This window comes from Sorex fumeus, unplaced genomic scaffold, assembly GCF_029834395.1.
Source record: "Sorex fumeus unplaced genomic scaffold, SorFum_2.1 ptg000044l, whole genome shotgun sequence".
Classification (NCBI taxonomy): domain Eukaryota; kingdom Metazoa; phylum Chordata; class Mammalia; order Eulipotyphla; family Soricidae; genus Sorex; species Sorex fumeus.
Genome location: NW_026606101.1, coordinates 606,891 through 678,455, shown reverse-complemented (window position 1 = coordinate 678,455; position 71,565 = coordinate 606,891). Strand labels below are relative to the sequence as shown.

Below are 71,565 nucleotides of genomic sequence, written 5' to 3'. Positions count from 1 at the left end.
TAGTGTCGAGAGTGGAAGTCTGCCAGTGGGGTATTTATCTGGGTAGGGTGGGTCTCCTGTGCACAATTCGATCCCTGGGTGGTTGATGGAAGCAGACAGGGCAGGGTAGGGTGGGGCTCCTGATTAGAATCCCTTTGTCACCTGTGGTGGTGGGAGCAAGCAGAGAAGCTCTGTCCCTGGGTCCGCCGAGCCTGGAGTCCGAGGTCTCAGAGATTTCCGCTTATCTTGTTAATTAAATTAAAGAGGCAGTGAATTTGATCAAGGGTCATTGTCAGAGGCACCTCTGCAGTGCCAGATGAAAAGGTGAGTGCGTGTGTGTGTGTGTGTGTGTGTGTGTGTGTGTGTGTGTGTGCTCAAGTGCAGAGAAGGGTGAGTATATGCAGGGCATGTGCTGTGTGATTTTCACGGGGTGAGTAACAGGAGAGAGTGAAGAGACTGTGGGACTGTAGCCTCTCACAGGTGCCCTCCACTCTGCAGCTTAACCAGCTGCATAGAGTTCGGGGACAGACTCTGGGTTCTCAAAGCTGTCCTGGATGACCTTAGGCAAATTAGTTAACCTTTAATGCCTCTGTCTCCTTTTCTAGCAGTGGAAGATGCTTAATCTGATACACCAGCTAGTTCATATTAGCCTGACCCATATATATATATATATATATATATATATATATTTATATACACATATATAAACACTATAATTTACCAAGCTGTTCTAGGCATTCAGTGTTCCAACGCCAATCCTACCAGGTGTGACCTTCCCTCCACCAGTTCCACCAGTTTCCCATCCACCATCCATCCTGCCCCCTTGCACCCACAAGAAATTTACATCATATTGCTTGTGACTACACAAAGGCAAATGCAATTTTCAATAGCTCACTAACATTCCATCTGTGATCATTGTGATATCTCACAATGATCTTAACAAAGTCATTGTTTGTGGACCTCTGTGCTGGTTGATGCTAGCTGGGCCTTCTGTCTTACTGTTTGTGCTCAGTAAGTTTGATGGGCTTCGGTGAAACATTCCCATCAGATTTGCTGTGACCCTATTGGGCTGACAGGACTATGAAATTTGGAGGCATTGTACAGACACACGGGGCCATGTAGTCCAGGAGCTATCCATCTGGAACATGTGGGTGGCTTGATTGTTTGATGAGGTTCCTTTGTGGAGCTGGGCCATTTCTAGGTGGGAAGGTGTTGATTGTGTCTGGGGGTGGGCTGCTGTGCCTTTGGGCAGAAAGAGGAATCTGCCTGGCCCCATTTTGAGAGGGTCGCAGAGTTCTCAGCCTAGATCCGTCGACCTGGAAAGATTCGGCAGCACCATGCTCTTTTGGAGCTGGGACACTGGGTCCTTTATCTGCCTGCATGATGGTGGGTGGGGAGAGCCGAGGGCAGAGCCTGCAGACCCTTTGGGTGGGCAGGGCTCTGGTGGGGCTTTGGGGCACCGTTTTGAAGAGGCCTTGGGAAGCCAGACCCCGGGATGGTTCCAGAGCTTCAGTGTCACGCTGGCTAGGGTGGGAGGTAGTGCCAGACCCACCCAGTTTCTCCCTGGAACCGGAACCCCCACCACACACACACACACACACACACACACACACACACACACACGGGGCAGCAGGACGGTTGCACAACCTTTAAAGGTGCAAGAGGAAGCATGGGGGTATCTCAGGGCATTGGCACCCCACCCCAGGCACTGCTCTCCTGGGCCCCCACACAGGGAGTCGTAAAAAAGGAGGATGCAGGGGACAGTACAGAGACTAGGGTGGCTACGAGCCCAGGGGCCACTCTTCACAGGTCTCCACGGCCACTCAGAGGGGTCCCCAAACACGTCCACATTGTTGTCCACCCAGGGACTGACATTGCCCAGCATGTCACTGGAGCAATTGGTAATGATGCCTTGACCACCACCCCCCACAGTGTCCTGGTCCTACCAGAGGATCAGCTTGCCCCCCCCACCACGGCTTAATGGGGTGACAGGTAGAGTAGCTTCTAGTGAGATTTTTAAACTATAAGAATTGGCAGATTGTTTTAAGAAAAATTTGAAGAATGCAACAGAATCTATTGAAACAAGGTCAGGTATCTCTGATAGCAGCGTTATCAAAGGAGACAAATCTTGTGCTGTTTTTTGATGCTTGTGCAGATGATGAACTCTTAAGATGTATCACCATGGAATTATTTTCAAGCATTGCTCCTCAAACTGCTGAGAACTTCAGAACACTTTTCACTGGAGAGGAGGGTTTTGATTTCAAGAACTCCATTTTTCAGAGTACTGCCAAATTATGTATCACCAAGCATGATGGAATAGGAGTATGGTCCATTTATGGGAAAAAAAGAAGATGAAAATTTTAATGTGATGCATACTGGTCCTGAATTACTATCAATATGTAATAAAGGCCAGGATACAAATAATTCTCAATTTTTTGTAACACTGGAAAAAGCAGAGCATCTGGACTTGAAGCATGTAGTGTTTAGGTTTGTTAAGGAAGGCATGGATGCTGTAAAAAAAGACCGAATCATTTGGTTCTCCTGAAGGGTCTTTTAATCGACAAGTTAGTATCACAGAATGTGGACAAACATAAAAATCATTGCTTTTCCAGGTAAAATGATAACCTTTCAGCATCTGTATTGCAAACCACACTGTCACTGTCCTCCCGTTGTTAATCGATTTGCTCAAGCAGGCCCAGTAACGTCTCCATTTTGAGACTTGTTGTTACTGTGTTTGGCATATTGAATACATCGCGGGTAGCTTGCCAGGCTTTGCCGTGCAGGCAAGATACTCTGGGTAGCTTGCCAGGCTCTCCAAGAGGGGCGGAAGAATCAAACTCGAGGCTGCACACAAGGCAAACACCCTACCGCTGTGCTATCACTCCAGTATTGCAAACCATGATGCCTAAAATGAGAGAGAGAAAGAGAAAGAGAGTGAGAGAAGAGAGGTGCCTGCCATAGAGGCAAGTTGGGGTGGCCATGATCCAAGAGACTCAGAAACAAATCTCGAAACCCAGTGGCTTTTGGCAGAAATGTGTCCTGATCCGCAGTAGGTTACTGTTGCCAGTCCACCCAGGGGGATAAGGGTGCTGTCCCTCCACCTGCTCCACCTAGGCGGCTCGGTGGCTGCCATCCTCCAGAGGCCATTGGACAGTCAGGTTTGGGCCCTCAGTGATGAGACACATGGGGCATCACGGGATGGGGATGGAGCCAGCTCTTTCCTCCCCACCCCAATGAGACCCCAAGTCGCCGCCCACAAACAGCCTCTCTGACTCCTGATCAAGCTGCTTAACAGCCACGATCCAAGAGACTCTGAAACAAATCTCAGAACCCAGTGGCTTTTGGCAGAAATGCTTCCGGACTCTGCAGTAGGTTGCTGTCTCCAGGCCACCCCAGGGGAGAAAGGGTGTTGTCTCTCCACCTGCTCCCCCTAGGTAGCTTGGTGGCCGCCATCCTCCAGAGGCCACTGGACAGTCAGGTTTGGGCCTGCAGTGATGAGACATGGGATGGGGGTGAAGCCAGCTCTTTCTTCCCAGTCCCAACGAGACCCCAAGTGGCCGCCCATGAATGGCCTTTCTGGCTCCTGATCAAGCTGCTTAACGGCCATGATCCGAGAGATTCAGGAACAAGTCTCAGAACCCAGCAGGTTTTGGGAGAAATCCCTCCAGATTTAAGTGTTAAAATTCCGCACGGCCACTGCTGCAGCCATGCAATATCATATGTTATTCTTAACCAGTAATAGAAAACAAATAGCCTACTGTTGCCTTTTCAGCAGATCTGAGTGTTGGGGTAAAATCCCAAATAATAATGGTGGGTCTGGTGTCAAAATATTGAATGTGATCAAAGTAGAGAGCAATGTGGAAGTCATCTGCCCCACAGGTAGGGGGAAGGTATGGGAGGGGGGTATACTGGGGTTTTTGATGGTGGAGAATGGGCACTGGTGAAGGTGCGGGTGTTTGATTGTATGACTGAGACTTAAACCCTAAAGCTTTGTAACTGCTCTCACAGTGGTTCAATAAATAAAATTATAAAAAATGAAAAAAAGTAAGGTGGAGTTCATGCCCAATTCAATCAGCCAATCAGTGGCTGAATAAGTAGCAGTACTCTTACATTAAAAAAAAAAGTTTTGGCACAGAGACCAATAGATACAAGCAGCTGGGGCGGGGGGACTGGAGCGGTAGCACAGCAGAAGGCGTTTGCCTTGCACACGGCCGACATGGCCAACCCGGGCTCTATTCCTTCGCCACTCTCAGAAAGCCCAGCAAGCTACCAAGAGTATCTCGCCCACACAGCAAAGCCTGGCAAGTTCCCCATGACATATTCAATATGCCAAAAACAATAACAAGAAGTCTGACAATTTGTTGTGAGACATTACTGGTGCTCACCCGAGCAAATTGAGGAACAAGGGGAGGACAGTGCTACAGTGTTATAGCTTGGAGGGGGAATAAATGTGGAAGAAGAAACCCAAAATCATTCACCAAAAAAAAAAAATACTTACTGTCTTAGAATATGCTTTCTCTGGGGAGGGTGTGGGCTCCTAGTGGAGTGACCTGCACAGTATTTCACATTCTTGTTTACTTAAAAAGTTGTTGTCATTCCTATAACAGCCTCTATACAAAAACGGCTCACAACTAAAACTTTCCTGGTTGTAAAACCATCTTGGCAACGCAGCTCCACAATTACCAACGCGCAGAGGAAAGTGGCACTTTTGTAACCTGTAATGGATGTCTGATGGTCCTAAAGAGAAAAATTGGAGGAGAGATCAGACCCATCAGCTGACCCTTGCAGTACCCATAAACCAGGGATTGGGGTGACCTTGGGTTTCACTGTCCATAAAAGTTGACCACTGATCATCAGAAGCAACCCAGGTTGTTCTGCCAAACATTGCTTCATCCCTAGTCTGATCCTATCCAAGTGAGAGGCAGACTGGGATTGGTCCCAAGATACCCAAATCATAGCAGCATCACCGGATGGACTCTGGCAGAGAATGCGGCAGGGCTGGAGTCCCACCTGCTTCTTTATTCTCTCAGTCCTCCCTCTCTGCTCCTTCATGTCATTAAATCAAAGAAAACACTTGACCTGTTTCCTTTCTTCTGAAATGAGGATGGTGAGACCCTTTGTATCACTTGCAGTTTTCCTCTCAGGGGTGCATCTGTGCCTACGTGTGCATGTGTTTTCATTTCGGGGGGTGGAGGGGATGATGCTATGCTTACTCATTCATTATTTTTCCATCCCTGTTCAATAAGGGTTTATTTATGATTACTTTATCTTGTTTTCTATTCAGTTCTTACTTTTATTTTAGGAAGTATGTTCTCTGTGGTGGTTCTTCTCTAGTATCTTGATGGAGACTTGCTTGGCTAATACAACTACGTGATTAATTGACTTACAACTTGATTTCTTTTATAATAGGAATACAAGCTTGCTTCTAAGACCCCCTTAGCTTATGTCTACAATTTATTTTGTTGCATCTTCGTAATGGATAAGTTATAATACCATATTAAAAACTGAGTTAAATTGACAGTATCACACACTACAGGTAACACTGATCAATAAAGCACATTAAGGCATTCACCTTGTTTTACAGAACATAGAGCATTAATAGAGACCAGCTAAGAGTCTTCCCAAGGCATGGAGTTTGTGAGTGGGGAAGCCTGAGCCTAACGCTAGGTTTTTGAGTCCAAGTGTACCTGTCCTGTTGAGCTAACACCCCAGGATTCCTCCTGTAGCAGAGATTCTTAATTTTTAATCCTCTTAATCAACAGGATTGTTGAAAAGGAGTATAATAATTTTATTCAGCAAGTTTCTGATTCAGTAAGACTGGGAATTTGGGGGCTGGAGTGATAGCACAGAGGGAAGGGCATTTGCCTTGCACACGACCAACCAGGGTTCAATTCCCAGCCTCCCATATTGTCCCATGAGCACTGCCAGGAGTAATTCCTGAGTGCTGAGCCAGGAGTAACCCCTGTGCATCACCAGGTGTGACCCAAAAAGCAAAAAAAAAAATAAGACTGGGAATTAGTAAGGCTCTCAGGAATTGCTGATGCTGCTGGGACAGATGCTGAGCTTTGAGAACCATTGACTTCTCAGGTTATGACATTTATCTACAAGAATCTATAGTCCTTAGTTTCATGAATAAATGTTCATGTAGAGAGTAAGGCTGTTCACCTGCCTGTCAAATGATCATCTCTGCTGGGTGGTTTGACAAGGCTTTGCCTTTTCTTTTAACCTTTGCATGTTTAAATTTTCTCCAAGGCATAGGTGTTCACCATAATATCCTTTTATAAGAAGAATTACTGGGTGCTCACACACTTTGGCAACTCCTGCTAAATGACCTTAATTTTAGAGTATAATCTCAGAAGTACAACGTTTCCATTTGCAGTTTTTAAACTTCAGAAAGCATAATGATCCCAGAGCGTCTTTCCCCTACAAGTAGATCTGACTTGGCTAAACTTTAAAAAATCACTCTGATACTTCAACTCCTCTGTCCTGCCTTTCTCTCCCCCCCCCCCTTGAACACCACTAGCCCCCCTTCAGACTTCTTTTGATCTCCTTCATTTCTTTTTCACAGCCGTTTATCATCCATTATTGTCTCTCTCCTTCCTACTGGCACCGGAATCCTACAAAGGTGGGTCCGTGCCTTTGCTCATTGTTCGAACCTCAGCATCTCATGCATGCAGTACCTGGCAGATCAGGAGAGTCGAACACATATTTGAGAAACTGATGCATTCACTATTCCATGCAATAAGAAACAATCTGTACAGAAAAAAATTCCCCCTCCCCTTTCTCCAGGCGCTGTTGTCCATACGAACCTATTATTATTGTTTCTGATCCAAGCTCTTGAAAGATGAAAAGGAGAAATACCGGGAAAAAGACCCGGAGCTGCATGGCGGTAACCAGTAAGTGACCCAATCTGGGTTTGGCATTTTAGGGAAAAGGGCAAACCAAGAGGGAGGAGCCTGGCTCTACATCCAGCTCATCTACTGTTAACTCCTCCACTTGCAAGGCTTTGAGACCCTGCTGGAACAGATTGTCCTGCCAAAGCATAATCTTGCCCTTTTCCTGAATTTATCTGATAGAATTTTTATCACAAGGCATTTTTCCTTTACCTCAGAGTGGAAGCCCTGTTTCAAACAAGAATGAAACAATAACTACCATTATTCTGTTGAGTGTCTTGATCTTTCTAGCTTCCACATAAAATAGGCTTCCCATGTCATCCTTGGATCTACACAAGAATCCCATAAGACTTAGAACACCATTTTCATATATGAGGAAAGATTAAACTACCTTGAACATTGTCACATGAATAACAAGTCTGGCTACACCCTGATCTACCCCCCCTCTGAAGCCTTTGAATCACTCATTCATTCAAGACACACTGTTGGGGCTGGAGCAATAATGCAGCAGGTAGGCCACTTACCTTGCACACAGCGACTCGGGTTCAATCTCCAGCATCCCATATGGTCCCCAGTACACTGCCAGGAGTAATTTCTGAGTGCAGAGCCTAATGTAACCTCTGAGCATTGCTGGGTGTGACCCAAAAAGCAAAACATACACATACATACACACATACATACATACACACACACACACACAGAGTTATGTTCTCATAGAACATCAGACATATTCGGAAAGTACTGCCTCCGTCTAAGTTATCAGAGGACCAGAGATAGTTATGTGCTGGAGAAGGTGCAGGTTTAGTGTGTTTGAATAAAAAAGACAAGAACACATTGTGGGACACAACTTAAGAGTCATTTCTTCTAGAGAAATATCCCAGCCGCCAATGTCTACCCACCTCCTTTCTTAGATCCTTTGTAGTTCAAGCTCTGGGAAGACAAAGTTGGCAAGCATTAGTGGGGTGGAGTGAACCTTAGACTGAAGTCTGAAGACGTGCTTTTGAATCCAGGGGCTCTTGAACGTGGTCTCCAAACCTTATTTTTCTTTTTTTTTTTTCTTTTTTTTTTATATCTGGTGCAGAGCATTTTTTTTATTAGTGAAACACCATGAGGTACAGTTGTAGACTTATAAATTTTTGTGCTTGGGTTTCAGTTATACAATGATCAAGTACCCATCCCTCCACCAGTGCCCATCCTCCACCACCACGGGTCCCAGCATCCCCCCCCACCCCCCATCCCCCCCCCCCGTCCCACCCTGCCTCTGTGGCAGGGCATTCCCCCCTTGTTCTCTCTCTCTTCTTTTGGGTACTGTGTTTTGCAATGTTCTGTGTACCATTTGTACAATGAGTCCTAAGAGCCCCGTGAATGGATGAAATTGTCGCAGCCCACTCAGTGAAGATATATCTACAGCTGAGTCTTAGATTAGGGCCTTAATCTCTCAGGTCATGTCAGCACATCAATGAGCTTTTTGAGCAGGGAGCTTCCATCTGGACTGTGGGACTGGGGACTCTTTCCCAGGGGACGCAGGCATACTGTTCACAAGGTCTTGTTTATTAGAAATATCCATCTAAGAGGTGGAATTGGCTCCTTTCACAGTTGATGACTAGCATTGCCATTCACAAAGTTCATGAATTCTCAGAGCTGTTTAGTTTAGGGCCCGGTTGAAAATGATTCAGAAAAGTTTTCTTAGAGGAAATGGTGTGAGGATTGTTGTATTTCACCCAGGAGCCACTAAGCCCTTCTATAAGAGATTACTACCATGTTGTTTAAAGTTGAGTCTTGTGTACATATGTACATATAGATAGATGTCACTGTCACTGTCCTCCCATTGGTCATCAATTTGCTTGAGAAGGCCCAGTAATGTCTCCATTGTGACAATTGTCACTGTGTTTGGCATATTGAATACTTCACAGGTAGCTTTCCAGGCTTTGCCGTACGGGCGAGATACTCTCAGTAGCATGCTGGGCTTTCCAAGAGTGGCAGAGGAATTGATCTCAGGTCAGCCATGTTGGCCGCTTGCAAGGCAAACACCCTACCTGCTGCGCTATTGCTCCAGCCCACAGATATATATATATATATATATATATATATATATATATATATATCTGTCAAAATGTATTTCCCTCTAAGATTGTTGCCTTCTACTTTAAACCCCATCAAATGTGGAATATTTCTCTTGGAATATTAGTTGTGTGAGGTATGAGATTGCATGGTCTCGAATGCAGCCGTACAGTGCAGGAAAGGTTCACTCGTGGGTAAGGATCAACCAGAATGAGTGGAGAATAGCCATGATCAGGGAAGCAGCTGAGTTTTGGCTGCTGGGGCTAGCTCCTTAGGGCGGGGCAGGACTTCACCCACCCCCCTCTGGGTTCCCCCGAATGAAACAGCCTGGCATGGGGTCCAGCAGCATGGCTATGCCGAGTTGTTTTATGCTCTCTTCCAAGAGATTTACAATAAGTCTGGATCATGGCCATTGATGAGATTATATGGTACCAGCCAGGGGTGGCTTGTGGGGAAGACTGCCAAATAGTCAGAAACTGGAGGACATGGGGGGAGGTCACCCATTCCCGGTTCGGTTGAACCTGGAGTTTTCCTGACTGTCTTTCTTGCCCATATTTTATACTACATTTATTAAATCTTCTAATGGGACCCAGTCTAAGTGTGTCATCTGTTGCTTGCTCTGAACATGGATTTCTCATCTAGTTGATATTCTCAGATAGCTTCTTGCCAAGGGAAAATAGAAATGAGTTCTCAATGGCCTGTGTTAGCATGATGATTAATCATATTATTACTGCTGTGGCAAAGAATTAAGTATAAGCAGAAGTCTAAGCTTGGGTCATGGTGGCTAATGTTGTAATAAAAGGTAAAGGTAAAGGCCCTCCCGTTGTTCATCGATTTGCTCGAGCGGGCCCAGTAACGTCTCCATTGGAGATTTTGTTGTTACTGTGTTTGGTATATCGACTACATCACGGGCGGCTTGCCAGGCTCTGGCGTGCGGGCGAGATACTCTCAGTAGCTTGCCAGGCTCTCCAAGAGGGGCGGAAGAATCGAACTCGGGTCGGCCATGTTGGCTGCGTGCAAGGCAAACACCCTACCGCTGTGCTATCGCTCCAAATACATATACAGACCAATGACTAAGAATGCTGGGCAAAGGAAAAAGCCTGGCAAATTTAAGGAACTGATGTCAAGTTCAGTGAAGAGAGGATACTCTTTATACAAGGAAAACAAAATATATTGAGTATTAGATCTCCTTACCACTTGGTATGTCCTCCTTTCATTTAACCCATGATTTTGAAAGAATTCTAAGAAGATCAATATTGATTTTGCTTGATTAATTGGTAGGCTAAAATAGCACAAGATAAATAAACAGCAAAAGGGAGGCAAATTGTGCTAATATATCAATGCGATGACTCAACCATCATATAATATCTCTCCATTGTTCAATATTTGACAGATGTGGAAAATTAGAAACTATATTAGAGGGGAAAACTATTAACAGGACATTAGAAATGACTACATTTAATGAATAATATTTACCATAAAAAGTAATATTAAATTAGAAAAAATTTAGATCAGTAGTTAAAATCTGAAAATCACATTAATTCTCGCAGCAAGCTGCGCTCTTTGGGCTGGAGCAATAGCACAGCGGTAGGGCGTTTGCCTTGCATGTGGCCAACCCAGGTTTGATTCCTCCATTCCTCTCAGAGAGCCCGTCAAGCTACCAAGAGTATCCCACCCACAAGGCAGAGCCTGGCAAGCTCCCCGTGGCATATTCAATATGCCAAAAACAGTAACAATAAGTCTCACAATGGAGACGTTACTGGTGCCCGCTCGAGCAAATCGATGAACAATGAGAGGACAGTGCTACAGTGCTACAGTTAAAATCTTAAAATCACCTTCCATGGCCCAGAGATGTAGTAGAGTAGATAAGGCATTTGCCTTTTATGCAGTCAACCCAAGTTCAATCCACATTTTCCCAAAAGGTCCCCAGAACATGCCAGGAGTAAGTCCTAAGAACCGCCAGATGTGACCACAAACCAAAAAATAAATAAAATTTATAAAAAATAAAATCACCTTCCATTCTTGTTTTTGGGATACACCTGGCAATGCTCAGGGTTTACTTCTAGATCTGCACTCAGGGATTACTACTAGCGGACTCAGGGGCCCATATGTGATTCCAAGGATCAAACCCTGGCTGAATGCATGCAAGGCAAATGCTCTACAAAGTGTACTATCACCGTGGCCCAAATTCCATTCATTTTTAGAAAACTTGGTTGTTTCGAATCTGAAGAAACGTCACTGGACCCTGCGCCAGGCTGTCTCACCTGGGGCAACCTGGAGGGGGCAGTGAGTCCCACCACCACCACCCAACAACCTAAAACCTCCAGAATTCAGTCATGCTCACAGCTGATCTCCACAGGCTTGGATAAGCTTCATCCTTGAGGAAATCTCCTGAAAGCCCCAGGTATGAGGGACTTGTGACCTAAAGCTCCAGGCTTGCATGGAGTCGGGAATGGGTGACCTCCCCCCATCTCCCTGTGATTCTGGTAGCCTGGCAGTCACTCACACAGACTACTGCTGGCACCATTTAAGCTCAATAACAGCCATCATCCGGAGACTCACACATAAACCTCAGAAGAGGATGAGAGCAACACGCTGCAGATATGCCTCCAGACCCCAAAGTCACCATCCAGTTAAAAATTTAATTCCAGCTGTATCACCCTATTTAAAATCTTAGAATTCCTGGAGCGAATGTGGCTGCACAACATCTCATTCTCTATACAAGGGCTTAATGGCTCCAGGGTGATAGAAAAATCTTCACACACTTTGCTCTAAGGAAACTTTTTTTGAACATCTCTAGTGGGTTATTCATAACAAGCAAAACAAAATAAATTATGTTCTGCTTTGGATGCAGGCTTAGGGGATCGGGGTGGAAAAATTTGAAATATGGTGATGAGAAGGTTTAATAGTGGTGGGATTAGTTTTGTAAATATTGAATGTAATCAGTTATTGTGAACAACTATAAAAATAAAATAATTTTTTAAAAAAACTTGGTTGTTTCGAAAACTCTACAACTCTGCAGTCTTGATGAATAATCACTGGTGAATCACTGCCTTACATTATTTCAATAAAAGAAAAAAAACTTTGCCTAATCAAAAGCAGATCATATTGAAAAGTACTGGAACAAATGCCTGTCTTTCCAAAGAATCTCCTGAAGTTGCCTGGAGGCTGGTACCTCCTGCAACTTGGGGAGAAATACTGCTGGCTGTGCAAATCAGAGGTCACTAAATAAAGGTGGTTGATCTTGGCCCCAGAGCACAGGAAGGAGAAGGAAAGAAAGAGTAGAGGGGAGTTGGAGAAGAGATAGATGAGAAGCAATGGGGTCAGCTCAGGGGATTCCAGTACAAAGGTGGTGTTAAGGCATGATAGTGTCAAATATCCAAACCAGAGTTAACAACACTGAAATCAAGAGACCCAAACTTTAACCAATCTTAAAACGATGCCTGTAAAGACGGCAGAGGGGAGGTGTGGTGGGTATGGGAGGGAACCTGGGACCACTGGTGGAGGGAGGCTGACACTGATGGTGGGATCGTGCTGCAAAATCGTATATCTAAAATTCAACTATGAATAACTTTGTAAATCTTTATTCTTTAATAATAAAAAATTAATCATAAATAAAGGTAGTAACTTTCCTCTAAACCCTAATCCTAAATCTCAAAAATAGTTGTACAGGCTCCCTTCCTATCTAGAACTGCCATGGAATGAAGGTCACCTGATCATAAGCGTTTGGAAGACAAGTTTTCAGAGGTGCAGAGTTCCTGGAAGGTGATGATGATCCAAAACTGAGCTTTTCAAACAGCGGTTGATGACTCCACCTGGTTTAACACTGTCCACTGTCCTCCCATTGTTCATCGATTTGCTCGAGCGACCCAGTAACATCGTCTCCATTGTTAGACTTGTTGTTACTGTGTTTGATATACTGAGTACATCATGGGTAGCTTGCTAGGCTTTGCTGTGCGGGTGAGATACTCTCAGTAGCTTGCCAGGCTCTCCAAGAGGGATGGAGGAATCGAACCTAGCTCGGCCCGACTGGCTGCATGCAAGGCAAACACCCTACCTCTGTGCTATCGCTCCAGCCCACCTAGTTTAAACTTAATTTAAATTAAATTTTAATTCTAAATTTATTTAAAATTTTCTTTAAAGTAAATTTATTTATGAGTTATAAATGATAGGTGTTCGATTGTATACATATTTTATATACCTCTATGCCCTGAGTCACATAAAAATTTCTCCTATGAAAAGGGATTACAAATGGAAAATCTTTAAGGACCCCTGGTCTAGACCACCTCAATCTCTGTACTATCTCTCCAGCCCTAATATGATAAATGATTAAAAATAAACAATTAGCCATTATTTCCATCCTGATTTCCAGTAATGATGCAGAATCAGGCAACACTTAACTATTCTTTTTTTTTAATTTTTTATTACTGAATCGCTGTGGGGTACAGTTACAGACTTACAAACTTTCGTGCTTGTGTTTCAGTCATACAATGATCAAGTACCCATCCCTCTACCAATGCCCATTCTCCACCACCAATGATCCCAGTATCCCTCCCACCACCCCACCCCATACCCCTCCCCCCACCTCTGAGGCAGGAAATTCCCTTTTTTTCTCTCTTTCCATTTGAGTGTTGTAGTTTGCACTAGAGGCATTGAGATGTAGACTATAGATCAAACACTTCACTGTTCTTCAACCCAGAATTTCAGCTCAGGGATTGCTGATGACTTGCTGTGTGACCTTCAACAAGTCAAGTCCCTGTTAAAAGCTTTCAGTAGTGCATGTGGCTAGTGGGGCTAACAGAGTTCTCAGACACATCACTGTACATTCGTTGAGTTTCGTATCGATACACAGCTTCCTCTCAGTCTTTCAGGTTTGAAGACAACTGTAAGGAAAGATTGAAGAGGAGAGGGAAGATGAGGGGTCCCAGGCATGCATGTCACCCTGAGTAATACACAGAGTTGCATTCAGGGTGCCAACTGAGATAGTGAGAACAGAGAATTGAACAAATATTTGAGAAGAAAGAGACCCAGCATCTCCTAAGGAGGTCTCCATAAGGCGTGGGGGGCACTGTGCTCAGCCCTGAGGGCTCAGTGTTCATTCTTGATCGAAGACAATGAGCAGAGACTGTCCAACTGCAGGGAACACCCCGACCATTGCCAAGGACTCCACTGGACCGTGAGTCCTGGAAAAGAAAGATTCTGTTCTAGTCATTCACGCTTATCAACCCCAGTAAGGACTGAGAGGGACCCTGGCAAGACCAAACCCCCGACATTTGTCATACTCTTGGTGGGAGGCCAGAGTCCTATTTCTTAAAGTCAAAGATCTTTTTTGATTCCTTTGTCCATTGCCTTCACTCACAGAAGGAAAAAGAGGTCATGAGAGGAAAAACCCTCTCCTCGCCTCTGTTCCGGGTTCAATTCCTCCGCCCCTCTCGGAGAGCCCGGCAGGCTACCGAGAGTATCTCACCCGCACTAAAAAGCCTGGCAAGCCACCCGTGACATATTTGATATGCCAAACACAGTAACAACAAGTCTCACAATGGAGACGTTACTGAGCCTGCTCGAGCAAATCGATGAACAACGGGAGGACAGTGCTACAGTGCTACCGTGCTTCTCTGTTCCACAGAAGGGCACATCCACATCCCATTCAAAGTTGGGACTTGGATTTGGGTCTCTTGGTTCCCTGAGGACTGTTCGTTTCATAAAACACAGAGGAATGATGACTCGGTAATTGAGGTTGAATCAATAAGAAGAACAGGACTAAGGCGAGTTCTAGGGGAAAAGACTATATAGAGGTGTGGAAGGAGAGGAATGTGTTGGGAGAGACTTACATGGGCCACTTGTCAGGATGGTCACACTATAAAATTTCAAATTAGCAGTGTTTGGGCAAGAGACTTTTCATGATGACCTTGCCTCTTCCTCCTCATCTTCTGCTCCAATACAGGCACCAATAGACTTCTTTAATCTGTTTTTTTTTTAATTTTTTAAAAAATTTTAATGAAACACTGTGAGATACAGTTACAGATTTACAAACTTTCGTGATTACATTTCAGTCATACAATGATCGAGTGCCCATCCCTCCACCAGTGTCCATTCTCCACCACCAAGGTTCCCAGTATCCCTCCCGCCACCCACCACCCACCCCCGCCTCTGTGGCAAGCACATTCCCTTTTACTCTCTCTCTCGCTTTGGGTATTATGGTTCGCAATACAGGTACTAGGTGGCCATCATGTTTAGTTTTTAGTCTACTTTCAGCACACATCTCCCATCCCGAGCGAGCCTTCCAACCAACATTTACTTGGTGGTCCCTTCTCTATCTCAACTGCCTTTTCCCCCCAGCATGTGAGACCGGCTTCCAAGCCATGGAGCAATCCTCCTGGCTCTTATCTCTACTGTCCTTGGGTGTTAGTCTCCCCTTATGATACTTTAAATGCCACAAATGAGTGCAGTCATTCTACGTCTGTCCCTCTCACTCTGACTCATTTCACTTAAGCATGACACTCTCCATGTTGATCCACCTATATGCAAATTTCATGACTTCATCTTTTCTAACAGCCGCGTAGTACCAATAAACTTCTTAAACCTTTCAATCTCCCCTCCCCACTCTGATGGACTGACTCTTAGATATCTCTCCCATCTCAGTGTCTGAACTTTTCAAATCACCTGCAGGATTTGTTTATAATGCAGTGACCAAAAAATAAAACTTAATTTAATTCAGCTTCAGCTTCCTGAATTTAATTTAATTTTTTAAATTAAATTAATTTTTTAAATCACCACTACTGATGCCAGTTTCTTAGATCTAAAGGATCCTCATTTACTTTAGTTTGGGAGCCCCTCAAATGGTGCTTAGGGCTCTCAGGTCTCCTCCTCAGGGGCCAAACAGGCTGATGATATAATGCAAAGGCACCCCAGGAAAACTCAGGGGCTTCCAAGGCTGCACCCAGCAATCCTCAGGGAGCATGAGGTATTGACCCAGGTCAGCAGCACACAAGCAACACATGTGCCTTACCCCCTGTTCTATCTCTCTGGCTTGGGATCCTCATTTTTTATAAGACTCCCACTCCAATTCCCCAGTGACTCTCGTAGAGGTGTTTATTGATAGGCTCTTCAAAGCTTAGTCTTCTGTTTGATGGCTACTTTCCAGAGAAAGAGAAACCGAAGACATGATGGCTCCTGCCAAAATAGGACAATCTTCACAAAGTTTCCTATTTGAACACTTTTTTGTAAGCCATGTTCAGCAGTTCTTCATAACAGACAATATGAAATATATTATTTTGGTTGTGTTTGGGGAGTGGCCTTGGGGCTTGGGATGGAAACATCCTGAGTTTGGTGGTGGGAAGGTGTAATGGTGGTGGGATGGGTTTTTGAATATTGAACGTAATCAAACATTGTGAACAAACTTATAAAATTTAAAAACTTTAAAAAAAAAGTAATGTGGAGTTCATGCCCAATTCAACCAGTTTAATCACTGGCTGAATAAAAAGCAGTGCTCCTATATTGCACTGCACTGTAGCACTATCCTCCCATTGTTCATCAATTTGCTCAAGCAGGCTCCAGTAACGTCTCCATTGTGAGACTTGTTGTTACGGCTCATTTTGTCTTATCGAATAGGCCACGGGGAGCTTGCCAGACTCTGCCATGTGGGCAGGATAATCTCGGTAGCTTGCCGGACTGTCCGAGAGGGATGGAGGAATCGAATTCGGGTCAGCCTCGTGCAAGGCAAACGTCCTACCCACTGTGCTGGCTCCTACATTATTTAAAGAGAGAGAGAGAGAGAGAGAAAGAGAGAGAGAGAAGCTGAAGACAGGAAAGATCTTACTCCAAGTGACTGCTCCCTGATTCTCTTTGTAACCTCTTGGTTCAAGTCATTCCAAAGAGTGAATTTATCTCAAAGAAGCCTCAGGGACTTGGTGAGCCATGGTGCCAGATTCCTGCTGGGAATCTGTCCCTCAAGACTGGCACTGCCTAATCTCCTCAGTCTTTGGGAACCCCTTTTTTTCTTTCCCCAAACTTTTCCATCAGGAGCTTAGTTCTGGAGCCTGTTTCTGACTCTCTTATACTCTGCAGAAAACACCAATTTGCTCAAGCGGGCACCAGTAACGTCTCACAACAAATTGTGAGACTTGTTGTTACTGGTTTTTGGCATATTGAATACGTCACGGGAAGCTTGCCAAGCTTTGCCGTGAAGGCCAGATACTCTCGGTAGCTTGCTGGGCTCTCCAAGAGGGACAGAGGAACCAAACGCAGGTTGCCCATGTTGGCCATATGCAAAACAAACACCTTACCCACTTTGCTATCACTCCAGCCCACCTGCTCACCCTAAGAACCAAATTTACAGCTAGTGGGGACAAAGGAAGATGAAGTCATTTTAACACTTCATGGGAAGAGCAAACAAAATGACTTTGAAAGCTCAGAGAGAAAAAAAACTGTTTTCCCCAAAAAAGGTTCTAGTTTGGGCCTTTTGTTCCAGTGCAAAATTACTGGTAGTCCCCTCACTCTAAAGAGTTTCTTGATGGAGTCATCTAAGCCCGTGTTTGCGTGCTTCAAATCACCTTGAGAAGGAGAAGAAAGAAAACTGATGAGGTTTGGCAAGAAATAAAGACCACCTTAATGCCACTGGAAACTTCCTGTTCCTGGTGCACTTCTGACTTTTGACACAGAAAGAGTCACAGAGAACAGACAATTTGTTAAAGAAACTTTGGTACATCTTATCAATGGAATACTATGCAGCTGTTAGAGATGAAATCATGATTCACATATAAGTGAATGGACATGGAGAGTATCATGCTAAGTGAAATGAGTCAGAAGGAGATGTAATAAGAGAGGAACAACTAAGGATAGTAGAGATAAGGGCCTGGAGGATGGCTCCATGGCTTGGAAGCCGGTCTCACATACTGGGGCCAAGGACAGCTGGGATAGAGAAGGGACCACTAACTAAATGATGGTTGGAGGACTCACTTGGGATGGGATATGTGTGCTAAAAATAGACTATGGACCAAACATGCTGACCGCATAGTACCTGTAATTGCAAACCATAACACCCAAAGGGAGAGAGAGAGAGTAAGAGAAATGTGCCTACCACAGAGGCGGGGATGGCAGTAGGGATACTGGGAACATTGGTGATGGAGAATGGGCACTGGTGGAGGGATGGGTATCCGATCATTGTTTGACTGAAACATAATCACATAAGTTTGTAAGTCTGTAATTGTATCTCACAGTGATTCATTAAAAAATTATGATAATTTTTGTTTAATTCTGGAGCACTGAGAGTGTGAATATTCTCCATGCCAAGAGAATCACTGGGGTGGGGAAACTGAGTTCAGGGGCAATGATCATAGATTCCAAAGATAACAATCCTGCCAAAGGATTTTGTAGCTCTCTGCTGGGGTGTTCCCATCTTACCATGACATGGATCTCAGTGTGATGTCTATTAAGGAGGAGGTAGTTAATATTTTTAATCTTTGTTCGTTTTCCTGCCCTTGGGGATAGGAAAAGTTGCTGGGCCTGGAAATATCTATATGCTCTCCACATTAGTGCTGCAGCAGAAACCATGGCCCCAATCCTAATGATCCCTGCTGCTCCCTACAGCCCTCAAAGACAATTCTTCGACCTGTCCTCAAGCAAATCTGAAAGTCCCTGAAAGTACAGATAGATGTATCTTACAAGAACTTTATTCTATCCCAACCTGGGATGTACACTAATCAAATGATTGGCTTGTGCCCGGTGCCCAACGTTTGACCTGGGCTTGGATATTCCACCCCCCACACCTCTTGCTGCAGTCCTTACATCTCCTACTGCTGGTCTTCCCACCCTCCTGGCCAAACATCCTCTACTCTCTTCCCCATGAGGTGCACTCTTACCTTCTGACTGGACTGGTTATGCAACCAGCTAAATTTCAGGAACAGACTGGCCAACACTCATCCTAGTGTGACCCATGAAAAACTAAAACACCAGGACCTAGAACTTATACTTATTTTTGAAGATGACCTTAAAAATAATTTCCAATTGGAAGTTGTTCTTACGACCTTGATGAGCCATCACAGAGGAAAGGGGAACGAACAGACCACCTTTCCCTTATCATAGAACCAACATGAAAGGAGACCATGCAGAGGCCAAACTCCTTTGGAAAACACCTACATCCGCAAAGACATTGTAGAGCCAAGTTGTTCAGTGTCTGACTCAGTAGGGGATATTCCAGAGTGTGCAAAAGCACGGTGCCTAAAAGCATAGTATTTTTCAGTGTGTTACATTCTCTTTATACTCACTTTCTGCGGATGTGAGCATAAAGTTTACGATGCTAAAATGTCAGGGCTGGGAAAAATAGAGACGCTACTGGCACCTGCTTGAGTAATCGATGATTAACGGAATGACAGTGACAGTGACATTCTCTTTACTGAGCATGACTGACATCCGATATTATTCTGACATTAAGGTGTACAACACAATGATTCAACATTTCTGTGAATGTTTTGTTTTGAAGAGTTGATTTCATTATACCTCATGCATGCAAGGCATGAACTCGACCATGGAGCCACATCATGAAGCCTTGATTCAACATTTTTAGATTACATTTCACTAAAATCCTACAGGATTTGACTGTTTGGGTCTAATTTCATCAACACAATACCCTTAAAGATATCCCTACTATTGCAATGGACAATATTTCATAAATTTTCATATCCGAGTTGTATCTTGTTGTGTATATATAGCACCTTTTCTTTATCCATTCAACCCTCAATGAGCATTTAGATTATTTCCATATGTTAATTATGGTGAATATTTTTTACCATTCCTCAAATATGTCCTGGACTCAAGACTTTTTTTATGTTTTTCTTGGCTCCATTATTCATACCTTGTTTTTCTTGACTGCTTCTAAGTCTTGCGTACTGTTAGTCATTTGTGTGTAGTTATTTGTTCATATTTTCTGACTCCTTCAGAAGAATATTCGGCTCATCCTATATCATTTTAATACATTAGTTTCTAGCAGATAAATAATCAAATCAAATGTATCCTGAACTTAAAGGAATATTTAATAAGCTGTTGTTTAGGGCATAGTATCCCAAGACTAACTAGAATTCTTTAGAATCTCACATTGTTGTCGAAGCACAACAACAATGAAAAAGAGCATCTGTTGTGAGAGAGAACAAAAGGGAATGCCCTGCCACAGTGGTAGGGTGGGATGGGGGGAAGGGGGGTGGGAGGGATACCGGGACTGGTGGTGGTGGATAATGGGCACTGGTGGAGGGATGGGTATTCAATCATTGTATAACTGAAACGAAGCACAAAAATTTGTAAGTGTACAACTGTACCTCGTGGTGTTTCACTAATAAAAATTTAAGGAAAAAAAGAAGTAGTTAGGTAATAAAATTGTGGGTTATGGTTATGATATTTTGGTAAAAACTTTGGATTCCTATGTTTATAACTATTCAGGCTAAATTTATTTATTTGGCTAGCTTTAGGATTAAAATAGTTAAGATTTCCTGGCAATAAAAATGTGTGTGTGTTTTTGTAAGCCCAAGCTTTTCCTTATTTGTTTCAACAGCTGAACAATGGTTTCACACATTAATAATAAATTGTTTGCTATCATAAGTAAGTAAGTAAAGGCCCTCCTGTTGATCATCGATTTGCTCGAGCGGTCCCAGTAACGTCTCCATTGGAGACTTTGTTGTTACTGCGTTTGGCATATCGAATACGTCACGGGGAGCTTGCCAGGCTCTGCCGGGTGGGCGAGATACTCTCGGTAGCTTGCCGGGCTCTCCAAGAGGGGGGAGGAATCAAACTCGGGTCGGCCATGTTGGCTGTGTGCAAGGCAAACGCCCTGCCGCTGTGCTATCGCTCTAGACCCATAAAAACATAAAAAAAGAGCATCTGTTAAAATAGCAAGCATGGATCTTAGCACTTCATAGATGCTGGCTCTGAAATTCAAGATCAGTGTGACAGTGATCAAAGTAGTTTCACCTTTTCTTATCTACAAAGTAGAGGTACTAAAGTTTATGGGGAAATTATGCAGATTCTAGGGAAGAGGACTTCATATGCTTCTTATAGAGATAAAGTTATTCAACAAAGGGATGGTAGCCACAGTTTTTATTATAGTCAATGAGGTTTCACTCTGAACTGTAGACAGGGGCCTTGAATAAAATCAGGTCAGATAAAAGCCGAGAGGAGAAATGCTGAGTTACATTAGGAGAACACTGTGTTCCAGGAGTAGCCAAGCCTTTTCAAGGGCACAGGTAATGGAGAATGAGCTAGATTTATAGTTCGACTCCTCCCTTCCCTTTCTCCATAAAATGCCAGCCCCAAACTGAACATGTAACTGGTCGACACCATGCAGATCCAGGTGGTTTTCGGAGTTTTCCTTCTCATCATCGTCCAGGAGGTTAGAACAGAATGCCACTATGTAGGTCAGTATGTTTTTGGAATCCTTGAGAGTAGCTTGGGGGGCTGAAGCGATAGCACAGCGGGTAGGGTGTTTGCCTTGCACGCGGCTGACCCAGGTTCTATTCCCAGCATCCTATATAATCCCCTGAGCACTACCAGGAGTAATTCCTGACTACATGAGCCAGGAGTAACCCCTGTGCATCGCCCGGTGTGACCCAAAAAGAAAAAAAAAGAGTAGTTTGGATATAGGACCAGGGATGCAATAACAAAACAAAGCCCATTTCTTGTCTCACAGGATAGCGAGTCAACTCAATGTATCCGCTATATGTTGTGATCTCACAATGTTCCAGGCACAGTGTTCAGGTTCTCAGCAATGAGCAAATCAAGCCCATCATTATGAGATTCATGTGCCAGTGAGAAAGAGACAGACAATACTGGAAATTAAAGTTCTGTGAAAAAGGATAAAAGAGTAGAGGAGGGTGTATTTCTATTATGGAGGGTGGTTGAAGGTTGACAGAACTTGAGAGAGGGACAAGGGGAAGGGGGGATAGGACAGAAATAAGAGCTGAAAAAGGAAAATGATGACTTAGTTGAGCCAAGTCAGACCAACTTGTAGGGAAATGTACCTCCCAGAACCACTTCTTTTTTAATCAATTCCCCCTTTTATTTCCCTTTGTTGATGTCACTGTTCTGATGACGTGGATCAGCTCACACGCTGGATTGTAGAGCAGACATATTTTCAGGTGTGCTGCCTTTCATGGGTTGCCGACCAAGTTGGGGGTGGTCAATAAGGTTTGTATTTCCTTAGTTGTGGTGCTTATATACGTGCTCACTGGATCCAAAATTCTTGGACATGGCACTTTCATATCTCTTGACTGTGGTGCTTGCTAGGATTCACACCCCTTCTTTGTGATGCTTATATACACCTAGTTGGGTGTATTGAAAATTGCTGAGACAGGAGGAACCATACGGTATTGCTGCAAGGCACAGAGAGCAGAGATGCCAGGACTGTGCTTTTATTGAATGTGAGTCAGTGGGGAGCTGAGCATATGACCATTTGTTTGCTAAGTAGATTTGATATGCCCCTGTGCTATTTTTCCTCACACATGTGATCACTTTCTTTGCTGACTTTCAAAAACGCAAATGGAAGTAGAGAGATGAAATGACATACATTTGAGATAACTCACTGAAATGCAGACAGCAGTAGATCCCAAGAGTTGTGAGCATCCAGTAAGACTTTCCGTTATGTTCTTATCTGTTTTATTGGTATAGTTTAGGTAACGTGTTTGCAACAGTGTTTATGTTTGTGGCACTATAACACACAATTATTATACCTCACCACCACCTAACTTCCCAAGGTGCACCACCAACATCCTAGTATTACTTCTCGTTCTTCTTCTAATTATTTTCCCCTCCCCTGACCATCCCCAGCATGGCAATCTGTTTTGTAATCCAAGGCCAAGGGCTTGTCATATTTTGATACTGTCTTTTTCCTTATTTTATTTCCCTCTATACCACAGGTATCCAGTACAAAAATATGCATTATTGGGGCTGGAGAGATGGCTTATTTGAGCATATGCTTAGCATGCAGAATTCCCAGTTTTGATTCCCAGCCTTGCACTGTCCCCCCAAGACTCCCCAAGACACAGAACCAGAGTAATCCCTGAGTTCCACCCCCAAAATTAAATATATATCATAGTGTACTACAATTGTGAAAAACTAGAGTTTTTTTAAAAAATGAAACCCATAAAGGCATAAGGGAAAGGTAAAACTTGGTCAAATCTTACCCTGCAGTGATGGTCATTGCCTTCATGCAAGTGAGCACCCTTGCTCTCTGCATTTCATTTATGAGTGAAATTTTGAACTATAGATTCTTAAATGAGATGCTAAATATCCCCATAACCTAGTAGACAGGTAGACTTCAACGTTTAGCTCTCTGTTCAGAAGAAGTAACAGCAGCCTCTGTACCTTACTGATTCCATCTTCACTGTCACTGTCCTCCCATTGTTCATCAATTTGCTCGAGCGGGCCCAGTAACATCTCCATTGTGAGACTTGTTACTGTGTTTGGCACATCGAATACATCACGGGTAGCTTGCCAGTCTTTGCCGTGTGAGCGAGATACTCTCGGTAGCTTGCTGGGCTCTCCAAGAGGGGTGGAGGAATTGAACCCGACTCTGCCAGGCTGGCTGTGCACAAGGCAAATGCCCTACCGCTGTGCGGGGATGGAGCGATATACATTCAATATGCTAAACACAGTAACAAGTCTCAAAATGGAGACGTTACTGGGCCCGCTCAAGCAAATCGATGAACAACGGGAGGACAGTGTTATATTAAGCTAATTGATTATGAAGGTGCAACAAAATAAACCTTGTGGAAGTCAGTTAAGGTGTTATTAGAAGTAAGTGGGCAATCTTAAGTGTTTTTATTATAAAAGAAGCAAAGTTGTAAGTCAAACAGCTAGTTGCACAATTTTATTAGCCAAGCATGACTCCATCGAGGTGTTAGAGAGGATCACAAAGAAAACCTTCCCCCAAATAAAAAGAAAGAACAAAACCAGCAGAAAACAGATTGAAATATAAAATAAAGTGATAAAAAAATTATTGAGTGAGGGGGTGGAGTGGAAAATAGATTCTTAGAAACTGCTTAGCACAATATCTTTCCCACTAAAAACATGTTCATGTACAGACGCACCCCTGACAGAGGACACCCCCACTTCCTCCTGATCATGAGGTAACACCATCCTCATTCCAGAAAAAAGGAAACAGGTCAAGTGATTTTCTTTTGATTTAATGACATGAAGGGACAGAGAAAATAAGCAAGAAGGACTCCAGCCTTGCAGCATCCCCTGTCAGAGTCCAGGGAGAGAGTCTCAGGACCAGTCCCACACACACAACTCTGCCTCTCATCTGGACTGAACATTTGATGGACGAGGCCAGGGAGCTGGATAGGAAAAGGTGAAGAGTTCAACTACTATGGACAATCTCCTAGTTACACACAGAACCCTGCCATCCTCTGGCTACGGGTTATCACAGAGAAAGTTAATTGGTCTGACTTCTCCACTTTCTCTCTTTAGGGCATAAAAGGATCTACAGGAGGGAAAAACTGTGCAAACTACCTATGAACCCTGGTCTTTGTAGAAATAAACTCCAAAGATGGTTTTATAACACCAAAAGTGGAAATTGTGAGAAGTTTGAGTATGGAGGCTGTCTTGGTAACACTAACAACTTTGTGGAAGAAATGGATTGTCAGAGAACCTGCAAATAAGACTGGTTTGCCAGTATGAACTCATCCTCCCTGGAGTCACATTCTGTATAAGAATTAAAAATTTCTGAGAGAGTATTCCTCCACGCCAAATTTATTCTCCATGCTCTCTGCTGAAATTATTCATCTCTGTGTCAACTGTTGTTAAAAGTTTTTATTCTCAGACCCTCTTCTTTCTCTTAATGGTTTATTTTTATTTGTATGTAAGTTAACATGGTTGCAATGTGTTCACATTTACGATGCAGTAACAAAGTTACTGTACCCCAACACTACCAAAATGTCCAAGCCATTCCATCACTGCCCCTTTTAATATCTCTTGCCCACCCTTCATTCAGACTTGTTTTATCAAGTATATACCAGCATACCCATGAGTGCACTGGAGAAATGAAAAAAATAGCAGCTGTTTACACTTACACTGAAGGACTGCTGAACCTATGGAGAACAAACGCTTTATGCAAGAGGAGAGTGACTAGAACAGCTGTGGCATCAAATATCCCACTCCATGGGATATGGAAATGAGTCTGATGCCTGCAAACAAGCAAAGGAATAAAAGAGAAACTTCTGCAAATCGAGGGAACAAAGAATGAATGAAAGATACTAAGGTAATTATTTTTTACTGGGAATTTTTCAGGGTTTTTTTTAAACTTGACTTTAGGCATTGCGGGGTTTTTCTAATTTTTTTATTTTATAAGTTACTTCACAATATTTGATTACATTTAATATTCAAACACCAATCCCACCACCATTTCTAGACATTGCGTTTCATAGTACTGTTAATGATGGGGCTTCATGAACAGAATCTTCTAACACCACACCCTCCACTAAAGTACTGCCAAGTCAGAAACCTTGGGTATTTTTTTTCTTTTTCTTTTTTGCATTTTGTTTTGTTTTGTTTGCTTTTTGGGTCACACCCAGAGATGCTCAGGGGTTACTCCTGACTCTGCACTCAGGAATCATTCCTGGTAGTGCTCCGTGGACCCTATGAGATGCTGAGGATTGAACTTGGGTCGGCCGAGTGCAAGGCAAACGCCCTCCCCACTGTACTACCGCTCCAGCCCTCTTTTTTGCATTTTATAAACTTTATAAACACTGTGGTTTATAAACACTGTGGTTTACAAAGTTGTTCACAATACCATTGTTTCGGGCATTCAATATTCTAACACCCATCAGTGTGACTTTCTCTCTACCACTGTCCCCAAGTCCCTATCAAGCTACCGAGAGTATCTCGCCCGCACGGCAGAGCCTGGCAAGCTCCCTGTGACGTATTCGATATGCCAAACACAGTAACAACAAAGTCTCCAATAGAGACATTACTGGACCCGCTCGAGCAAACCATAAATTATCTCATCTAATATTCCAGACAGCACAGAGAGGACAATCTATTCAAATCTTTATCTTACAAATTGAGGGAATTCAAGGGCAAGAAGATGAACTATTTGTCCAAAACAGGTAACTGACAGGAAAGAAGCTGGTATCAATCAAGACTGGTGTCCATCTCACCCACCTGCCACAGCCACACGTCCGCTCACTGGGCCAGACCACACAGCCTCATATGCAGCTGTGTGATATCTCCTACAGCAACAGACAACTTAATACATTCTTATAAAAAGACTTAACAGCCCTGCAATCAGATATTTATGTGAATCAATTTTCTATAAATTGATTTTCTATATCTATTGATTTACATATTGCATCTATGCTATCAATTTTAATTCTAGAATTGTATCAACAGTTGTGGCTTTTAGTCTATATTAAAATTAATTTTAAAATAAATGAATTTTTTTAATTGGACTTTTTTTTCTTTTTGGGTCATACCCAGCGATGCTCAGGGGTTACTCCTGGCTTTGCACTCAGGAATTACTCCTGACGGGGACCCTATGGGATGCTGGGAATTGCACCCAGGTCGGCCACATGCAAGGCAAACATCCTACCTGCTATGCTATCGCTTCATCCCAGAAAATAAATGAATTTTTTTAAAAGAATGGTATCAGTCAATCAAGACTAACGGGAAAAATATATAAAAATTAAAAATAAATAAAATTTTTAAAAGGCTGCATCTGGAGTGATAGATAGCACAGCAAGCAGAGCGTTTGCTGTGCACACGGCCAACCCGGGTTTGATTCCCAGCAACCCATAGGATCCCCCAAGCACCACCAGGAGTATTTCCTGAGTGTAGAGCCAGGAGTAACCCCTGTGCATCGTTGGGTGTGACCCAAAAAAAGCCAAAAAAAAATTTAAAAGACACTAACTGTAGGCCTGTATTCTGAATCAGTTGTCTGTGATTCAAGTTCAGCTCTGGCACGAGCAACCAAGGCTCTGTTTGTATCTCCCTCATGTAACATTCCCAGATGCTAATCCAGACTGACAGCAGAGGTTCTGGGCATGCCCGATCCTTCCTTTTTGTCATCGTGGATGTTGTTATTACTGTTGTTGCTGCTGTTGTGGAACTGACAACTGACGACAGCACATGTTAGGCACGTGCTCTACCATCAAATCACACCCCCAGCCTGCTTCGACATTTTCCATAGTTTGTTGTTTTTGAAGCAGGCCAAAGTGATTATTGCAGGATCAGAATATGTAAAATAAGCATTTTCTTAATCAATTTAGCAAAAATTATTCCACTGAGGAATTAGGGTCTTGTATTTCCTTTACAGAATTAAAGTTTTAATATATGATCAATACCATAACGTTCCCCCATTTAGGAAAGAAGGGAGGGAGAGAGGGGGAGGGAGGGAGAGAGGGAGGAAGAAAGGAAGGTAAGTAAATTGGTTGTGGATTGCATTATTGCCCTAATTCCTCTCCCCACCACCACCCCACCCCTGACTAAACCGGACTAAACCCTCATTTGTAGGATTTGCAGTTCCTCCCACTAGAGGCAGAGTGTATTTATCTACCTCTTCATTTGAGCTTGGCATGCGGTGTGAACAGATGTAATGGCAACAGACACTTCTCATCAGCAGAAGCACATTGGAATATGCTTCTGCTCCTGTTATCATTAGGAGCACATGCCTCTCAAAAAAATAACTGGTCCAACCAGCTAGGTGCAGCCTCACTCACTTAGTTAACTCCTGCAGAGCCACAGACATAGGAGTAAGAGCAAGTTGTGATTCACTCATTTGAAACGGGAAGTTCTTTCCGCTCAAATTTATTCCCCCGAATAGAGGCCTACAGTCATTCATCTCTGTGCCAGCACCTTTTCCAAGAATGTTTAAAGTTTTTCTTTTTGGGTCACACCCAGCAATGATCAGGGACTACTCCTGGCTCTGCACTCAGGAATTACTCCTGGCGATGCTTGGGGGACCATGTGGGATGCCGGGGATTGAACTCACATACAAGGCAAACACCCTACCTGCTGTATTATTGCCCCAGCCTCGGACTTTCTTTTTCAAATGCATACCTGCATACATAAAAATACATTGGGGAAATTAAAAGCAGCTATTCACATTTAGTCTGAGTGATTACTGAACCCAGGGAGGACAAAGACTTGAGAGGAGAGGAGGAGGAGAGGAAATCTGGGCCATGGTCTTGGAATGGCTACATGGACACTGAAACAAGACAAGGAAACAACAGGAAGTAAAGGAAATGGGGGAGAAAGGACAACACTAAGGTCATTCTAATTTAAAAATTGGTAGTTTATTTAATTAACTTTTTAATACAAATTCAACCTGGAAACCAGAGAGAGCACCAGGCCAAATCATCATTTGTCCGTTGATCTTGAAGTGATGTGCCATGCCTTTCATTCCATCACTTTTTATAAGAGCAAGTTGGGGGTCCAGGCCACACTCAGATCAGGGATGACAGAAGGGCATGAATGTGGGAAGATGAAGATCACTGGGGCCACCTCGGAAACGGACTGCCAAAGTCTGACTGCCATGGGAGGACACGGGTCAGAGTCCCACAACTGAGACTGCTTGAAGTCACTGTTCTGGGGGCTCCTCCCTCCTCCAACCCTGATATTTGCTCATCAGGGAAGCTCAGGGCTCAGGTACCTGGTCACTCTGAGTACAGAAACCAGCTGGTCCCACTTCACCTGTATGGATGCTGCCAGAAGGCCAGTGGGTGCCAGCTAAGTCCCATGGTCTCTAGCTTCACACCGAAGAGCTGGTATTGATGCTTCATTCAATATCTCCATCCCGGGCAGAGTCAATAGTACAGCAGGTTGCCTTGAATCCGGTCAACCCAGGTTCAATTCCCAGCATCCTATATGATCCCTTGAGCGTCACCAAAAGTTATCCCTGCACACCCAGCCAAGACTAAGCCCTAAACATTGCTAGGGATAGCCTCCAAAAACACCAAAAACAAAAAAGGAATATTCCATCCATCTACTCTGGAGAAAGATGTTTCAAAAGCCTCCATGGTTTTGACATGGCACCAGCTTCAAACTTCAGGCATTTAACAAACATTCTGGGAAAAATAAACTAAATATGTGGGTGTACTGGAAAAACAACTTAAGAACACATTGATGCAGTTCCTAATAGCTTTTAGCAGTTAACATTGGTAAAAGGTAAAGGTAAAGGCCCTCCCGTTGATCGTCGATTTGCTCGAGCGGGCCCAGTAACGTCTCCATTGGAGACTTTGTTGTTACTGTGTCTGGCATATCCAATACTCTCGGTAGCTTGCCGGGCTCTCCGAGAGGGGCGGAGGAGTCGAACTCGGGTCGGCCATGTTGGCCGCTTGTAAGGCGAACGCCCTACCCGCTGTGCTATCGCAGTTAACATTATTCAGTGTAAACTTTCTCATTCATTAAAAAAATAATCTGCAACAAAATTGCCAACAGGTGTTGTGCTTTGTTTATGTGGAAGGATCACAACTGATTTAAACTATTTTCCCCCTGGTTGGGGGTCACCCAGAGAGTTACTCCTGGCTCTGCACTCAGGAATCATTCCTCGCCATTCTCAGGAGACATATGGAATGCCAGGGATTGAACCCCCATCAGCCACAGGTAGGAGGCTGGCTCTGTGCTCATCCAGGGCATGTGCACATCCAGGGCATGGTGGGACTGTTTTACTGTCTCTCTGGCCCAAAATCTATTTTGGGATTTTGGTATGGTTGCAGTCTGGTGTTTCTTGGACCTCAGTTATCCTCAGACTGTAGGAACAAATGGTCTGGAAACTCCACCTCCACGCTGGAAAATAGTGCTGATTCTCAGTTTAAACTCTGGGGGGCGGGGGAGGCTTCTGAGAATACCACCTGCACCCACCTCTCCTGTGGTCCTACAAGGGTTGCGTGTTACCTGAGTTCGCACTCTAGCAATCCCAGAGTTCGTCCTGTTCCAGAAAAAGCATACAGCTCCACCACTGAAGGCAGAGGGCCTTCACGGGACTCAGCATTTTCACAACCGTGCCCCTGTCATCCTCCACCACATGACATCTCACTACTTAATCTCTCCCCCTGGCCTCCCCCCCACCCGAGGTTTCAGGAGGAAGGACCCTCCCTCCTGGGTCTCTGCTGGCCCCTCGACCTTCCTGTATACTGATGTTTCCGAGGTGGGGTGGGAGGACTGGAGTTCTCAGGCTCTGGGGTCTCTATTTCTGGAATCTTATGGTTGGTGTTTTGAATTTGTGCAGCGGGTAGTACAGTGGGTGCCCCCTCTGATTCAGGATTTAGCTTCCTTTGCCTCAAGGGTAGTTGGGGATGGGGGGTGGGGGTGGTCAGTGTGATAAAGCTTGCAGAGCCATGGTCAGAATGCCTGGGGCATAGAAATAATGAACAATATGAAGTATTTATTAGTATTTTTGCTTTCATCCTCAATTTAACTCTCTAGGTAAGCCCTGTTAATACTCGGTTTCAGATTCCGAGGAAGCCAAAAGTGCAGGAAGTCACACGAGTTCACCCAAGGTCACAGAGCTCCAGAAAAACTGGAAGCTCACAGCTATCTGAGACAGAGGGCTTGGGGAAGGAAAATCAGACAGGTAAGGTCTGGTCTCAGAGTTTAAGTCTGGAAGAATCAGAAAACATGCTTTCAGCACCTCTTAAGTTTTACCCGTAGCTTTGGGAGATAGTTCCAGCTCAGAGAGAGAGAGAGAAAAACAGAGAGACAGAGAGACAGAGACAGAGACAGACAGAGACACACACACAGAGAGAGAGAGAGAGAGAAAGAGAGAGAGAGAGAGAGAGAGAGTCACATCACAGAAAATCAACCTTTTTTGGGTTTGGTTTGGTTTTGCTTGGGGGCCACACCTGATGGTGCTCAGAACTTACCCTTGGCTCTGCACTCGGGAATTACTCCGGGAAGTGCTTGGAAGATTATATAAGAAGCTGCAGATCAAACTGGGTTCACCCACTGTCCTATCACACCAGCACTGAAAATCAATCATTTTTAAGCAAATAATTAAGTGGCTTTGGGGCTTATCCACAGTGTTGTGTATCCATCACCTTTATTAATTCCAAACTTCATCACTCCAAAAGAACCATCACTCTCATGAGCAGTCACTCTTTATTCAGCCGCAGCCCACTCCAGTCTGGCTGGGGTTGGGATGAGGGGTGTGTAGACTAAGACGAAGAGAGAGAGATTCCCAGGGTTCCGCCTGCAGAAGAACTTTGGTCTTGGGATGTCAGGCATGGAAGAACAAAGGCCAGCTTGGAACATCAGCCAAGCCTATAGACAGAGCACTGGACCATGAGCCAAATCCTGGAGGCTGCTCCCCGGTATGCTGATGCACTCCTGATGTTGAGAAGATAAGATGAGACAGAATATAACGTGAGATCAGTTGTGCAGCACAGGATTAGCTTTGCTTCAGCTCTAGTCAGAAAATCCTGCTAAACATCTTTCTACAGGAAAGCAATAGGTTTGCTTGGAGGATCTAAATCTCCTCTGAGAATCTTTGGGGAACAGGTGGAGCTGTGGCGAGCCGTGACCCGCTGGAGGGTGGGCTTGGTTAGCCTGCCCAGGCTGAGCTCCTGGACCCCTGAAAAGTGGATCTCTGAGATCCTACCATCTCTGCACCTTCCCACTGCCTCCCATACTTACCAGATTTTTGCCACGAACAAACACTACTTTTCCCAGTTTTAGCCTCCGTTTCCCAGGAAATCTCACTTTCCTGTGCAGTGTATTCTTACCTCCTGGTCAGGGCAATGCTTTGGCACCTGATCTTCCAAGAAGGCGCCAACCCCGAAAGGGACTAGCCAATATCTCTCCCTTCCAGCATGACCCTCCCAGGAATTGGGCCACGGGGCGCCCATGGGAACTCACATTTGGGGGAACAGGCATTCTGGCATATATCTTTGGACTGGAAGTTGTTTTGGTTTCCTTTGCAGCCACCATAGATGAAGCCGAAGCACCGTTGACTTTCTTTGTCATACCACCACCGATAAAAATAAGCCCAGCAGGGGCCAGCCACTTTGGGCAAACTGCATATGTCTGCAATGAGACCCCAGAGCTGAGAATTTAGAACCTCTCAAAAGTGGCTGTTATTGTTTCTCTGAGCAAACACCATCAGTGAGATGAGTTGAGTCACTTTATCACACCTCAGAAGCCAAAGCCTTTGACAGATTTGGCTCATTTTCAGGGGAATCCCCAGAGTGAAGCTCTTTAAGTATCTGCTTCCCTAGCCCTTTTGCTCTCTGACCTTGCTGTCTCCCATGAGAGCATCAAGGCTCTGCTCCTGACTCAGTTTGTGTACCACTGTTCCCCACGTAACCTGTCTTGTTCTTGACCTTCCCTTCTGCAAAACGACAATGCAAAATCCCACCCAGCTGGTCAACTAGGGCTGCTCCAGCAGAAATGACATCTGCACCTGTACGTTCATTACAGCACTGTTCACAATAGCCAGAATCTGAAAACAACCCAAGTGCCCGAGAACAGGTGACAGATTAAAGAAACTTTGGTACATCTACACAATGGAGTACTATGCATCTGTTAGGAAAGATGAAGTCATGAAATTTGCTTATAAGTGGATGGTCATGGAGAGTGTCATGCTAAGTGAAATGAGTCAGAAAGAGAGGAACAGACATAGAAGGACTGCACTCATTTGTGGAGTATAAAATAACATAATAGGATACTGACACTCAAGGACTGTAGACACAAGGGCCAGGAATATTGCTCCATAGTTGGAAGCCTGTCTCATGAGCTAGGGGAGAAGGCAGCTGGAATAGAGAAAGTATCACTAAGTCAATGATGATTGGAAGAATAATTCAGGATGGGAGATGTGTGCTGAAAGTAGATAAAGGACCAAACGTGATAACCTCTCAGTATCTGTATTGCTAACCATAATGGCCCGAAGTAAAGAGAGAGTATGAGGGAAATTGTCTGCCATGGAGGCAGGGGAAGGTTTGAAAGGGGGTGGATATACTGGGGACATCAGTGTTGGAGAATGTGCACTGGTGGAGGGATGGGTGTTTGATCATTGTGTAATTGAAACTCAAACATGAAAGTTTTGTAACTGTATCTCATGGTGATTCTCTAAAATAATAATAATATTGATAATAATAAAACAGGGATGCTTCAGGGTACAAATGAGACACCCCACGCTCACTGCCACCTCTCATGACGCTCCAATTTGTGAGCTCCTTAATTGCACTTGAAAATGCAGCTTCTAGGATGGGGGAGGGGGTGAGGGAGGATAGTTGCTCAATAAATACAACCTGAATGTCTTTTAAATAAATATATGAAAAAGAGTCATAAGCCATTTATTCGTCCTTCAAAATCATGCTAAGTCAGATCATATGAGATAATCAGTCATGCAGGGAAGTCAAGTGAAAAGAAGTAGTTTTTCAGACAGTAAAGCACTTTTTTTCAGACAGTAAAGCACCTACAGTTAGTGCTGGTCCTATTCTGGGCTGAATTGTGTCCCTGCTTTATCTCACAATGTGATCCTATTTGTGACTGAGCTGCTGGCTGATAGAATCAGTTCAGATAAGCAAGACTGGAACTGGATGCATCCCTAATCCCATAGGGCCTTTGTCCTTATAAAACAAGTAACCATGGACCACACTGACATGCGCACACTCAGAGGAAGAAAGTAAGGTGAAGACAAAGGCATCACTTACAGGCAATGGTCACTAGCAACCCCCAGAAGTCACTGGTGAAGCCAGCAACAGATTCGCCCTCAACTCCTGAGAAAGAATCAACCCTGGGAGCTCTCCCATCGTGAATTTGTAGATCACAAAATGGTGAGATTCAAAGGACCACAGTGACTCTATTTTAGAAAGCCAGGTCCCCAGGGCGCGAACATCTGACATCTGACCACAAATAACAAGGATGATTCAAGTCAATGTATAGTAGCAATACATGTCACTTCTGCACCCTCCACTTGCTTGCTCAAGGCTGTGAGAATGACCCTGGCCAGGGGTCCCAGACACGCAGGCAGCACCCAGGCACGTAGGCTGGAAGGCAGGGGGCTTAAAAACCTCTCCTGAAGGGTGATCGGGATTCCAAGTCTCTTAGGCTGGTGAGCACTACCCCACTGAATTCCCTGTATGTGTTTTGGTGTGTGAATAAAAAACTTGAAAAATCTGTCCTGTGTCTGTGTGTCTCAGTTGGTGGCTGAGCTCAGGCTTATAGCCACTTAACATTTGGAGATTCCACCAAGATCTCAGATCACCTAACAAGACCATACATTTTTTTGTTGTAAAAAGTCCTCTGTGTCTGCAGTCTTGTGATAGTAGTAGCGCCAGAAAACTGATACTAGTCTGAACTCAACCATGAGTTTCCATGAGGTAAGTTCACACAGGCAAAGAGTGCGAATACTGTTGACTTTTACCTCCTACTCACTCACAACTGCCGGTTTCCTTCAGTGAAGCTTCATTGCCTGAGGCCTGGGTTGCTGAGATAGACTCCAATTGCCCATTCTCCTTCCATGCCTGGTCTCTCCAATCAAGCCTTCCCAGTGCCCATTAGTGAGGACCAGATGGATGTGGAACAAATCTGCTCGGGTCATGCCACAGCAAAGATCTACCATGACTCAGCTACCTCTCCAATCTATCAGTGGATTTCCACTGTTCTAAGGATCAGCTGGGACTGTGGCTCCCCAGATCTTAGTGAGACAGTAAGGGTCTTTGTCCTTATAAAACAGGTAAACATGAACCACACTGACATGCACACACTCAGAGGAAGAAAGTCAGGTTAAAACAAAGTTCTACCCATTTTTGGCCTAAATTTACAACAAGTTCTTTTGAACTTCAGTACAAGTCTGCTTTTAATGGAAAGACTTCTTCAGCCTTCCTGAACAGAGTGGTCAGTCTTTCCAGGCATTTGGGAGTGTGGACAAGTGATATGATCTAAGAAATCCAGAGAGAAAGAGTATGAACACAATATAGGAAGAAGTCTGTTGATAAACATTCATTAAATGAATTTAAAAATCTTTGGTGCCTTTGTGAGGTCTCAGGATGCAGGGATGGAGTGAGTATTACAGCAACAAAGCAAAACCGCTTTAGTCTGGAGTGGTTAAGAGAAGTTTCTTGGTTGTTTCTATGTAAAGAGAGACATTCACTCTAAAAAAAATGCTAGGAAATCACTTAATCACCACATGCAGCATCAATGATTATTTTGGCCTGACTATCAACAATGGCCACTGAAAATCAGGAGCAAAAAGCAGCCAAGAGGCACCCCAGAAGGGGGCAAGTGAGAGCCCTCCCCGCCCCAAGGGACCCAGCCTCAGCAGCCAACCTCCACAACCCAAACACCACCATGTACCAGTCCGCTCCCCACTCACTCGGGCTGAGCCTTACATATGAGTGAACAAATTCCTGGACTGCGTGGTCACTTTTGCAGCCACACAACACATCATAAGACACTCCCTACCCATTCTCCATAATTACCACACCATATTTGATGGGGTTCAGACAGCAGGTAACAAATCATAGAGGGAAATATATATGCATATTTTCGAATATATAGACCAACGTTCACATCACCTAAACTTTAACAACATGTTAGTGATATCCTATAGAATGTCTTAATGGCTCCTGCCAAAATAGAACAATCTTCACACTGTTTCGTATATGAACACTTTTTTGTAAGTATGTTCAGTAGTTCTTTGTAACAGACAATACAAAATATATTCTTTCAGTTGTGTTTTGGGACAGGGATTGAGGTTTGGGATGGAAAAATCCCGAATTTGGTGGTGGGAAGGTATAATGGTGGTGGGATTGGTGTTTGAATATTAAATGTAATATCAAATATCGTGAACTAACTTACAAAATTAAAACGTTAAAAAAAAGCAGCCAAGATCCTCTCTGTTTCAATCCCACCCCTGCATTCATGTTCTGTTGGGGAAAACCAACGCCCATGTAGGCTGACATTCTATCAGAGGTAAAAACTGAATAAAATTTTAGGTCCCCCAATTCCAGCAATCTTGCCTTGAGAACAGTCCTTAGCCTGTTCAAAACCCAAAACAATAACATCAGAGTGAACAGAAATGAGCATGGGTAAAGTTATTGTTGATTCTGAAGATCTGAATATTACCTTCGATCAAGCCCAAACATTTTTTCCCACAGTTGAACTTGCAACACTTCCTGGTGGGCAGGCATTGGCTGTCCTTTGCACATTCATCTCTTTCTCTGAATTTACACTTCTCTTTAAAACTGGGACATTTTTCTAGGAAAGAAGCAGTCTCACAGCCATTAGTCTTTTTTTTTTAAATAAAAAAATTTTTAATAGTGAGACATCATGAGGTACAGTTGCAGACATTTTTGTGCTTGAGTTTCAATTATACAATGACCAAATACCCATCCCTCCACCGGTGCCCATTTCCCACCACCACGGATCCCAGTATCCCTCCCACCCCCCATTTCCCCCATCCCACCCTGCCTCTGTGGCAGGGCATTCCCTTTTGTTCTCTCTCTATTATTGGGTGTTGTGGTTTGCAAAAGACAGCCATTAGTCTTGAAGGTATAATAAATCGTTTTGCTCCAGACACTTTGCTCTAACAGTTCTGAAAGATGCCAAATTGTTTGCCTTCATTTTCTTATCCCTGCACATTCTTATGTTCAGACTGCGCCCCCCCCCCAAGTATTTCCCAGAACTGCCTATCAGATTCTCCCTCTTGATTACACCTTACCTTCCCCCTGCTTATCTACTTCCTCATTTCCCTCTCTTTTAAGTCAGCTCAACTTTGGCACTAGCTATGACATTTGGACTGGACATTATTTGATGGAAACAAAAGATCTGTCCTAAACATTCTAGGACATTTAGCAGGATCCTTGAAGTCTACCCACTAGTTACTCATAGCACTCTCTATTGTAGTAAGAAAAAAAATCATCTCTAAACATTGTACATGTTCCCTATAAAGCAAAATCATCCCACTGAAAGCCATTGGCCAAAGCTGATCTGGTCATTTTGGCCTAACTAAGGAGCTATTTTGGTTCCACTTTCCTGAGAGGAGCTATGGGACTATGATAAATATTTCTCTCCCTGATATCACTTTTTTGAACTTCTAAATTCCATTGGTATACCACCGTGTTTTCTTCTTTTGAAAAATCATTTTAGCCTTACACTGGTGTGAAGAAGAAATGAGACAGATGTCATCATAGATTGGTACGTAGGTAATTAACATTTGTTAAGTGTTGGTCGAAAGTTAAACACTCTTCTTTTGGGGGGGTCACACCCAGCGATGCACAGGGGTTACTCCTGGCTCATGCACTCAGGAATTACTCCTGGCCGTGCTCAGGGGACCATATGAGATGCTGGGAATCAAACCTGGGTCGGTCGCGTGCAAGGCAAACGCCCTACCAGCTGTGCTAACACTCCAGCCCCCTTAAATACTCTTCTAAGCAATTTTTTTAATGTATTGTCTCTTTCAATCTTCATAAAAGCTCTAGGAGGTGTAATTATGAATGAACTCATCTTACACACCAGGAAAATGAAGAACATAAAATATAAATAACTTTTTTATTTTAAAATTAATTTTTTAATTGAATCACAGTGAGATACATGGCCAAAAGGCACATGAAAAAAAATGCTCTACATCAGTAATCATCAGGGAGATGCAAATCAAAATAACAATGAGATATCATCTCACACCACAGAGACTGGCATGCATCAGAAGAACTAGAAATATAAGTAACTTCATCAAAGTTGGATGCTCTACAAGGGTGGAAGCAGATGCAATGCACCAAGACCCCTCTCTTTAATTCCTTAGTATCAAAATGTTCAGAAAGTGGCAGCAATTGTCATAGTTACTTATATACTCAAGGAATATTACTACCTTAAGTTCAAAAACCTTAATACTGTTTTTTATCCCAAAGTCTACAAAAGCTCTAGGAGGTGTAATTATGAATGATTGTAGGGATTGCTTATAGGATTATGTTGGAAAGAACCAGCTGTTATTAAGATAATATATTAAGAGAAAGATTTTTTTGGAGGGTGGGGAGTGGGATATGGAAAAATTCCTTCAGCTTCCAGGATTCCTTTAGCCCTTCCCATAAATGCTAAATCCTGTGCCTCTTCCAAATCCCCTTCAGTCCCCAAGAAACACTCTCCACTTCGAAGGGGTTAAAAGTGATGTCACCTCAGATCTGAATTCTTGAACCCACAGAAAATGATCTTTCACAGAGAAATAGCAACAAATATTCCAAATCTCTCTCTCCTCTCCCAACTTGAGACTGTGGCTAAGATGAAAGCAAGCCAGATCTGAAGAATCGCTTCTTGTTTCTCCCCATACCCCAACCCCGACCCAGAAATCTCCCCTCACTCCAGGGACTGGGTTGAGACTTTGACACTTACTCAGACCACGTCCCTGAACGGTCACCAGAAGGGCAGAGATTACCAAGATGCTCAGAAGTACCGAGGACTCCATTCAGAAGAATCCTGGCCAGTCTGATGCTTCCACTCCATGAAAACTCCTGACTGCTCTGATCCAATCCATCCTTGCAGTTATCCGGATGGGATAGGGAGCTGGAACCAAGCCAGAGACTTTTTTCCTCCCTGGGAACACCAAGTTCCAGAGACCATCAGCACAATTGACAGACATCCGTATGCCATTGCCTCTGGTTGGTTTAGATGCAGGGTGAATAAGCAAAGTTTGTCTCACTTTCCAGGCTATGATCAAGGGCTTTCACCTTTTCGAGAGCTACGAAATATCCTCATTCTTCATTCATTTTCCAAATACTAAGTGGCATGCCCCTTTTTCTCTGATAGCTTGTCTTTATGGCCCCCTTTGTGTCTCTTTGTTGCTCTGTGCCTCTCTGTATCCATGTGTGGGTCTCCCATGGCCTTTGTCTTTTCTTCCTCTCATACTTAATTCTTTCCCATACTATCCATTTTCAATTTGGGTCACTTGTATACTTTGTCCAAAATCAAAGAGTAAAGATGTTGCCCCAGAATAGCTGGGGTTGGGGACAGGAAACAGGCTGATAGTAGAGCTTTCAGATAATGCTTTCAAGGTTATGTTGCTTTGAAAGTAAGACAAAATGTCAGAGTTGTTAGGAAGTATCTTCCATCATGCGCAAACTGCCTCTGCAAGGAACTGAGCTGCCTGAGAGAACCCAAGTCAATAAAGGTCAATAAAGCAACAGGGTTGCTGGATTAGAACAGTGTGAAGGAGGAAGGGGAGTCGGGGCATCCTTGGCAGCTCTCTTGCAGCTGCAGAATCCACATCATCAGACGATCAAGGGAGAGACACTCTTCAAAGAGTAAATGTCCTCTATAGCGTCCCTGTTTCTTTTCACTAATCAAATTCAGTACTTTGGAGCCAAGCTTTATTTTCAAGTTGTGCTCAATTGTCCTGAGTTACAGAAACCAGCCAAAGTCAGTCTAATGACCCATGGCAGAATTTAGGGTCCAGGATCAGAATCCCTTGAGGAATCTGTTATGTGGGTCTCGACTTGTTGATAGTGACATTCTTGTCTAGAAATGTGTATCATTCACATTGGCAAAATTGACTTATAGTGTGTCTCCGTCCCCGATACCATAAGTAGAGACAATATTGTGTGTATAGGACCCCCTGTGTTCTTGTTATGTATACAGGATACACCTCAGGAAAACCATCAAGCAACTTTAAAGAAGAACGCTTTTTACTCACGTGTTCTGGAGAGTACACAGCAAACCTGGGGACCACAAAGTCAAGTGCAAAGAGATGGTGAGAAAAATGCCAAGTTGGGTGTCTGCTATCTTAAGGTCAAAGAGTTGTTTTGAGTTTCCTGAGCTGAAGCCTTGTGGGTGAATTCAAAGCATTAAAAGAAAGATAATTAGGGTATGAGGTCAGAGAAGCAGTTTCTCACAAAAGCTCAATCATCTGAACTTTCTCAGGACTAAATGAAGACTTACCTGGATAGGAGCAGCCTGGTTCCTCATCTAGTTGATTAGTAGCTATGTCAGAGAGCTGGTAATATGCTTATTCAATATTTTAAATGAACATCTTTTTAAGTCTTTTAAGTTAATGTCTTGCTAACCAAGAGTTTAATGTTGCTGACATTATAATAACAAAGAAAATATATACAGAGAACAGAACAGGTACTACAATAGTGACTGTCACTGTCCTCCCCTTGCTCATCGATTTGCTCGAGTGGGCCCAGTAATGTCTCCATTGTGACAATTGTTACCGTGATTGGCATATAGAATACGTCACGGGTAGCTTGCCAGGCTTTGCCGTGCAGGCAAGATACTCTCGGTAGCTTGCCAGGCTCTCCGAGAGGGGCGGATTTTCCCAAACTCAAGCCAGGAGAAAATAAAAAACTAAAATACCTAAAGTAGAAGCATTCTAAGAGCCCATCAACTCCCATTTCTTCATCTTAAATATAGTGTCATTAAACCCAGGGCCAGGTTGCTTGTGGCTCAAAAGTCAATACTCAAGAAACAAGAGTTGCCCTAAGAAAGGCAGATGTATTCAGATGCTGACAACCTGAGAAGATGGTGTTCTTGTGTCGCACACCACCACCACCACCCCCAAGCCAACCTACTCTCAAGTTTAGGAATGATATCCCATTGACTGGGAAAGTGAATTAGAGTAAAATGAAAAATGGATCCAGGGTAAAGAGGGTAGTAGTGGTTTTATAAATCACTATCAAAGGTGGGAATGAGAACTTGTTCCTTGTCAAACTTTGAGATAGCATAGTTAAACAGTATCTGTCTCTGGTACCTGTACTGTAGTCTTCAGGAATCTCTCCAGAGGGTCTGACACTTGTTCTTTTTCAGCTATCTGTGACTGCATCTAGTTTATCATTAAACATACAATGCATGAGAATATTCCTGAGAGTCGGGAGAGAGGGCAAAGTTCAAGAGGGAGTGAGAGGTTTAAATACAAATACGGAGAGACACCGCAATAAATCTTGGAAGGCAGCAGCTCACCAGAGATCTCCCCAGACCCCGGACTGAACCAATTCCACCGGGGCACCTCAGATGGAGCAGGTGTGTCCTCTCTGCCCGCACCAGATGAAACCTCTATGACCACGAGCTTCCAGAAGCAAAATCCAGGTATGTGGGTTTAAGGACTAAGACTCCAGACCACATGGTGGCTGCAGAGATGGGCCAGCCCTTCCTGTCTCCCCACCCGCTTGGGGTCCTGGCTGTCACACCCACAATCTGCCTCTGGGAGCCATCTCAACGCATCAACAGCCTTGATCCAGAGACTCCCAAGTGAATCTCAAAATGAATTAACACCCTACAGAGATATCTCCGGACCCCAACCATTTACAATTACAATTTAGAACACCTCTCATGATATTCATAATCAGCAATAGAAAATAAATTATCTAGCATCTGCCCTTGGCAGGCAAGCTTGAATGATGGTGGAAAAATTCAAAATAATGGTGGTGAGAAGGTGTAATGGTGGTGGAATTGGTGTTGAAATATTGAATGCAATCAATTAATGTGAACAACCTTGTGGAAATTATTTTTTTAAAAAAGTACATAATGGAAAACAAGAATGAAGTCTAATATTTGCTTTCTTACACTGGGATCAGAAGGCCTAGAGAAGGAAAGACATTCAGTCAATACCACCCAGAAACTAAGAGTCAGCAACAATAAGGAAGCCAAGCATCTAAGTTCTTATCAGAGGTCACCACGGACTCTTTGGATACTGATGTGGTTATGAAATTTTTGCTATGGCATTGAATGTAGGAAGGAAAAGTAAGTCCAAAGGGAATGACAGCAATGTCATCGGAGGAGACCCTATAGTCTGTAAATATCCAAATGCTTCCCAGGACCCCCCCCCAAATAAAGTTGAACCTTTCTCTAAATGATCTTAAAAGTAAAATAATAATAATAATCACAGATCACAGATCATCCTGTTATTCGTCGATTGCCTCGAGCAGGCCCCAGTAACGTCTCCTTCATCCTGGCCCTGAGGTTATATTCAAGGCTCTTTAGGAGAATGAGACCCATCATTGTTACTGGTATTTGGCATATTGGGTGCACCACAGGGAGTTTGCCAGACTCTGCCGTGTGGGCAGGCTACATTCGGTAGCCTGCCAGTTTGTCAAAGTAGGAATGAGATGTCATAATAAGATGTCGCGCGGCCGCAAATGTGGCCGCATGGTTCCAGGAGCTGGTTTTTATAGTCTCAGAGTCTTGGCCGCTGATGGGATTACACGGCGCCAGGGGGCCAGTTGGTGGGTGTGACCCCCGCCTACTGGAATTTGGAGGATCTGGGTGGAGGATGCTCGACTCCAATCCGAGTAGGCTTGGAGATCTCGGCCCCGGAACCCACGTGGCTTTGTCCCTCTGCCGGTACCTTCAGGTGTGCGGAGAGTGGTCTCAGCATGGTGGTGGCTGGTCCTGGAGGTCTTCGGCTGCCGGGGCCCTGGCCAGGGCGGGGAGGAAAGCTCAACCCGCTCCCCTCCATGGGGCTCCGGCGAGGAATAGCCAGGCGCGGGGGCAGGAGACTGCGCTCTTCTCCTCCGGGAGCTGGTTTTTATAGTCTCAGAGTCTTGGCCGCTGATGGGATTACACAGCACCAGGGGGCCAGTTGAGACTCTGAGGTGTGTGTAAAGTATAGACATAGGAATAATAGCTAGGTTTTCTAACTGGTTATTCTTGCTGGTTTTACCCAGGGAAGTATGATTAAAATAGCAAAACAAACTCCAAAAAATCCATTTTTCTTTTCACTACAGCTATGAAAGTTCCAAATATGGGACCTGAAGAGATAGTATAGGGCTAAGGCGCTTGACTTTCATGCCACTGATCCCAGTTTGATCCCCACACCACATATGGTCCCCTGAGCACCACCATGAGCAAGAACTAGCCCCTTAGCACCACCAGGTCCCAAAAAAACTTCCCAAAAGTAAAATATTTGCTAAAGAACCAACAGTGCATTAGTATAGGTTCCCCTTCCATATGATTTAGATCATTCCAGGAATGCAATAATGGCTTGACATTTGAAATTTTAATATAATTTTTTTTCTTTTTTTTAATTTTTGGTCCACGCCTGCTGTGCTCAGGGCTTATTCCTGGCTCTTCGCTCAGGAATTACTCCTAGCAGGGCTTTGGTAACCAAATGGTTGCCAGGGATTGAACCCAGGCTTGATGCATGCAAGACAAATTCCTTACCCACTGTACTATGACTCCAGCCCCTAAAAATATATCCTCCTATCAGCAAATTAGAAGAGAAAAATCATTACAGGACTAGATGCTTACTAGGTATTTTTTATAATCCAGCATTAATTTCCAGTATCAGCTCCAAATGGATAAATTGGAAATAACTCACAGAGCCAGAGTGATAATACTGCGGGTAGAACACTTGCCTTGCATGTGACCAACCTGAGTTCAATCCCCAGCATCCCTTATGGTCCTGGGAATACCACCAGGAGTGACTCCTAAATTCAGAAGCAGGAAAAAGGCCAGAACACAGCTGGGTGTGACAAAAAAAAAGAAAAGAAGGAAACAACCCAAGTGTGTAAGGCCTATTTATCCCAAACCCAACAGTAAATGTCATTTTATACAGAAGGACACATGAACTTTAAAATAAAGAGCTAAACAGGGGAAATATGTCATTGTCTTTATTTTTAACATTACTTTAGTGGTTCTACATATCAAGTACAAGAAAATAAAGTAACTTGGGTCAGAGAGATAGTACAGCAGGTAAGATGCTTGCTTTGCACACAGCCAATCTGGGTTCAATCCTTGGCACCACATATGATCCCCCAAGTCCTGCCAGGAATGATCTCTGAACACTGCCAGGGCTTATCCAAATAACAAACAACAAAAAAAAGTAATTCAGGAAGTTACCAAAAAAAAAGAATCAACTTTATTATTTTCAGATAATGTGATTATATATGAAATCAAAACAACCTCATTAAATATGGTTATATTTAACAAGACAATTTGGCAAAATTGTCGAATATAAGACAAGTTAAGACTGATAGTTTCATTATGATGCTATTCATAATTAAAGTTTCTGGTAATAATATTTTTAACTTACTGCTCATTTTTTTAAATCCAGGCACCTCAGACCACAATATGAACAGCACTTCTCTGACATGGGACAGTCAGTATCTTGCAGGCATTTAGGCTTGTTTATTTGGGGACAAATCTTGGGCTTTGGTGGGCAGTGACCTTCTTTGACTATATGGAGAAAAACAGTACATTTGACTTTGAACTACTTGATCATAGTTGAAAACAAATTTGAGGAATCCTGAGAGCCACAGAGTTTTCTACTGAGTAAGTCTCTTTTCCTGCCCCCTAGATCAAAGTTTTCTAAAGTGATATCATCCTTCAGGGAATGCTAGAACCTCGAATGGGAGGATGGTAGCCTCAGGTGCAATTAGGAGGGGACACTTTTTCCTGTTAAATAAAAGAGATTTCCGGTGGGGTGACTAAATTACTTCTATATTAAAAGTGTAGTGATTGGGGGGCTATAGTGATAGCACAGCGGGTTTGCCTGGCACGCGGCCGACCCAAGTTGGATTCCCAGCATCCCATATGGTCCCTCGAGTACCTTCAGGAATAATTCCTGAGTGCAGAACCAGGAGTAACCCCAGAGTATCGCCAGGTATGACCCAAAAAGCCAAAAACAAAACAAAACAAAAAAAGTGCAGTGATTGGCCAAATAAGTTTTGAAACCGAAACCTATAGCCTAGAGAAACAATGGAGTAGAGGAAGCATCATACCAACAGTCAATAATTAATCTGAAAATCATTAAAAAGTTTAACCATCTCTGACTTTAAATTCTGATATCACTCCTGCCCACTCTTATAGAATAAATTTGTTGGGGTTACCTAATCTCAAAGAACAAAAAATAGAAGAGGAAAATAAAAGATTGAAGAAATATTAGAGTGCATTCAAAACCTCCTTCTTTTAGTAATTATAGACTTGAGGATCTCATAGTGAAGAGTGATTTCTTTTTTTTTTTCTTTTTGGTACACACCCAGCTTTGCACAAGGGTTACTCCTGGCTTACGCACTCAGGAATTACTCCTGGTAGTGCTCAGGGGACCCATACGGGATGCTGGGTATCAAACTAGGGTCCACTGCGTGCAAGGCAAACGCCCTCCCCACTGTGCTATCGCTCCAGCCCCAAAGCTTTTATATAAAATAAGTGGATGTTGTCACTTTGTGAGTCTTCAAAGAATGAGACTCAGAATAACTCTTTTTTAAGGGGTAAAATGTGAAGTGAAATCATGCATGGTATCTTTGAAGAATAGCACACTAGTCTTCCAAGACCATAAGGGCTTTATGTAATGGCTGAACATTAAAAGAGGAAAAGGTGTTCAGAAGGTCTTTAGAGCCATCTAAGGGAGCAGAGCAAACTGAACACATGCCAGTAGATTTTGAAAGATATATCCCCAGTCCTTACCTGTCCAAGCCATGACACAAGAAAAACCACATAAGGTTTCACAACACTTTTTTAAGAGAGGGCATTCGATGTCACTCCGACATAAATCTGGACAGATCTCACGTTTCTTGACTGGGAAGATTGGACATTGTCCTTCCTTCACTAAAACAAGAGTAGATATGAGTTCCTCTAGCCCTCAACCCATCCCATCACCCTTCAAAACTTTTCTTCTCTTAAAAACTCATCTAACTTTCTGTGACTTGGCTCATTCTACCCTGCTCATCCCTGCTGGGGGTTAAAATATCGCACTATATCATGGGATATAATAGAGGAAAAAATAATCTTGGAATTTGAAGGACCAAGATAAAGTCTGATTCCTGCTACTTAGTGGGTGACTTTAGTTTCCTTCTCTATAAATCAGGAGTAATTAGGTGAGATCTATATAAATTTCGGTAGACCATTTTAGGTGTTTGGGTTTTACTCCGAATGAGGAGTCGCACAGTCTGATTCACATTTTGAAAGGATTGTGGTGTCTACCATGTTATTAATGAGCAGGAAGATGAATAGAAGCAAGGCGACTTGTTAGGGAACTGTTGCAGTAATCCTGAATCCTGGTGAGAAGACAACCCCTCACTTCAGGATGGCAGATGTAAAGGTACTAAGGCACCAAATTCAATACCAAATTAAAACAAAGTCCTATCTTAATGGATGTTAATCAATGGAGTCAGTAAAGAGTTCTTGGAAATTTTTTTCAACCAAGGTAGAAATTACTGAGAATAAGAGCAGGATTGAGATGGGGAAACAAAGATTAAGATGTTAATTGTGAGGTGTTTGTGAGGTCAGAATGAATCTATGGAGTAGGCAATTAATTTGGGAAGCCAATTAAGGTTGAAATTATAATATTGTCAGTCACTAGGACATCGATGGTATTTGGTGGGGTGGTAGACTCCACTCTGGGACCACACTCAGTGGTGCTCAGGGATACTCCAGGCTCTGCACCCGGGAATCACTCCTGGCAGACTCCAGGGACCATTTGGGGTGTAATGAATTGAATCCGGGTCGGTGTCTCGTGTGCAAGGTAAGTGATCTACCTGCTGTACTAACTCTCCAGCCCCACACATTGATGGTATTTAAATCAATTCTTCAAGAATTTATGAATCTCCTGTGTCCTCATCTGATTATAAATTCTATGGGGCAAGAAGTATGTGTGTGTATTTAGGGAGTATGAGGGTTCCCCTTTTTTTTATTCTTCAAGTCAAGAACAGAATATGATGTATTTGAGTCTCAGTTAACATCAGGTTCTTTCTGAGACCCAGATCAAAATTTCAAGCACATTTCCCTGGCCTCTTCCCTTGCTGCTTCTGAGAGAATACTAAGTTTCTATTCACAGCATCATGATTCCTTACAATCTCCCACAAGGAGAAGGTTTATATCCTAGTTTTATCGGGTCAGGCCCCAGGATTGCCTGGGCCATTTAGGCTCACTAAGCCCATGGTTTTACCTCAAAGTCTGAGCCCTGTAACTGTGCTATTATGCTATTGCTAGAGTTAGTCTAGGACCTCAGACCATCATGTAAATAGGTCTTACAAACAAGTGAGCAAAAAGCTTCACAGTCTTCTTTGCTGAAAAAGTTGTTATTATTCCCGAAGCTGCCTCCATATACAAATTCTTTGCATAATTTATTATTACTGTCAAAATACCAGCGCAATTCATTCTTTGTACCATTTCCGGTGTCTAAAGATTGTAGGCAGGGTTCTGAGGGAAGAAAACACAAAGAAAAAAGAACATGAAGGAAACAAAATCAGGGCAAAGGCTAGGTTCTTTTTATATAATTTATGGTGCTGTCTATATCCAAATCATAAATGAGCCATAGTCAGTCAAAGTTCTAGGACAGGCCCTGTTAGCAATACTGAGCTGTATAACATTAATAAGCATCATTTCCAACTTTCAGTGGATATAGAGAAGAACAAACAAGGATCTCTTTTTACTGCAATTAAAACACTTAACAAAGTGTACAATACACAGTAGAAATGATATCTGCACTTGTATGTTTATTGCAACACCGTTCATAACAGCCAGAATCTGGAAAAACCCCAAGTGCCCCAGAACAGATGACTGGTTAAAGAAACTCTTGTAAGTCTACACAATGGAATATAATGCAGCTGTTAGAAAAGATGAAATCATGAAATTCACATATAAGTGGATGGACATGGAGAGTATCGTACTAAGTGAAATTAGTCAGAAAGAGAGGAACAGATATAGAAGGACTACACTCATTTGTGGAATATAAAGTAGTACAATATGAGATTAACATCTAAAGACAGTAGAGATAAGAGCCAGGAGGATCACCATGGTTTGGAAGCTGGCCCCACATGCTGGGGGGAAAGTCAGTTGGGATGGAGAAGAACCATTAAGTAAATGATGATTTTTACCCGGCATGGGTGATGTGTGCTGAATGTAGACCAAGAACCAAACATAATGGCTTCTTAGTATCTGTATTGCAAATCATAATGCCCAAAATTAGAGAGAGAGTAAAAAGGATTGTACCTGCCACAAAGGCAGAGTGTGGGCTGGGGTGGGAGTGGTGGGTGGGACACTGGGAACAACGGTAGTGGAAAATATGAACTGGTGGTGGGGTGGGTGCTCGAGCATTGTATAATTGAAACATAATCATACAAGGTTGTAACTGTATCTCACGGTGATCCAATAAAACCTATTTTTTTAAAAGTGAACAATACATAAGAGATGAAATACCAAGAAATGGGGTAAAGGCAGCCCCCACCCCTTGTCTGAAAACTGATCTAACACTCAGAGCTAAGCCACTATTTCCTTATGGGTCATAAATAATCAGAATACCTTCATCAAACAAAGTCACTCTCAGAGGGATAGAGCAGTAGCATAATGGGTGAGGCACTTACTCATGGCAAACCTGAGTTTGGTCACCAGCATCCCATATGATCCCCTGAGCATCCCCCAAGCACCACCTGAGTGATCCCTAACTAAGTACAGAGTGAGGAGTACATCCTAACACATCTGAGTGTAACCCAAAAACAAAACAAAAGCAAAAATAAAATCACTCTCAGATCAAGCTAAAAAAACCACTGTGAATTCCACTGCCTAACAAACACCTTGGAGTAATTTGTGTTTCTCTACTAATCACAGCTTTATTCCCCTTCAAGCCTGACCTTTCAAAATAAGATTTACAGAGATATTATTCAGCCATTGAATTCCTCCCCTTTCTGATCATACCGAATCAAGAGCAAAACTTCACTTCCTTAGACTGTCCCCCAGCTCTCTCAAAATCTTGATCTTATACTCTTTCTCACTACTCCTGGCTGTCTTAATTGTCTTGGGAGAGTAACATTCTCCTCACGCCAGTGTGGAATAGACCCAACTCTTTCAACTACAAGTTTGTTTTCAATGGTCTTCAGCCAAAGGATATTGACAGCAAATTTAATTCATCTATAAAAACATAGAATTTTCTATATGTATTAAATGATCAGCGGTAGGTCATTTGCCTTGCGTGCAGCTGGCCTGGCAAGACAAACACCCTACCTGCTGTGCTATTGCTCCAGCCCACACCCTATTAGTAGATGCAGAGAAAGCATCTGACAAGATCCAGAACCTACCCATGATTTAAAAAAAAACTCAACAAAATAGGAGTTGAAAGAACTTTCCTCAGTATAGTCAAAGTCATCTACCACAAGCCTACAGCAAGCATTATCCTCAATGGGGAAAAACTAAAGCCTTCCCTCTAAGATCAGGCAAAGACAAGGTTGCCCACTCTTGCCACTTCTATTTAATATAGTACTGGCAGTACGTTCCATAGCAGTTAGGGAAGAAAAATATATCAAGTGTATCCAGATAGGAAAAGATGAAGTCAAGCTCTCATTATTTGCAAATAACATGCTGTTATACTTAGAGAATCCTAAAGATTCTACAAAAAGCTCCTAGGACCAATAGATTTGTATAGTAAAGTGGCAGGTTACAAAATCAATACCCTAAAGCATGGCTTTCCTATATGCAAATAATGAAAGAGAAGAAAGTGATATTAAAAGAAAACTCTGTTTACAATTGAACCTCAGAAATCAGAGTCAAGTACTTCAGAATCAGCTTAAATAAAGAGTTAAAGGACCTGTACAAAGAAAACTACAAAATACTATTCCAAGAAATGAAAGATAGCATGAGGAAATGGAGAACATCCCTTGCTTATGGATTGGGAGGATTAAATTGTCAAAATGACAATACTCCCCAAAGCATTATACAGATTCAATGCAGTCACTATCAGGATATTCATACATTTTTCAAATAAGTAGATCAAACACTCCTGGCATTCATATGGAACTATAAACCTCCATGAATAGCTAAAACAATCCTTGGGAAAAAGAAAATGAGAGGCATCACCTTACCCAACTTCAAACTGTTCACAAAGTGGTAGTAATTAAAACAGCATAGTACTGGAATAAAGATAGACCTGTAGAACAATGGGATAAAGTTGAATATCCTGACACAGACCTTCAAATATATGATCAGTTAATCTTTGATAAAGGAGCAATAAATATGAAGTGGAGCAAGGAAAGTCTCTTCAACAAGTGATGCTGGGGAAACTGGACAGCTACATGCAAAAAATAAATAAGTAAACTCAGACTTCTCTCTAGGCCAGACACAAAAGTCAGATCAAAATGGATTAAAGACCTCAATATCAGACCTAAATCTGTAAGGTATATGGGGGAAAACATAGGCAGAAACCTCCATGAAAATGAAGTCAAGACATCTTCAAAGATGACATACCACTGACCAAGCAAGTGGAAGCAAAGTAGTCCCCATTGTTTAAATGGGAACCACATTAAACTAGGAAGCTTCTGAACTAAGAAACAGTGACCAAGGTACAAAGACAACCCAAGGAATGGGAAAAAAATTTTACCCAGTACCTGTCTGATAAGGGGTTAATATCCAAAATATATAAGGCAGTGGTAAAACTTTACAAGAAAAAATCCAATCCCATTAAAAAAAATCCAATCTCATAAAAAAAGAGAAGAAATGAACAGAAACTTCTTCAAAGAAGAAATGCAAAGTGCCAAAAGGCACATCAAAAAATGCTCTACATCGCTAATCGTCAGAGAGATGCAAATCAAAACAACAATGAGATATTATCTCACACCATAGAGACTGGAACACATCAGAAAGAACAAAAACAACCAGGGCTGGCATGGATGCAGAGAGAAAGGACTCTTTTGGTATTCATTGGTGATAGGAATACCAACTGGTCCAGACATTTTGGAAAACAATATAGTCATTCCTCAAAAAACCAAAAACTGAGATTCTATATGACCCAGCAATACCACATCTGGGAGTATACCTTGGGGATCCAAAAACGCACAGCAGAAACACCCTCTACACTTCTGTGTTCATTGCAGCACTATTCACAGTGCCCAGAATCTGGAAACAACCTGAGGGCCTGAGAACAGATGACTAAACAAAGAAACTATGGTACATCTACACAATGGAATACTTCACAGCCAGTAGGAGAAATGAAGTCATGAAATTTGCCTATAAATGGATGGACCTGGAGAGTATCGTGCTGTAAAAATGAGTCAAAAAAAGAGACAGACAGAATGATTGTGCTCATCTGCAGGATATTAAAAAAAAAGCATAATATGAGACTATAGCCATGAACAATAAAAGCAAGGGTCAGGAGAACTGGTCCACGGATAGAAGCTTGCCACAAGAGGAAGGGCAGGGGGAGAGCAGTTAGGATAGAGAAGGAACCAGTATAACAGTGATATTTGGAAATAATCACTCTGGAAAAGAACTGGGTAATGGAAGGAGGTCAAGGGATATGCATGGTAACTTCTCAGTACCTATATTGCAAACCATAGTGCCCAGAAGGAAAGAGAGAAAGAGGGAGGAGAAAGAAGAAAAGTGCCTGCCTAGAGGCATCTTGGGGCAGTGAAGTGAGGGGGTGGGGGAAAGGTGTTGGGGAAGATGGAAGGAGGGAAACTAGGGACATTGGTGATGAGAAGTGTACACTGGTGAGGACTGGGCAGTAAACATTGTATGAAACTGTGATTGCACTAAAAAAATTTTTTTAGCAATCCTAATATCTAAATGAATGAAATTTTGTGTTTGCCATAGTGCTAACTGTGGGCAATAATCTCTTAATATATGGTGGGAATGAAACAAATATTAGTCATTTGTGGGCTGGAGCGATAACACAGTGAGTAGGGCGTTTTCCTTGCACACAGCCGGCCCGGCCAAGCCGGGTTCGATTACTCTACCCCTCTCGGAGAGCCCGGCAAGCTACCGAGAGTATCTCGCCTGCACAGAAAAGTCTGGTGAGCTCCCCATGACATATTCACTATGCCAAACACAGTAACAACAAGTCTCAAAATGGAGACGTTACTGGGCCTGCTCGAGCAAATCGATGAACAACGGGAGGACAGTGCTACAGTGCTACAGTGAATGAATGTTGAAACAAAAATTAGTTTCATTATAGCCCAGTAGTGATCTATGTTGACTAGAATTCAGTGTTAGTATCGGAGGGTTGAAAACCTAATTAAAGGAGAAAAGCAGAGCCCCGATCTCTTGTCTTGTCATCCAGAAAATCTTTCAGTCAGTTATGGACACATAGCAAGAAGTAGGGCACATCCAAAGACACCTCTGCCCTCAAAACCGAATTCCAGTACCTTGGCCTGGATCTAAGCATTTCATCCCACAGTAGAAATAGCAGCACTTCTGGTGGTCAGGGCAATCAAAATCATTATAGCACAAGTTTTGAACTTTGTGTTTACAGTATTCCCTGTCCATGGGGCACACTCCTGGTTTCTCTGCAAGAAAGAAATGCCCAATTTATATCCCTTGAAAATTCTGGTTTATACACTGGCAAACGTAAGCTGTATTAACTGTCTTAGCCTTAATTGCTTCCTTCAACCCTCATTTCTTGTTCTGTCTTTATTTAGGTGCAAGGCCACTTCGGATAGATCTTTATCCGGAATTTGTGCAAATGTAAAACAAATCTGCACAAATCTTGGCTTCCAGGACAGAATATTTGATAGGGACCAAGACATTTGCTATTAAGTTCAGGATATCCTCTATTCTCTTGAAACTCAGTATTTAAATATCTAGGTTCTCTATCTCCTGTATCTTAGCTGCAGGGGAAATTTTTAATTGAGGCATGGTGGAAATACCATGAAAATAGAAGTCAGGGGTAGGTAAAATAAATAAATAAATTAGAAGCACCACTATAAGACAGACCTAGTTTGGAAGCATCACTCCAGTGCAACTACCTACTAATTTTAGGGGGAAGCTTTTTCCTTCTTTGCATGTGCAGTGTATAAATGAGACCACCCTCTAAGGAAAAGCAATTCCAGCTGAACTCACCTCTGAGTTTTCTGGATAGCTTTGCAGGTGTCTTCTCCAAAAATAGCAAGAAATACAGCAGGAAAGCTATGGTTTTCCAGGAGATTCTGGCCCTACGGAGAGGTAAGTGTCTGCTAGACAGCAGAAGAGGGCCAAGGATTACTCCCAGCCAGAGAGACACAAAGGATCTGCAGAGAAACCTTGGAGACAAGTCCCCAACACCCTTAACCAGATGTGGAAATAGTGGAAGGGGTTTGTCTGCAGTCACAAGAAAAGTGGGGTCGACCTTTAGTCCCTGAGCCTTCACTGTGTCCCCACACACAGCCATCATGCAGTAAGTTGGCTTCCCCACAAGTTCACCCGCTCACCCACTGTCTTGTTCTTGGGTGAACGGCCACACATGACAGACCACAAGGACATTTGTCCAGACTCGTTGGAGGGCTGGTTTGCCCACATTCTTTCCCATGGCAACCCCAATTGAGCTCAAGTGAGACTCTTTCTTTATTTCCCCGATGACAAGAAACTGATGATAATATTTTCAGGTGGGCCTGGCTCAAGAATAAAAATATCTTACTGAGCCCAAGAACAAAAAACAAATCCAGCTGACCTCAGGTTGACAACAGCATACATCTTAATCTTTCTGGTGGTGTCCAAGTCTAGGGGTTGACCCTACTCCCAATTACATGTGTCTACTGGCCATCAGCCTGTCTTCCTCTGGAAAGCGTGTGTTCATTTCCTCTCTCCATTTATGGAAAGGGTCTCTGGATTTGTTTTGTGTTGTTGTCGCTCTTTGTGAGTACTTTTTATATCCTGGATATCAACCCTTTATCTGATGTGCTGTAGCACTGCACTGTCCTCCCGTTGTACATCTATTTGCTAGAGCAGGCCCAGTAAGGTCTCCATTGTGAGACTTGTTATTGTGTTTGGCGTATCGAATATATCACGGGTAGCTTGCCAGGCTTTGCCATGTGGGTGAGATACTCTTGGTAGCTTGCTGGGCTCTCCTAGAGGGGCGGAGGAATCGAACCTGGGCCGACTTGGTCAGCCGCGTGCAAGGCAAACGCCCTACCCACAGTGCTATCCCTCATGCAAATATTTTTAACCTATTCAGCCAGCTGTCTTTTTCAGTTTTAGCCTGTGTCTCTTTCACCATGTAGAAACTATTTAATTTGATGTAGTCCCATTTGTTTATTTTTTATTCTGTTGCCTTTCCTAGTGGTATCAGAACATTGAAGACATCTTTAAGCTCCAAATTTTAGAGTGTTCTATCTTTTCCTCACTGTACTTATAGTTTCTAGTCAGACCTGAAAATTTTTCATCCACTTTGAATTTCTTTTTTTTTTTTTTTTTTTTTTTTTTGCTTTTTGGGTCACACCCAGCGATGCTCAGGGGTTACTCCTGCCTCATGCGCTCAGCAATTGCTTCTGGCAGTGCTCGGGGGACCATATGGGATGCTGGGAATAGAACCTGTGTCGGCCATGTTGGCTGCGTGCAAGGCAAATGCCCTACCCACTGGGCTATCGCTCCAGCCCCCCACTTTGAATTTTTGTATGTGTGTAAAAAGACCTTTCTTGGCAGTAAACTGAGAAGCATAATGCAATCAAATGGTCTACAGATTGCCAGGAACTGGGGGAACAGTATACATTTTCAGGTTAGAACCTTTGCAAACTACGGGTAGTTTCATGTGGCCAACCCAGGTTCAGCTGCCCGTTCTCCGCATGGTCCCTCAAGTATCACAAGGAGTGATCTCTAAACACAGAACCAGGTGTAACTTCTAAGAGCTGTGTGCCAAGCTTCCTTACCAAGCGTGCCACTCCCACTGGTCTCTCTTCCCCTTCCCACCCAGGACAACTTAAAATCCCGCTTAACTTCTCCCAGGGGTTCGGCTCTACCCCCAGCCTCACCAGAGGCTTGTAGGGCCCAGGAGTACACCCCAATAAGCTCCTATTTCTTAACTTTACCAGTCTCTGTCCCTCTGTCTGAGCTGGGTGAGGTCCCAGATCTGTCACTGGGGGAGACAGGCATCTGGAGGGAGAAAGGAGACATAAATGTTGATTTTCAGTAGCCAGGCGCTGGCAAGAATTGGCTAGGGCCACTGGCTAGAGTCATGGGTGGGTTTCTGGAGGATGAATGTTCCCTGACATAAGAAGGTGGAGCCAGGCTGGAGCTATAGTACAGCGGGGAGGACTTTTGCCTTGCACAAGGGCAACCCAAGTTCAATCCCCGGCATCCCATATGGTCCCCCGAGCACTGCCAGGAGTAATTCCCGAGTGCAGAGCCAGGAGTAACCCCTGTGCATTGCTGGGTGTGACCCAAAAAGAAAAAAAAGAAGAAAGAAAGTGGAGCCCCTTGGTTGGAGCGATAAACTATGCAAGCAGTGGACCATGGCCCACCCCAGGTCGAGCCTCAGCATCCCATATGGCCCCCAAGCCTGCCAGGACTAAGCTCTGAGTACTGCCGGGTGTGGCCCAAAAACAAACTAAAAAAGAAAAAAAGTGGTGCCCCCAGGGCAGCAAACACAGGGAAAACCCCACTCTTTTGCAGATCTTCTACAGCAGGCAAAGGCTGGGTGCTCCTTGAAAAGTTTTCTAAATTCTGGGCCTCTCTTGTGGCACCAAACTGGGGAAGTGAGAGAAGGAGATAGCCACCGTGAAAAGAAAAAATGTCACCAGGAAACTTCCCTTTCTTTTTAACCGAGTGAAGGCTTTCATCTTGCATGAAAAGAGCAAACCAACCACTTCTTGCCTTTTAAACACACAGGAAATCTCATTGTAGAGGACTTGCTTCAAACCGTCCCTGGAGGAAGGGTGGGAGGACAGGAGCACATAGAAATCCATCCCAAGACCCTACACCAGTGAAGCAGCAAGGCAGAGAGGTGTCCTGGCAAAGAGCTGCTCTGAAGCAGGACAGAAATTTCCCTGTCACGAAAAGCATAACCTCTTTGGAGTTATGGAAACTGAGGCACCTCCCTGGGACAGGTGGACCCCCGCCAAAAGAAGATGCTCTGAAAATGTAAGGGACAGGCCCAAAAATGGACTACCACCAGAATTAATTTAGCTTAGCTTAATAGGAACCTGCATTGCAAAATAACTTGTTTTTCAAGGAACAGGTCTAGATAACCTTTTTCAGATCCGCTTTATAGGAGCCTGCACTGCAAAATAACTGGTTTTTCTGCCCCTGAGCAAGGAATTCAGATACAGGTACTCGAAGGGTGGGGGGGTCAGACCAGATAACCGGATATCTCTCATAAGACCCATGTTGCAAGACCCAGGACTGCCTTAAAAACCTGTCAGTTCCTAAGCACCAACGCAAAATGCTGATCTTTAAACTATAGGCTAAGAAGTGATGTACCCTTAATTGGATTGGTTAAGAAAGCATATGTTGTTACAAATCTATTGGCTATGAAATGCGCGGGCTTTGCTGTAACGGCCAGTGAAGGTCTATATAAGATCCCCTTTGAAGAAGTTCGGGGTCTTGCCTCACCTAACTGACCTGCGTGTCTGTGTAGGCGGCTTGACCCTGGCTAGCCAGTCTTACAATAAACCTTGCTTGCTGTTTGCAGTCTCTGGAGTTTCTTTGTCGTTAAAGGGAGATCACGATCCACGCCTTAACAAAAAGACCGTTAAAATTCAAAGCTCTTGCCCTCTTGACCTCAATCTAAGCCAGCAACAGCTCTTATCTGCATAGAACGCCCCTGGAGGGGAGAGTTTAGGCAAAACCCTGTAACGTCCAACTTTGTCCAGGTTAGAAGGGATCTCAGCCTGTGAAGCGTTAATTCCTTTTTCTTTTTCTTTTTCTTTTTCTTTTTCTTTTTCTTTTTTGGTGTTCTCTTGGAGAAGCCCACGTTCTTTTGAACGTGTAACACTGTCTCTCTTCTGTCTCTCTCTCTCTGGCTCTGTATCTCTCTTCTGTGTTTGTCTGTCTCTGGATCTGGCTCTGTGTCTCTGTCTGTCTGTCTCTCTCTCTCTGTCTCTCTCTCTGTCTCTCTTTCTTTCTCTCTCTCTCTCTCTCTCTCTCCTCTTCCTCTAAATAAAACTATTTTATTCTCTTCCTGAAATTATTTTTTATGAGGATAAGCAACACTCTCCATACGTCCGGACGGGCCTCATGCATGAAAGAACTGGCAGAGGAACCCAGGAATGCGGGTCCCAGGGCTGAGGTCTCCAAGCCTACTCAGATTGGGACTGGGCCTTCTCCAACCAGACCCCCCATCTTCCAGTAGGTAGGTGTTACACACACCAGCTGCCTCCAGGGCCAGGTTGGTCCCATCAACGGCCAAGATGTAGAGACTATAAAACCCAGCTCCAGGAAGTGCGCGGCCGCATTTGCGGCCGTGCGACATCTTATTATCTTATTTTTCCTTTGGAGAACCTGACAGGCTACTAAAAGTATCCTGCCAGCACAGCAGAGTTTGGCAAACTTCCCGTGTCCTACTCAATATGCTAAATACCACTAACAATGATGGGTCTCATTCTCCTAATCCTGAAAGAGCATTGAAATGGCTCTTTTAAAATCTCAGGCCTAGGAAGAAGGAGACGTTACTGGTGCCTGCTCAAGGCAATCGACAATGAACAACAGGATGATCGTGATCGTGATCATGAGGATAAACAATGGATCTGGAAAGCTGAATGGCAATTGGGGCTGAGTTTCTCCTTCCTGCAAAGCTCCCCCAAGAACTCAAGTGGTGGGAACAGCCCCCCCCCCACTGTGTAGAACAAATGGACCTCAAATGCAGCTTGGCCACTGCCCAGTGGAGCTAGTGTGATGCTAGTGCCCCTGCCGCATAGGAGACAGTGGCAGACTTTTATCAGCCTGAACCTCTGCAGTCACTGCTCCAGGGTTACTGAGGTGGGCTGAGCAGGAGGGCCAGAGTACTTCCCCCTCTCCAGGACACAATGCAGTAAGTATTTTTATTTAAGCAAAGTTACTTAAGAGATTATGATGTCGGTGGGCCCCAAGGGTGGCTTGTGTGAAGTGGGGAGGAGAAAGACGGTCACTTTCTCCCCATTCGCCTCTGCCACCCAGGGTTACTGGGTTCTTGTCTCGCCTCACAGAAAAGAATTTCAGGAGTAGACGAGCAGTGAAGTAAAACAGATTTGCACACTAATGGCCTCAGAGCAGGAAAGGCAAACCTGCTTCCAGGGATTAAACTCTGCTTCTGAGGCTTCCTCTTTCCGACCTGCGGCTCATTTTAGCTGCCTTCCTCCAAATTCCTGGACTTTTTCTGAGACTTGGGAAGTTCACAATATCCCCAAGGTCATATATTTTGCCCCAGACCTTTGGCTTAGAGGAAACTAAGAGATTATTGGACAATACCTGGGCACATGGTAAGACATATAACTGAAAAGGTCTTAAATAAGACAGTACCCACCAGCTAAGTGGGAAAGCAGGATGTTAACCATAACAGCACAAATGAGCACAGAATTAGCAAAACATCTTTGGGAAACAAATGAAAATCGTCCAAGACTTTCAAGATTGATAAGAAACACAAAGACCCAGTTTTCCTAAAAACTCACTAAACAGATGATACTTGACTTAGTTTTATGTTAAATTTCTTCTTTGCTGGGGAATTTTTTCTCTTCCACATTCCAACAAAAGTTTCTATTTCCTAACTGAGTCTAAGTAACCTTTATTACTTAAGATTTTCATCCTTTAACCTTTCAGTGGGCTGGGGCGATAACACAGTGGTAGGGTGTTTGCCTTGCACGCAGCCAACATGGCCGACCCGAGTTCAATTCCTCCACCCCTCTCAGAGAGCCCGGCAAGCTACCGAGAGTATCTCTCCCGCACGGCAAAGCCTGTCAAGCTCCCTGTGACGTATTCGATATGCAAAACACAGTAACAAGAAGTCTCATGATGGAGATGTTACTGGGCCCGCTCGAGCAAATCGATGAACAACGGGAGGACCGTGACCGTGAACGTTTCAGTAGCAATACTGCAAACCACAGTGCACAAAAGGAGGATAGAGAAAGAGAGAGGGAGAGTGTGGGGAGAGGAGAGGAGAGAGAAGAGAGAGAAGAGAAGCGCCTGTAATAGAGGCAGGAAGGGGGGAAGGGAGAGGTGATGGGAAGGAACTTGGGGACACTGGTGCAGGGAAATGTACACTGGTGGAGGGATGGGTGTTGGAGTACTGTATGACTGAGGTCCGATCATGAACAGCTTTGTAAGAATCTATCTCACAGAGGTTCAATTAAAAAGTTAAAAAAAAATCATCCCTAAAAATATTGAGGAACATGGCAACTGTGGACAAACACAGAGACCCACTCCTGTGTTAAAACTGAGGTTTTCCTCGTTTACTCTTAAACTTCCTCAGTCTCCGAAAATAGCCCAGGAATTTGGAGGAATGTTATGTACTGGTTTAAGTTATTAGTTATGATCTGCTGTTAAACTTGATAGGTCGTGATGGAGGCAGGAAAGAAGAATCCCGTCCATAATTTTTTTTTCTCCACTTAACAATGCTTAAGACCTCATAAAAGATTGCGTGGGAGGCCTCTGCTCAGAACTTTGACTCAGGTTGGAGCTAATTCAGTTGCTCTGCAGGAAAGGAGAAGCCAATCCCGGGACTTAACGCCGGGTCTCGGGGTTCTTGTCTCGCCTCTCGGAAAAGAATTTCAGGAGTAGACAAGCAATGAAGCAAAACAGATTTTATTTGGAGGTTTTGATGGGGAGGTGGGAGAGAATGTAGGAGAGGGTAGAGTAGCACACTCAAGAGATAGCACGGGCTTCCCCAAAGATGGAGAAGCCTTGAACGGCCAGGGATGCTGCACCAGAAAGTGTACTTGGTGAACTCCCATCCCCCACCTTGAGGTGCCATCCCCTGCCCGCTGCTACAGCTTCCAGAGTTGACAAACCCCAGACTCTTAGTGCAAAAGGTCAGTGTGGTCTTTGCATTCCTGGAGCTGAAGGAGCAGGCCCGAAGAGGTAGTGCTGCTTAGACCCTCTTACAAACCCATCCTTCTCCCACCAGTTTCCCTCCTTTCTCAGTCTGGATTACATGATGTATAGAGCATAAAAGTGGTAGAGTTTGGGGCTGGAGCGATAGCACAGTGGGTAGGGCGTTTGCCTTGCATGTGGCCTACCCAGGTTCGAATCCCAGCATCCCATATGGTCCGCTGAGCACCGCCAGGAGTAATTCCTGAGTCCAGAGCCAGGAGTAAGCCCTGAGCATCGCCGGGTGTGACCCAAAAAAGCAAAAAAAAAAAAAAAAAGTGGTAGAATTAGTGGAAGGAAAGTTTGTGGGGAAACTAAGTGAAAGTCTAGACTTTCCCTGGGCCATATATTTCTCCTCTGCTCGTTCTCCTGTGTTATATGCACTTGTTTTTCTTTGATCTTGTCCATGCAAATATACTCCTTCAACCACCCTTCCAACACCAGTGCCCCTGTCACTAACATTACATCTATGTCTTGCTTTAGGTTCTTCAGGTCTTTATTCCAGTTTGGGGGGGCATCCTGCATAGACTCTAGTGACTTGGAATGTCTGACCTGTACCACTGTAGCACTGTCCTCCCGTTGTTCATCAATTTGCTCGGGCAGACACCAGCAACATCTCACAACAAATTGTGAGACTTGTTGTTACTGTTTTTGGCATATCAAATATGTCACGGGGAGCTTGCCAGGCTTTGCAGAGCGGGCGAGATACTCTCAGTAGCTTGCCGGGCTTTCTGAGAGGGGTGGAGGAATCGAACCCAGGTCAGCCGCATGCAAGGCAAATGCCTTACCCGCTGTGCTATCACTCCAGCCCTACACAGGATAATTTGTTTCAGCTCCTAATCTGTGGTTATTTATTAAGACAGCAATAAAGGGGCTGGAGTGATAGCACAGCAGGTAGAGCCTTTGCCTTGCAGGCGGTCAACCCAGGTTCGATTCCCAGCATTCCATATGGTCCCCTGAGCACCTCCAGGAGTAATTCCTGAGTGCATGAGCCAGGAGTAACCCCTGTGCATCGCCAGGTGTGACCCAAAAAAAAGCAAAAAAAAAAAAAGGTATAAAGACAGCAATAAAAAGATTACATTCATATTCAAGCCCCCCATTATCTGGAGCCCTCTTTTCTATCTTGGTGGAAAATCTCTCTGCATTCTTCTCTTTCTATCCTAGTCCACTCTCCATTTCCTCTTCCACCTGATGTTTGAATCATGACCATGAAGGGATGGTGGCCATGAAGGAATCACCTTCTGTGAGATGCTTTGTGAATCAAAGTAACTGCGTTTTTGTGTTCGTCCCACAGGATTTTTACGCATCTCATCTTTTGCTGTAGTTATAGACCTGTCCAACTCAGACATAGGTCTAACTAAAAAGGCAGAATTAGGTACCTGTGGTGTAATGAGAACAACTCTTGGGACCGTGGGGGATTACAATGGAGACAGGGAGGCACAGGTATGAATTCCACCCCACCCAAAAAAATACCAAGTCCTGATATGAATGGAATCAGTTTATTTGGAAAATACTTGAGCTTTCTCAGGCTATAGAGATCAAAGTGATGACCGAGAGGTCCCAGTAAAGTAAGAGAATCTCCCAGCAGGAAACCAGAGAGAAAGACCCCACAGCATCCTCCAGTCAGTGTTTCATGAAGGTCATTTCTTGTCATCTAGCAATGATGTAAAGGGTTCTCTGGAAGAAAGAAGTTAAATGGTTAGAAGTCAAGCTCTCTGGGGGAGTTTGGGGAGGCACACTCATCCCAAAACTTGGGTAACTATGGACTTCTGTTCCAGGTCCTGGCTTCTGAATGAGTATGAGCAACATGTCCAAACCCCACCTTCCCACCTCAACCAACTCACCCATTGTCCATACAGATTTCTCCACAGTAGGTCCAGCAGCATGTGTGATTTACAAGTAAACATTCCCGGGTCTTGGTGCACTTTTTTCTACAATACTTTGGTGTAGGCTGCACCCAGCACTGCTCAATATCTACCATATCTGCTAGAAATGAGATGGTAGACATTATCAGAGTTCATCCGTCCATCACACAAAGAAGAAAGCTTTCTCAAACTTCAAAATCCCTAACTAAAAACCATAACGTCTTCATCTTCCAAGAAAATGTCTCCCTACAAATCAAAGCCATCGTCTTTTCACAGAAGACCATCTCTGTGCGACGTATCCCTGCAGTACTTCAGGCCTTGGGGTCCTCTTCAATCTCCTTAAATATAAGAACTAGGATTCCCCACCGTGTATCATTTAATTTCATTGAATCTATACTTCTGTAAATTTAAACCCCAGGACCCTGGGCTGGGGAGATGACTCTAGGGTCTGAAGCATGTGCTTTTCATGCAGGAGGCTTCTCAGTTTGATAAAAAGCATCTCAAGATTCCCTGAGCGCATCAGCAAATAATTCCCAAACAGCACACCCAGTAAAGCTTCTGAGCATGGTCAGATGTGGCCAAGAGTAACATGGAAATAGAAATTGTGTGTGTGTGTGTGTGTGTGAGTGAGAGAGAGAGAGAGAGAGAGAGAGAGAGAGAGAGAGAGAGAGATCTTCTAAAACCCCTAGCTATCATTTCAGACCCATTTTTCAAAAGGGAAAACTCAGTGAAGGAAAGATGGAAACCTTCCCCCCTGACTATTTACTCCTTTACTGATAACCCCTGAGCTCTCAAACTCTCCCCAAATTCCACAATTTTCACTGAATCATAACCTTTTTGCTCAGACCTTTCACAGTCTCCAGTCCTTTGTCACATAACTCACTAAAGACACTTGATTTGTCTCGTATATTCTTTTTCTCTCCTAAAAGATTCTTTGTCTCTAACTAAATAATAGATGTTAGCTATTCTCTTTTAGACTTCATCAAAGCCTCACTCAGAATAAGCACAGAGACTGACTCTGGTAATATGACCTCAGTGGAGCATGCTGAAAATAGACTATAGAGTGAATACGATGGCCACTCAATATCTCTATTGCAAACCACAACACCCAAAAGGAGAGAGAAAGCAAAAAGGAATTCCCTGCCACAGAGGTGGGGTGGGGGTGGTGGGAGGGATACTGGGATCATTGGTTGTGAAGAATGGGCACTGGTGGAGGGATGGGTACTCAAGCATTGTATAACTGAAACATAAGCACGAAAGTTTGTAAGTCTGTAACTGTACCTCACGGTGATTCATTTTAAAAAATTTAATTAAAAAAAAGAAATGAAAATATATATAAACATATATATATGACCTCAGTGGAAGCTCTTTGTCGCTCTTTTTCTTTCCCCCAATATAGTTTGACTATGGAAACTATTATTTTCTGCTACCTCATGGAACGTAGGCAAAGCTATGTTCCTCTTCTGTATATCTATATTTGCTCTCAGTAAAGGCTAATGGGGTTTGAATAGATGTTGGTTTGGGAATATCCTATCTAATGTTTCTTGGATGCTTCCACTTTAAGGAAGAGCTCTGCTCCAACCCTAGAAATGAAATCCATGTATCAATGTCCCAGATTTGGGCATTTCCCCACCTTGCCACATCACCTACTGATACGTCTGTGCCAGAAGTTTCCCAGTGCAGGAAGAAGCAGCACAATCCCACTGGTGATTATGATGAGTAGAAAAACACAAAGTTTCATGATAATCTCTGTGTGTTTGACTTAAGTTTTCCAGAAGACAAGTCTTTTCCCAATGCTGCTAGAGGTAGAAACAGAATTAAGAATAGGGTAAAAGGTAAAGGTAAAGGGCCTCCCGTTGATTGTCGATTTGCTCGAGCGGGCCCAGTAACGTCTCCATTGGAGACTTTGTTGTTACTGTGTCTGGCATATCGAATACTCTCGGTAGTTTGCCGGGCTCTCCGAGAGAGGCGGAGGAATCGAACTCGGGTCGGCCTTGTTGGCTGCGTGCAAGGCAGACGCCCTACCCGCTGTGCTAAGGAGAAATTTTATGTCAATACTATGTCATTCCTTCTCCTTGTTTTCCTTTTTTGCCCTTCAACACCTGCCAACATATGATACTAACCACTGGTTTCTTGAGTTATTTCACAGTACATGGTCATCCCCTGGAGCAATAGCACAGTGGGTAGAACGTTTGCCTTGCACGTGGCCGACCCGGGTTCGATTCCTCCGCCACCCTCGGACAGCCCAGCAAGCTATCGAGAGTATTGAGCCCACACGGCAAAGCCTGGCAAACTACTTGTGACGTATTCAATATGCCAAACACAGTAACAAGTGTCACAATGGAGACATTACTGGGCCCACTCGAGCAAATCGATGAACAATGGGAGGACAGTGACAGTTATTTCTCTTAAAAATGTATTGTTTTTTTTTCTTATAAATGGCAATAAATCTTTAGATTGTTGAATTTGTAAAACAAAACCAAATACCAAGAATGGATGTTTAAGTCATGAATCATACAACCCAGCCATGAGCATTAAATGTGTAGAGTTTTGAGTCCAGAAATCCATAAGGTGCTCACATGTTTGCTCAGAAAAGCCAGTTAGTAGTAACAGAAACTCAGAGTGTTCTTCTCATCCTCTGATACAACAGAACACAGCAAAATAGGTGTGCCATGCAGATGCTCTCATTTATACAGGGATAAGAAATTTGAAATAACTGATATTTTGGGTGGAATTAGTAACTGGGTTAAAGTTGGAAAAGATTGGGATGGGCCTAAGTGGGTGAAAACAGGAACAGATCGGGACGGGACTCTACCTACCTTTCACCCAAAGAAAGAAGAAACCTGGGACCAGAACTATAGTACAGTAGGTATGGCATTTGCCTTGCATTTGACCAACCCAGATTTAATCTTCGGCATCCCATATGGTGCCCCCAGCACTGCAAAGAGTAATTCCTGAGTGCAGAGCCAGGAGTAACCCCTGAGTATCGCTGGGTGTGACCCAAAAGGGAAAAAGAAAAAAAAGAAGTCTGTGACACAATGACAAAACACACACACACACACACACACACACACAAATCCAAATTAGTGCATTTATGAAGCTGTTTATTTAAAATTTTTTAAAAATATTATTATTGGTCCAGGCTTTCCAGAACTTTTAGAACTGTTCATTCAAGGCCATGAAGCTAGTCCAGCTTTCTGAGTTTCTTATTTACCCTTAAAGGGTGTTCAAGATCCGGAGGATACCAGTCCCACCTGGTTTGCATGCCTTGGATATACTGAATAGTCCCAGAGAAGAGTCCCATCATCATGATTATATAAGTAGTCATATAGTCACATACCAAGCACTGGTGATATCTTGGCATGTGGGATATCATAAAAGGTCCCAAGGCATCACAAAGACGCAGAAGTACTGATTTCCCAAAATGTACAGATCTGAGCTTTTTCAGGTAATGTTAAAAGAAAAAAGCAGTGAGGAAAATGTCCATCCTTAAAACAATATAGGCATTCCTCAAAACCACTAGAAATTGAGCTTCCATATGACTCAGGAATGCCACTTCTGGAATATACCCTGAGAGGCCCAAAACACACAGCAGAAACACCATCTGCACGCCTATGTTCATTGCAGCACTATTCACAATGGTCAGAATCTGGAAACAACCTGAGTGCCTAAGAACAGATGACTGGATAAAGAAACTATGTGATATCTACAGAGTGGAATACCACACAGCCACCAGGAAAAAATGAAGTCAAGAAATTTGTTTATGAATGGACACACATGGTGAGTATCATGCTGAGTGAAAATGAGTCAGAAGGAGAGGGACAGGTGAAGTATGACCATACTCTTTTGTGGGTATGAGACGAATATCCAAAACCAGGAAAAACAGGGGCCAGGAGGACCAGTCAATGGTTGGAAGCTTGACACAAATGTAGGAAGGAGGGGACGATAAAGGAAAGTTAGGATAGAGAAGAAATCAATATGACAATGATAGCTGGAAATGATTCTCTGGACAAGGAGTGAGTGCTGAAAGCAGGTAAAGAGATATACACACGATAACCTGGTCAGTATCTGTATTGAAAACCATAATGCCCAGAAGGAAAGAGAGAGAGAGAGAGGGAGAGAGAGAGAGAGAGAGAGAGAAAGTGCCTGCGTAGAGGCGGTTGGGATAGAGGAGGGGAACAGGTGGTGGGAAGGGTGGTAGAAGGGAAACTGGGGACATTGGTCATGGAAAAATACACTGGTGAAGGGATAGTTATTAAAACATTGTATGACTGAAACCCAGTCATGAAAAACCTTGAAACTGTGTATCTTATGGTGATTCAATTAAAAGAAAGAAAAGAAAAGAAAATAAGATTCAAAAGAATGTCCATCCTTATTTTATCTCTGCCCCTTTAGAACCTCAGACAGCTCATGTCAACTCTTTCTCTATTTTCTTATTTGAATGGCAGAAAAGAATAATCCCCACCTTATAATAATAGTGTTAATACTACCTAGGCAGAAAACTCTTCCAAGAAAACCATAGGAAAAGTTAGTTCCTCCAAACCTTTATCACCACCTACCTCAAAAAAGTTCCTGGGTTGAACTTCTGCGTAAGTAGACAACAGCTCCTTTAGCGGACCCTCTCCTTATCTGAGGAGGAAATGGAGACTTAGTGGCCTGGAACAGAAACATAACAACATAAAAACAAAGATCAAAGACCTAGAAGTTAATGGAGATTTGGAGCAGCAGATCTCTAAATCTGTCCCGGAACTAACTGTTCGCCATGTCAAAAACGAGATCTCCAGTGAACTCACTCATCCAGAAGAAAGAACTTTCTCTAACACAAGCAGGATCTCGGGTTGTTTCCTGGAAAGTTTGGTAATACATTGTTTTCCAGGATCACATCACCAACGGACCAAGTCAGCCATCCCGAGAGTCATTATCTGAAGCATCTGAGTTCATCTGTAGGTAATTGTGGAGGACAGAGTCTATGTGCTTATCTGCCTTTGAGTTATTGTGTGTGTTCTGTAAAGTTCCACTCTATTCTGTACTGGGTATCCTTTGCAATAGCATCTTTCACCAAATGCCCCATGTTTTTTGTACAATTTTTTTCGTAAGTGGAAGAAGCTTTGGAAAAAAAGTGATGATCACCTCAAAAGGTAAAGATGTAAAGTGAAAAAGGATGGTCTATACCAGAGAGGTAATTATTACGTCAAGGAAGACTATGGTAGCCTACAGCCTTCAATGAGTCATGTTTGTCTGCAGTCAGATAGGAGACTGAGGAAGATAAAGACATTTTCTTTCTCTGTTTTTCGTAGGCCACAGATAAGTGAGATCATCTGGCATTTGTCCTTCTTCCTCTGACTTATTTCACTTACTTTGACACCCTCTAATTCACTTTTTTCTTACCTATGAGTAATATTGTGTATATATAATACATCTTTGTCCATTCATTTGCTGTTGAACATTTGGATTATTTTCAGATCTCATCTCTTGTGAACAGTGTTGCAGTGAATATAGGTATGTGTGTATATATATATATATATATATATATATATGTATACATATATATGGGGGTTTTTTTCAAATTAATTTTTGTACTCTTGAGATAAATGTCAAGAGTAGAATTGCTGGATCATTATGTTTGTTCTATTTGTAATTTACTGAGAATTTTCCATAGCATTTTCCATCAAAGCTGAACCACACCACAGTTCACCAACAGTAAAAAGTATTCCCTTTTCCCACATCTTCTCCAGCACTGATTGTTTTGGGGCTTTTTTTTTTGTCACATAGGCTTTTCTCATTGTCCTTTGGATTTGTGTTTCCCTGAGAGTCAATAATAATGAATATTTCCACATGCCTTTGACTGGACTCTGCTTTTGGAGGTAAAGGAAATTATCCAAAACCATTACACCTACTTACATGCAGCTTCACTCCATCACTGCCCTGCTTCTACTCTAAAGTCATCCACTCCATTGTATGACTGAAACCCAATTCTGATAAGCTTTGTACTGCTCTTTCTCACAGTGACTCACTTGAAAAATTAATTAATTAATTAATTAAAGTTATCCATTATTAGAAATTATGTTATTTTTTATAAATATTTGTGTTGGGATTGGAATGATAGCATAGTGGGGAGGGCGTTTGCCTTGCATGCAGTCAACCTGGGTTCGATTTCAACATCCCATATGGTGCCCCGAGCACCGCCAGGAGTAATTCCTGAGTGCAGAGCCAGGAGTAACCCCTGTGCATCACCAGGTGTGACCCAAAAAGAAAAAAAAATTGTGTTAACTGGTTATGTGGTGATTGACCACAATAAAGCCAATTTGTTTTGGCATGTCAACTTCTATCCAACAGAAGAAAATTAGTGAAAATTGTTGTATCTCACCATGAGGACATTAGGTCCTTGTCTGAAGGATTTCTAAAATGTTATAAATTAAACCTTCTGTGTTCATGTTTTTGTTAGTCAAGATTGGTTGACTTCTGGGGCAGAGAGAGAGCATAGCGGGTAGGGTGTTTGCCTTGCACGTGGCCAACCCGGGTTCAATTCCCAGCATCCCATATGGTCACCCGAGCACTGCCAAGAGTAATTCCTGAGTGCATGAGCCAGGAGTAATCCCTGTGCATCGAGGGTTGTGACCCCAAAAGCAAAAAATAATCAAAATAAGAGCACAGTTTCCAGTCAAGGTGAGGGTGGGGCAACACGGCAAGTGCCATAGCTGGAGGAGGGACAGCGGTGCTCAGTGCTCTGAACAGCTGATGAGGTCATAGAATTTCTGCGTAAGTGAAGGTGGGTGCCTCTTGGATATTCTGTCTCAGGGACAGCACCATTAAATGAAACTGGCTGGTTGCCCACCATGGAGTACAGCCTGGAGTGAGACTTGTGAGGATGGCAGTGTGCTACCACTAGCTGGCAGAGCTACCCCAGCTCTCGGTGCTATGGGCAGCAGCAGAGTTTTAAGGTGTCTGAATAAGACTCTTCAGGTCCAATTTGGCTTCAGAGTCCCATAAATAAGTCTCAAAAGAGATCGAAAGGAGCAATTAATTGTGGAGCCTTGCAAGGCTGAACCGCTACAGGTACATTGGAGGAGAGGGCGGGTTATCCCAGTGCCCATCGAACGGAGCCCCCTCCCCCGTATCTGCTTGCTCCCACAATCCAAAATTGCCGCCATACACTTACTTGGCTGAACTCCACCATCTCAGGATGAACCTCCCCAAGATAATAATCTGCTGAAAATTCAGATATGCGGGTTTTGTGACTGAAATTGCCAGGCTTTCTCTAAATTGGAATGGGCTGCCTTCCCCATCTCCCTGTACTTCCAAAAGTCCTGTCAGTCATGTCCACACCCCAAAGCCACCACCCAGTTGAAAAAAGCTACTCCAGCTCTACCTTCATGATAAAAATACTGAACACCCAGAACAAACATGATGACCTCTTTAGGACCTATATTGCAAACCATAATGCACAAAAGGAGAGAGACAGAGAGAGATTTAAAAAAAAAAAAAAGGTGCCTGCCATAGAGAGAGACGAGGGGGTGGGTGGGCAGAAGAGGAGTGGTGGAAGTAATGTTGGGTACATTGGTAGTGGGAAATGTACACTGGTGGAGGGATGGGTGTTGAATATTGTGTGACTGAAACCCAGTCATGAATAGTTTTGTGATGGTCTATCTCACAGTGATACAATAAAATATTTTTTAAAAAACTAGATGCTGGGGCTGGAGAGATAGCACAGCAGGTAAGGCATTCGCCTTGCACACGGCCAACCTGGGTTCGATTCCCAGCACCCCATATGGTCCTCTGAGCACCGCCAGGAGTAACTCCTGAGTGCAGAGCCAGGAGTAACCCCTGTGCATAGCCAAGTGTGACCCAAAAAGCAAAAAAAAAAAAAAAAAGCTAGATGCCATTAATAAATATTTTAATGAGAACACAAAGCATTGTTGATATTAAATATGCAGAGAATCTCGGGACTGGAGCAATAGCACTGCGGGTAGTGCGTTTGCCTTGCACGCGACCAACCCGGGTTCAATTCTCAGCATCCCATATGGTCCCCTGAGCACAGCCAGGGGTAATTCCTGAGCGCAGAGCCAGGAGTAGCCTGTGCATCGTCGGGTGTGACCCAAAAAGCAAAAAAAAAAAAAAAAAGCAGAGAATCTAAAGCAATAATACAAAGCAAAATGGGTTAATTTTATGCAATGACATTATCACCTTTTTAAAAGATGCATTTACTCTCTTTCTGCAAATTATTTCAAAACTAGAAAGAAAGTAACATTTCTACCTTTCAAAGAGAATGTTTGCAAAAAGAGAGTGTTAGTCATGAAATAAGTCATTATCCCTGCAGAAGCCAACTCCCACATGAAAAGGGTTGAGGGCGAGAGCGATAGTCCAGCATGTAGGGCATTTGCCTTGCATGGAGCCAACCCAGGTTTGATCCTCTGCATCCCATATGGTCCCCCAAGTCCTGCCGGAAGTAATTCCTGAGTGCAGATCCAGGAGCAATCCTTGAGCATTGCCAGGTATGACTCCCCGCCTCTGCCCCCCAAAAAAAAGAATCTGGGTAGGAATTAGGCAAGGGGAGGCAGCGACCTCTGGCTCTGCATTGTATTTACCAAGGAGCCAGCTAGGAGCCCAAATGACCTGCTCTTTCTTTTCTTCCCACTCTCTCAGACACAGAACTCTCCTCTAGCAAGAGAATGAGAACACAGGTGCCGCTTCTCTTGTTCCTCTACTTGCTGGTGCTGCCAGCCCAGGGAGGAGTACGTCGATCAAAGAAGCATAAGAGTAGGTGATGGACCAGGGAGTATGGAGAGGGAAGGAAAGGGTTGTATCTGGGGTAAAGATGACCTGAGAATTAGAAGCTTTCAGTGTGGCTTGCTATGAACGCAGTCCTGGGAAACTTTAAATCTTCCCAGCCATGTTCTCTAGCCTGTGAGGAGTGGAGAGGATGCAGAGACAAGTTCATCTCTTCATGCTCTGTTCCACAAACCCAGACTCCACAGCTAGACCGATTAGAGTGAGCCAGGTCAAGAATCAGATGAGAAAACAGAACAATGCTTCTTTCATCTCTGCAGATATACAATAGATGCTTATAGGGCACACATTCAATAGACGTTTATGGGAGTAGACGTAGAGAGAGACTGGGAAAGCAAACGTTGAGGTGCGCATGACCAAGTGAGATTTATCACCAAAGATACCAGATAGCAGAATGGAAATACAGAGAGTGGTAATTATGGGAGAGGGCAGAGATACAGTAACAATGGCGGAATGGGTTCCTCTCTGGAACTCAAGACAAGGAGGATGACTTAGATTTTGTTGAGTTCTCAGGGTGAGTATGTCTATTTTATGGGGTGCTTCATTGAGGTCATAACTAATGTAGTACATAGGGTCCAGGCTGCAGAAGAAAGGAGAGGATCCTAGAAGTCTGGGCATTGAGATCTGCTGGAAGATATAAGACTTTCAGACCACCAATAATCAGAATTTGATGAGGGCCAGGTGATGAGTTCTCTGAGTATCTAAGAGGTATTATTGGAATGCATCTGGAGTCGGGGGTGAGGCTGTTAACTTCAGATTTCTATCCATGGACTGGCTTCCAGTAAACTTTAATACTTCTCGGTTTCAATAGCAGATTCTACAATGGTAACAAACATCTGTAAGAGAGAGGTCCACACATCTATGTGTCTGCACAAATGTGAATATTACCCAGTGTGCCCAGCCAACACGGTATGCTGCTCCACATTCTGCGGGAATATTTGCATGAGCGCCGTGACTTTAAGTGATGCCTCTACTGAGTCTGAGTTTCCCCCACCCTCTGCTTAAAGACTGAGCCTGCAATAGAGAAAGAAAAGGATCAGACCCCGGGCATGGTGATGGCCATGACCCTCCCTACTGTCCCAATCACCTGTTCATATTAAATAAACAAGAGCAAATGCCCAAGAAACTGCCTGTTTTGCTTCTTCTTTGTGAATATGAGAACCCAAGGCAAATGCCAACAGGCCCACACACTTCTGGGTTTATATCTTTGATCTATATCTCTCTCTGGTTATGCTTCTTTAATTCTTTCCCTTTGCCCACACACCCCTGCCAGGTCACCTGGCTGTATTCACTGAACCAGGACTCCCAGGAAGAGCCAGCCAGTGCTCCTATATGGAACTTCCCAGAATGAAGGAGAACATCCTCCCCATCCCTCCTCCAAGTCAGAAGGACCCCATTAGGCA

At 43.5% G+C, this 71,565-nt stretch overlaps 3 protein-coding genes across 3 annotated transcripts; all 3 read right to left on the bottom strand.

Annotated features, from left to right (window-relative positions):
* Window positions 1-24,984: 24,984 nt before the first annotated feature.
* LOC130030246 (eppin) lies at window positions 24,985-38,310 on the bottom strand. Its single transcript, XM_056121476.1, has 5 exons — window positions 38,238-38,310; window positions 35,979-36,110; window positions 31,767-31,934; window positions 29,808-29,871; window positions 24,985-25,006 (listed from the first exon to the last, which is right to left on the bottom strand). The coding sequence occupies exons 1-5, from the start codon at window positions 38,308-38,310 to the stop codon at window positions 24,985-24,987; spliced, it is 459 nt and encodes a 152-aa protein (XP_055977451.1).
* Window positions 38,311-43,872: 5,562 nt separating this feature from the next.
* On the bottom strand, window positions 43,873-60,859 carry WFDC8 (WAP four-disulfide core domain 8). The gene is made up of 7 exons (XM_056121474.1): window positions 60,749-60,859; window positions 57,760-57,896; window positions 52,602-52,693; window positions 51,908-52,048; window positions 46,809-46,976; window positions 45,243-45,383; window positions 43,873-44,012 (listed from the first exon to the last, which is right to left on the bottom strand). The coding sequence occupies exons 1-7, from the start codon at window positions 60,857-60,859 to the stop codon at window positions 43,873-43,875; spliced, it is 930 nt and encodes a 309-aa protein (XP_055977449.1).
* A 291-nt stretch (window positions 60,860-61,150) lies between these two features.
* LOC130030244 (protein WFDC9-like) lies at window positions 61,151-63,116 on the bottom strand. The gene is made up of 3 exons (XM_056121473.1): window positions 63,026-63,116; window positions 61,355-61,496; window positions 61,151-61,187 (listed from the first exon to the last, which is right to left on the bottom strand). Exons 1-3 carry the CDS (start codon window positions 63,114-63,116, stop codon window positions 61,151-61,153), a joined length of 270 nt encoding a protein of 89 aa, XP_055977448.1.
* Between the last annotated feature and the right edge of the window lie 8,449 nt (window positions 63,117-71,565).

What these genes read in the sequence shown, in the direction of transcription:
- WFDC8 (XM_056121474.1), bottom strand. Translation starts at nt 60,859, where the DNA reads ATGTCTGAGTTGGACAGGTCTATAACTACAGCAAAAGATGAGATGCGT. An exon ending in ATGCTTAGATCCAGGCCAAG is followed by an intron (nt 46,977 to 51,907) that starts GTACTGGAATTC and finishes TTCTTCCCTCAG; the next exon opens with AACCCTGCCTACAATCTTTA. An exon ending in AGCTTTTTGCTCACTTGTTT is followed by an intron (nt 45,384 to 46,808) that starts GTAAGACCTATT and finishes CTCTTGTTTTAG; the next exon opens with TGAAGGAAGGACAATGTCCA.
- LOC130030244 (XM_056121473.1), bottom strand. Translation starts at nt 63,116, where the DNA reads ATGAAACTTTGTGTTTTTCTACTCATCATAATCACCAGTGGGATTGTG. An exon ending in CTTCTGGCACAGACGTATCA is followed by an intron (nt 61,497 to 63,025) that starts GTAGGTGATGTG and finishes TCTCATTTCTAG; the next exon opens with CAGATATGGTAGATATTGAG. An exon ending in GAAATCTGTATGGACAATGG is followed by an intron (nt 61,188 to 61,354) that starts GTGAGTTGGTTG and finishes TCTTTCTTCCAG; the next exon opens with AGAACCCTTTACATCATTGC.
- LOC130030246 (XM_056121476.1), bottom strand. Translation starts at nt 38,310, where the DNA reads ATGGAGTCCTCGGTACTTCTGAGCATCTTGGTAATCTCTGCCCTTCTG. An exon ending in GAATGCCTGTTCCCCCAAAT is followed by an intron (nt 29,872 to 31,766) that starts GTGAGTTCCCAT and finishes CTCTGCCTTCAG; the next exon opens with TGGTGGAGCTGTATGCTTTT. An exon ending in TTGCTAGAGTGCGAACTCAG is followed by an intron (nt 25,007 to 29,807) that starts GTAACACGCAAC and finishes TGTTCTCCATAG; the next exon opens with GTTCAGCAGTCCTTCAGTGT.